The sequence below is a fragment of the Piliocolobus tephrosceles genome, chromosome 20 (genome assembly GCF_002776525.5).
Source record: "Piliocolobus tephrosceles isolate RC106 chromosome 20, ASM277652v3, whole genome shotgun sequence".
Lineage (NCBI taxonomy): Eukaryota > Metazoa > Chordata > Mammalia > Primates > Cercopithecidae > Piliocolobus > Piliocolobus tephrosceles.
In genome coordinates, this window is record NC_045453.1 from 3824926 (window position 1) to 3895924 (window position 70999).

Consider the following 70999-nt stretch of genomic DNA (forward strand, 5'->3'; position numbering starts at 1 on the left):
TTCCAGACTGTCCTGGCCAACAGAGCAAGACTTCATCTCTATAAAAAGTTAAAAAAAGAAAAAGAAGAAATACAGAAAGTGGAAATATTCTTTTATTGAACTTTGTGTAACCATGTCAGTAAAAGTACATGTTATGGTACAAAAAAGGGAAAAGGGTATTGGATTGATACTTTTCAATTATGTTAATATATTTCTTTGAAAAAGAAAATATAAAACATACCTATCTGGTGGTCTGTTGCAATAATTATGTTAATTACAGTTTAAAAACAAGAAAATAACTCTTTAAAAATAAGAGCGAATTCCAATATTAAACATTGGTTAAACGTATTCAAATTTGGTAAAACATAACATCACTAAACACTAATAATGTAATTTTACTAAATTATACAATTTGCTGCTACCATCCTCTTCAGTTTATTTTGTTTCACTCTTTTAAAATTTTAAATACAAGGCTGGGTGTGGTGGCTCATGCCTGTAATCCCAACACTTTGGGAGGCTGAGGTGGTGGATCACTTGAGGTCAGGAGTTTGAGACCAACCTGGCTAACATGGTGAAACCCTGTCTTTACTAAAAATACAAAGATTAGCCAGGAGTGGTGGTGGGCGCCTGTAATCCCAGCTACTCAGGAGGCTGAGGCAGGAGAATTGCTTGAATCCAGGAGGCGGAGGTTGCAGTGAGCTGAGATTGCACCACCACACTCCAGCCTGGACGATAGAGAGACTCCATCTCAAAAAAAAAAAAAAAAAAAAAAAAAAATTAAATACAAAAGCTTTAAGTAGTCACATAAAATGACAGGATTGAAGCAATTCAAGTTCTGGTTCTTAAGCTTCAAATAACTGTGCTATCATTGTTAATTTTGAATCTATTGTTTAAACCCAGACATATTTAGTACCAAAGGGGCTGCAAACAGGACTGTGCAGAAACAGGCTTGAACAATTTCAAACTGTTACAAACTTATTCTCAAAACTAAGGCATGTAGCTGAGTCTTGCTCCATGTGTATTAGGGCTGACTGCATAACTGGGAGTGAATTAACTGCCCTGTAGAGAATAATTTTATTAGCTTATAAAGCAAATAAATTTACTTATAAGTAATTAAAATGTACTGATTTGAAGCTTACAAATATATTATTAAAACTCGCTGAGCGTGGTGGCTCACACCTATAATCCCAGCACTTTGGGAGGCCGAGGTGGGAGGATCACCTGAGGTCAGGAGTTCGAAACCAGCCTGACCAACATGAAGAAACCCTGTCTCCACTAAAAAAATAAAAAATTAGCCGACTGTGGTGGCGCATGCCTATAATCCCAGCTACTTGGGAGGCTGAGGTGGGAGAATCGCTTGAACCCAGGAGACAGAGGTTGTGGTGAGCTGAGATCACACCATTGCACTCCAACCTGGGCAACAAGAGCAAAACTCCATCTCAAAAAAAAAAAAAGGAAAAAAAAAAAACCCTCAAGGTCAGGCTTGGTGGCTTATGCCTGTAATTCCAGCACTTTGGAGGGCTGAGGTAGGAGGATCGCTTGAGCCCAGCAGTTAGAGACCAGCCTGGGCAACATGGTGAAACCCCATCTCCACAAACAATACAAAAATTTGCCGGGTGTGGTGGCATGCTCCTGTAGTCCCCAGTACTTGGGAGGCTGAGATGGGAGGATCGATTGAGTCCAGAAGGTCGAGGATGCAGTGAGCTGTGATCATGCCACTGGACTGTAGCCTGGCCTGGGTAATAGAGTGAGACCCTATCTCAGAAAAACAGAAACAAAAACAAAAGCACATTGACTTTCAGTTTTATTATTGTTTTAAAATTATCTGCAGATAACATACCCCCTTATTGCCTACACAGCCCACTTGGTATACCACTGCAGAGTGCTGGGCAGCTTTGTAATTAACCTTCCAATTGTGTAAACTGGAAGCTTCATGAGGACAGAAGGCCCACCTGGTTTTGACTCTCACTATCGTATCCCCGGCACCTAGCAGAGCCTGGTGCAATGTAGGCTCTTAATAAAACCTGTTCTTTTCTTTCTTTTTTTTTTTTTTTGAGACGGAACCTCCCTCTCTCACCCAGACTGGAGCATAGTGGCGCGATCTCGGCTCACTGCAAGCTCCGCCTCCCAGGTTCACGCCATTCTTCTGCCTCAGCCTCCCGAGTAGCTGGGACTACAGGCACCCGCCACCTCGCCCGGCTAATTTTTTGTATTTTTAGTAGAGACGGGGTTTCACCGTGTTAGCCAGGATGGTCTCGATCTCCTGACCTCCTGATCCGTCTGCCTCGGCCTCCCAAAGTGCTGGGATTACAGGCGTGAGCCACCGCGCCCGGCCAATAATACCTGTTCTTAATAATACCTGAAGGCAGGATGAAGCCAACTCAGGTGTGGGCGTGGCTGTTCTAGGCACTGTCATGTTACTCCACTCACCCTGTGTCTAGCTCCAAAATACCTATTTGCCAACTGGCATGGTCCTCAAAGACATTCATAATGAAAAGAGAACAATAGGGATAAGGTAATTTGTTGTTTGATTCATCTAATTTCCTGATTTTAAAAAAGTCAGCCAGGGGCGCTCACACCTGTAATCCCAGCACTTTTGGAGGCTGAGGCAGGCGGATCACCTGAGGTCAAGAGTTTGAGACCAGCCTGACCAACATGGAGAAACCCTGTCTCTACTAAAAATACAAAATTAGTCGGGGGTGGTGGCGCATGCCTGTAATCCCAGCTACTCAGAAGGCTGAGGGAGGAGAACTACTTGAACCTTGGAGGCGGAGGTTGCGGTGAGCCGAGATTGCGGCTATTGCACTCCAGCCCGGGCAACAAGAGCAAAACTCCGTATCAAAAACAAACCAAAAAAGCCAGTGGCTCATACCTATAACCCCAGCACTTTGGGAGGCTAGCTTGAGCCTAGGAGTTTGAGACCAGCCTGGGCAAAATATTGAGAACCCCATCTCTACAATAAATAAAAAATTTACCAGTTGTGGTGGTGCACACTTGTGGTTCCAGCCACTGGGGAGGCTGAAGTGGAAGGATCACTTGAGCCCAGGAGGTTGAGGCTGCAGTGAGCTGTGATCACCCGACTGCACTCCACCCTGGACGACAGAGCAAGACAGTGTCTCCAAAAAAAAAAAAAATCAGAGATTATGATAGTGTGCATGTTATAAGGGCCCTATTCTTTTGTATGTGTGTGAGATGGCATCTCCCTCTGTCACCCAGGCTGCAGTGCAGTGGCGCAATCATAGCTCACTGCTACCTCAAACTCTGGGGCTCGAATGATCCTCCCACCTCAGCCTCCTGAGTAACTGAGACTACAGGTCCTTTCTTTTCACTAAACAATAAGAGATCATTTTAAAAAAACAATATACCCAGGCGCAGTGGCTCATGCCTGTAATCCCAACACTTTGGGAGGCCAAGGCGGGCAAATCACGAGATCGAGAGATTGAGACCACCCTGGGCAACATGGCGAAATCCCGTCTCTACTAAAAATAGAAAAGTTAGCTGGTCTTGGTGGCTTGCACCTGTAGTCTCAGCTACTTGGTAGGCTGAGGCAGGAGAATCGCTTGAACCTGGGAGGTGGAGGTTGCAGTGAGCCGAGATCATGCCACTGCACTCCAGCCTGGCGACACAGCGAGACTCAGTCTTAAAAACAAAACAAAACCCCAAGACCAATATAATAGTATAAACTGCACATGCGACTATTGAGGACTTGAAATGTGGCTAGTCTAGCCGGGCACAGTGGCGCACATTGTAGTCCCATCCACTTTTGAGGCTGAGGCAGGAGGACTGCTTGAGCCCAGGGGTTCAAGGCTGTAGGGCCCTAGGATTGCACCTGTGAGTAGCCGCTGCACTCCAGCCTAGGCAACAGCAAGACCCCTGTATCAAAACAAACAAAAGAAGTATGGCTATTAGACATATTACAAATATTCCCAGAGGTAACTCAGAAGTTAATCATAGAAGTCAAACTTTGTTTTTTGTTATACTTCAACTTATTTGCATTTGTTTCCTCATCTTCAAAATGGGACAGCGTAATTCTGGACCTGGGACATAGTAAGGATTCAATGGTGGCAGCTGTGACAAGAGCAACAACAAAAATATTGTGTATCTTTTTTTTTTTTTTTTTTAATAATGGCACAAAAAGGCAAAACCGTAGATACAGTTAACAGATGTGTGGTTGCCAGTGTTTGGCGGGGAGAGGGTTCGATAAGTGAGCACAGGGGGTTTTTTAGGGTGATGAAATGTGGATATGTGACTATGCATTTGTTGATATCCATTAAACTTAATGGCACAAAAAGTGAACCTTAATGCATGCAAAGTTAAAAAAAATCATTTAGGACATTTAGAGAATTCCAAAATGTAATGCAGAATGTAACAAAACAATCTTCACTGTATTACAAATGTATGAAAAAACTCATGAAAAGGATAGAGGAAAACTTGCTGACCTAAGTAACTTTAGAAATGAGTGGGCCGGGCATGGTGACTCATGCTTTTAATCCCAGGACTTTGGGAGGCTAAGGCGGGAGGATCACTGGAGCCCAGGAGTTGGAGACAAGCCTAGGCAACATAGCGAGACCCCATTTCTACAAAAAATTTTAAAAATTAGCTGGGTGTAGTGGCACATGCCTGTAGTTCCAGCTACTTCAGAGGCTGAGGCAGGAGGATCACTTAAGACTGGGAAGTCAAGGCTGCTGTGAGCTGCGATGGCACCACTGCCCTCCAACACTCCAACCTGGGCAAAAGAGTGAGGCTCTGTCTCAAAAAAAAAAAAAAAAAAAAAGAAGGAAATGAAAAAAGAAATGAGTGGAGTCTGCTGTAACACTAAAGGCAAAAGAAAGTGTTCAGAAGACTGTACTCTACTTGATAAAGTTTCCCAAAGGGGTATGGCTTAACAATTTTGATAATTCGACACATGTACACTGGAATTGAACAATTAAGTAAATGGATGGTGGATGCAGATGATGGGAACCAGGTTTCCCACTGTTGGAGTGGGAATTTATGCAAACCAAATGATCTATGGATTCAAGTGGTAAATATAAATAGGAACTCATGTTTAGCTTAATATATAAACAGATGGTTACAAATGGAAATAGTTACAGATATGTGTGTGTGTATATACGTGTGTGTATATATATACACACACATTGGTACATACAGATATATTTATTTGTTCCATCAGTTGAGAAGGCTTAAAATAAATGATACCCCAAGGCCAGGTGTGGTGGCTCACACCTGTAATCCCAACACTTTGGGAGGCCAAGGCAGGAGGATGGCTTGAGGCCAGGAGTTATACCAGTCTGGGCAACATGGCAAGACCTTGTCTCTACAAAAATAAATAAATAAAAATTAAAAGTAAAATCAGTCGAGTGTGGTGGCACACATCTATGGTCCCAGCTACTCAGGAGGCTAAGGAGGGAGGATCACTTGAGCCCAGGAGGTCTAGGCTGCAGTTTTTATTGTTTTTAAATTATCTGCAGATAAGGTACCTCCTCATTGCCTACACAGCCCACTGCAGAGTGCTGGGCAACTTTGTAATTAACCCTCCGATTGTGTAAACTGGAAGCTTCATGAGCGCATGGCTTCATGACCATGGCTACGTGGCTGCAGCCATAAGTGTGCACTCCAGCATGAGTGATGGAGTGAGACCCTGTCTGAAAAAGGAAGGGAGGGGAGGGGAGGGGAGGGGAGGGGAGGGAAGGGACTCTAGTATCAATGAGCACACCTAGTGCCCAGTTCTTGGTTTCTAATAAATACCCTTCTCCAAAACAATAAAAGCTCTTGAGAAATGGCTGATTTTAGGACTGGAGCAGGAAATACAAAAGATGAACCTGAGGCATCTTGTAGTGCCAGAAAGTAAGGAAGTGCTTGACAGCAACAAGAAAACCTCACAAAAATAGGGGTGTGTCAAAGGGATAAGGGAGCCAACTGAAAGAGCTCCCAAAAGCCAAAGCTGGAACAACTTGAGCAACAAAATTAAATAGTATTGGATTATAACCTAAAGTATGAAATAATTATGAATCCATATTGATAAATTATTGATAATTATAAATAAATTACTGAATAAATGAGACAAATCTTCAGTGCAGAAAAATTCCAAATAATCTATATGGATATTCCACCCTTAAGGAGACAGAGCATAACTCCTCATTTAAGCGTGGCCTGAGCATAGTGACTTCCTTCCAAAGAGTACAGTATGAAAAGGGGCAAAAGAAGACTGACTTTCCAGTAGAGAAACCTGACTCAGCATCAACAGTGATGTCATGTTCATATGTGAGAAACTGCCACAGCCAAGAGGAGCCCAGAGAGACATGACAGCTAGAGCAATGAGGCATGCTGGATGGATCCTGGAGTAGAAAAAGAACATTAGGTAAAAACGAAGGAAATCTGAATAAACTGTGAACTTTAATTAATAAATAATGTATCATTATTGGTTTATTAATTGGAAGAAATGTACCATGCGTCTGCAATACCATATGTGATGTTAATAGTGGAAACACCGGCCTGAGTAACATGGCGAGACTTCATCTCTATGAAAAATACAAAAATTAGCTGAGCATGGTGGCATGCCCCTGTAGTCTCTGCTACTTGGGAGGTTGAGGTCGGAGGATGGCCTGAGCCCGGGAGGCAGAGGTTGCAGTGAGCCGAGCTCGCACCACTGCACTACAGCCTGGGTGAAAGAGCGGGACCCTGTCTCAATAATAATAATAATAATAAAAGAAACAGGGTGGGTGGGTGGGTGGGGTATACGGGAACTTTATATTCACAATTTTTCTGTAAATCTGAAAGTGTTCTAAAAAAATGAAGGTTTTTTTTTTTTGTAATGGCAAACAGGTTTTAAAAACACATTTGGTTTATTTAGACTCCAGAGTGTCGGAGCCATGTACGTAGCCCGCCTCAAAAACAGAATTTCTTCCATGGATTAAGAGAAATATTCCTCCAGTTGTAATGTTCTGAACCAGGAATTAGATGGTTCAGTAAAAGTTGTCTACCAACGAATTAAGTCAATGTCTCACGAACTCTGCATCAAAAAACTCGGGATCTTTAATTTTGTATGTATTTGAAATACAAAGGAAAGATGACTAGTTCCTTGATCATTTTAAGTTAAAATACCTACAATGAAAGACATTCACATAGAGCAGACTATATATCGTCCCATTGCCTAAATTTTCATTTCCTAAAATTGTTTTAGTAGGGAATGGTATATATTGTTGCGTGATTGAAACAGTTTTGCTCTCCTTAAATAAAATAGTAGCCAAAGATTATTCAGGGTGCAGCTGACAGAGGCCTTACTGCCAGTTCCTTCTAATCTGGAGAATGCCTTAAAAAAAAAAAAAAAAAAAAAAAACTTGTCTTCTTGTTACATCGAAGAGAGGGAGAGCAGGGTCGAAGCGCATTGGTCGTGTCCCTGTGCCGAGGGCAGGGCTCTAAGCCACGGAACCTGCTGATTGGTGGGCTCCCAGGAGCTGGGGGGCGGGGTCTCTGGCGATGGCGCTCGGAGTCCATTGGCTGCGTGGCTGGAGGATGGTGTAATGGACAGCCGAGGCCTGTGCGGCCGGTTTCTATGGCAACGGAGGCTTGAAAGAGCCACTCAGATTTCGGCGCTCGCCCCCAATTCCCCTTTCCGGAGGGGGCAGGGCGGCCTGGATTTGAGGGCCGGCGGAGGAGGCGTGGGGGCTGGGAGTTAAGGAGACGGGGCTTTCCTTGGACCAAACCAACCCAGCAATGCCATATTTGAAGTGGGTTTGAGGAACCGGGCCTGCTTGCTCATTTGAAAAAAATCAGCCAAACAGAAAGGTATGAAGAAGAAAAACCTGTAATTCCATCCTCCTCTGACTTCTCCACTCGTAACGTTTTGAACACCAAAGCCTGGCACAGAACTGGCACTCAATGGGAGGAAGAAAGGGAGGGAAGGAAGGAAGGGGAGAGAGGGAGGATCGATGATGTGGACAACGTGGCGTGACACGAAGTGCCCGCCCCCTTGGGCTGAAAGTCACAGGCAGACTCGTAGAGCTGACGGGATATAACAGGCCTGGATTTGGGGGCTTGGAGGAGGAGGGGTCGCTGGGGCACTGAAAGAAGGTGGGACAGCCAAAGGCTCCTTGACTCCATCCCGGGATTTGGGAGGCCTGACTTTGCAGAAAGACTCTTCCGTGGTTTCACACCCTGCTAGCCTTGCCACTTGCAGCCGCCAGTGCTTCCAGTCTCCAGATCCCTGTGTCTTTGTGTTTGGGGAATAATAAACAGTGCCTACTTCATTGAGTTGGTGTCAGAACTGAGTTGAGATAGTGCATGGAAAGTTCTTAATACAATGTCTGAAACATAGTAAATGTGCAATCAACAGTAGCTATTATCATAATTGAAGACAGGGTGGGATTTGACTAGGTGGAGAGAATGGGGAGGTTATTGGCTATGGGTAAGGAGGCAGGAGGGAGCAGCAGTGTGGAAACCCTACAAAAGAGACCAGTTTGGAGATCATATAGAAAGTCATAGGAGATGACAGCCAGAGGGCATAAAATAAAGGATAAAATAACAATGCTAGCACTATATACTGAGGGATTGGCACTCTTGTGAAGCCCTTGACATGGATTATTTTATTTCATTTTCTCACCAGCCCTGATAAGGTAGTTATTACCATAGACCCATTTTTCTGCTCAGGGAACTGAAGTTCAGAGAGGTTATGTAGCTTGTCTATGCAAAGAAATGACAGAACCAAATGGGCATTTGTGGGACTCAGAACAAGGGTAGAGTTGGAGGCCCATATATCATATATCTTAATAGTTAGAAATTATACAACAGTCCAGCAAGTGTTAAATGAAATATGTTCTGTTTTCTTCCTTGATGGATATATCCTCTAACAACTTGGCAGGTCATGTTCAAATTAGAATTCTAAGACCCTTGGAGTTATGTGGCAGAATGTGTAGGCCCAAGGAGACCTGTCCCTTGGATCCTCTATCCGTCCCTTAGCCAGCTACCTCTCATCCCATCACTGATGGAGCTAGCATGCATGGGTAGGCACCTCGCTGTCACCTGCAAACAGCTATCTTGAGGCCCAAGGCTCAGGTCTATAAGATATGCATCAGGCAGTACAGTTTGCCCTCAGGTGAGATGAAGCCAGGGATGAGGCCCACGAAGGGCCCTATGAATTAACTTAGTGACATTTTGGAAGGGAATTATGGGGTATCAGAGCGTGTTCTAGAAGGCATAGGCACAGACTCTGGGTGGGCACTTCTCATGCCTGCAGAATCCTTGCCCCATGGGGAGGGGTGATGGGAGACTCAGGGAAGGGGCCACTCTTGCCAGGCTTCAAACCCAGGCATTCAGAATCCAGGAGCTTAGTGCTTCTCCCCTGTGCCTCAGAGTGCCATGGGGCATGCTGGCTGACTTCCAGTGATTTTATGCCCTCAGAGAAATAGAGGAGGATGAGCTAGTAAACCGAGGGCCTGACCTCCCAGTTCCTATCCTCCCTTATCAGAGGTGGGAAAATTAAAACAGTGAGTTAGCTTTTAAAAGATGAATGAATAAGCCCTTCTTCAGTATGCAGTCAATGACAGAATGGTAAGGTATGTTAAATATATTAAAGAAGGACAAATAGACACGTGTCTTAATCTGTAACCTCAGCCAAGTAATTCTAGATCATGCATGCAATAAATATTTATTAGGCTTTACTCTGTGCCAGGCACAGTGCTAATTGCTGAAGCTATAACCGTGAGCCAAAAGAGACTGGTTCCTTCCCTCAGGGAGCTCAAAGTTGAGAGGCAGAGGCAGATATCAATCAAACCATGGTACAAATAAGTATATCATTGCACCCGAGTAACTGCTGAAGGAGAGGCCAGGGAGGTAGGGGATGGTGTAAGAGGGTCTGATACAGGATGTTAGGGTAGGCTCTAGTTAGGAAGCAGCATTAGAGTTGAGTGCCCCAGGCAAGTAAGGATTAACCATGGGTAGGGGAGGAAGAGGTCTGCTTCCAGGAATGACCAGCTGGAGCAGAAGGGGAAGCCTAGCCAGGGAAAGGGGGTGAGGCCCAACAAGAGAGAGGAGGCCCAGAGGAGGCAGGGCTGGTCAGGTAGGCCCTGGTGAGCACCAGGGAGGACACAAAATCTCTGAAGGTCTTTAAGCAGGGGAGTAATGTGATCAAATTTTGTTTTGGGGTGGATTCCATGATTGGAAGGAGAGGGAACCTGGAAACAGGGAGACCAATGTGTTGTCTGCTATAGAATTTCTTAAACTCATCCATCAAAGTTCTTATTTTTTATTTTTACTTTATTTTATTTTTAGAGACAGGGTCTCACTCTGTGGCCCAGGCTGGAGTGCAGTGATGCCATCACGGCTCACTGCAGCCTCAACCTCAAGTGATCCTCCTGTTTCAGCCTCCCAAGTAGCTGGGACGACAGGCATGTACCACGACACCCAGCAAAATTTTTTTGTTTTTTTGTAAAGACAGGGTCTCCCTATGTTGCCCCGGCTGGCCTCAAACTCCTGGGCTCAAGCAGTCCTCCTGCCTTGGCTTCCCAAAGTGTTGGAATTACAGGCATGAGCCACTAAGCCTGGCCTTTATTTTTAAAGATAGAGGGAAAGGACTTCTGTCTCTGTAAAGTCTATAGGAATTTTGTTGAAGTCTTGTGTTTTGCATTTATTTTTGTTGTTAAAATTTGTTTTTGTTGTTATTAAAGATAACAGATGAAAATTTTTTTTAAAGTGGGGATACACCGTGGAAAATAAACTTTCCTTTTATCCCAAACCCCAAATATCCAGTTCTCCAAAGTTACAAATTATGAATTTCATTAATATCCTTCCAGTGTTATTTTGTACATAAATAAGCATAAGTATATATATTTTTTCTTTTAAAAAATCTTTCCTATTGCTGTGTCCAGGAGTTTGAGTCCAGCCTGGACAACGTAGCAAGACCCTGTCTGTATGAAAAAATAAAATAAAATAGTTCTTGGGCTGGGTGCAGTGGTTTACACCTGTAATCCTAGCACTCTGAGAAGCCAAGGTGGGAGGATCACTTGAGGCCAGGAATTCAAGACCAGCCTGGGCAACATATTGAGAACCTGAAGAAAGAAAAGAAAGAGAAAGGAAAAAAGAAAGAAAGATAAAGGAAGGAAGGAAGGAAAGAAGGAAGGAAGGAACAAAGGAAGGAAGGAAGGAAACAACGGAGAGAGAGAAAGAAAGGGAAGGAAAGGAAGGAAAGAAGGAAGAGGAAGAAAGAAACAAAGAAAAAGAAAGAAAGGAAGGAAGAAAGGAAGAAAGAAAGAGGGAAAGAGAGATTATAGGCGTGAGCCAGGAGTGGTGACTCACGCCTATAATCCCAGCACTTTGGGAGGCCGAGGCGGGCGGATCACGAGGTCAGGAGGTCGAGACCATCCTGGCAACGCGGTGAAACCCTGTCTCTACTAAAAAATACAAAAAATTAGCTGGGCCTGCTGGCGGGTGCCTGTAGTCTCAGCTACTTGGGAGGCTGAGGCTGTGCCAGGCACAGTGATGGATATATCCTGGTAGGGGATAGATCCACAGTGAACCCGGGAGGCAGAGGTCACAGTGAACTGAGACTGCACCACAGCAACAGAGTGAGACTCCGTCTCAAAAAACAAAAAACAAAAACAAAAGAGAAAAAATTAGCTGGGTGTGCTGGTGCGTGCCTGTAGTCTCAGTTACGAAGGAGGCTGGGGCAGAATTGCTTGAGTCCAGGAGTTGGAGGCTGTAGTGAGGCAAGCAGTGAGCCACTGCACTCCAGCCTGGTTAACAAAGTGAGATCTTGCCTCAAAAAAAAAAAAAAAAAAAAATCACATTTTATTTAAAACTCTGCAGGAGGGTGAGGTGGCTCACGCCTGTAATCCCAGCACTTTGGGAGGCCGAGGTGGGTGGATCACGAGGTCAGGAGATCAAGACCATTCAGGATAACACACTGAAATCCTGTCTCTACTAAAAATACAAAAAATTAGCCGGGTGTGGTGGCCGGCGCCTGTAGTCCCAGCTACTTGGGAGGCTGAGGCAGGAGAATGGCTTGAACCTGGAAGGTGGAGCTTACAGTGAGCCGAGATCGCGCCACTGCACTCCAGCCTGAGCGACAGAGTGAGGCTCCATCTCAAAAAAATAAATAAGTAAAAATAAAACTTCAAAGTTTACATTCTGTTCCATAATCAATCTGTGTTTATTGGCCGGGTTCGGTGGCTCAAGCCTGTAATCCCAGCACTTTGGGAGGCCGAGGCGGGTGGATCATGAGGTCAGGAGATTGAGACCGTCCTGGCTAACACAGCGAAACCTCGTCTCTACTAAAAAATTACAAAAAATTAGCCGGGCATGGTGGTGGGTGCCTGTAGTCCCAGCTACCCCGGAGGCTGAGGCGGGAGAATGGTGTGAGCATCAGAGGCAGAGCTTGCAATGAGCCAAGATCTCGCCACCGCACTTCAGCCTGGGTGACAGAGCAAGACTCCGGCTCAAAAAAAAAGAAAAAAACACATTTTCTTGTACTATGTCTTACCCCAAATCTTAGTCACACTGACAAGCCAGCAAATGGGGCTGTATGTATCAGTGCCTTTGTACACGCGTTTGGTTCACTCCTGTGGAGCCCCCACCCTCAACTCAGCATGATCTGACCCCTCCTCACCCTTAGCTTGGTCCATTTATTTATTTGTTTGTTTGTTTATTTATTTATTTATTTATTTATTTATTGATGGAGTCTTGCTCTGTTGCCCAGGCTACAGTGCAGTGTGGCACAATCTTGGGCTCACTGCAACCTCTGCCTCCCACTGAAACGGGAAAAGTTCCCTTGTCCCCGTCCCAGGGCGTATGACAGGGGAGTGGCTTGCTTCTCCAGTGTCCCGCTGTGCAAGCCTTTAGGGGAGCATACAGACGGGCAGGTTGTGGGGCTCCGACCCCATGAGTGTCTACTGGTGGATGTTTACAGCTCCTGAAGCCCCAATGGGCTTGTGCTACCGTATGCTCTTAGTTTTGCTGTCTATAGGTGGCTTGTGTTAACCAGCTCAATTAGACCCTCTACCTTGTTGCAAGGACAGAGGGCTTTCTGTATCCCGGGTTCTAGCCTTGGTATACCAGAAGAATTGGATCATACCTGGGCTTGGAGAACAAGTGCAAGGTTTTATTGAGTGAAGGTATTTCTCAGCAGGTGGGGGAAGCCAGAAGGGGATGGAGTGAGAAGATTTTCCCCTGGAGTTGGCCCGGACTCCCCTCCGACTGCCCCAGCCAAACGCCGCATCGTTTCTGCTGGTTGGTGGCCTGTGGCGTGCTGGTGTGCCGGTGCCTGTTGGTGCGTTCCTCTGACGTCCAGCTGCTTGTGTGTTCCTCCACTGATGTGCTCCTCTAGCCGTCCAGCTACCTGTGTGTCTGCCTGCTAGGGTTTTTATAGGCACGGGATGGGGGTGTGGCAGGCCAGGGTGGTCTTGGGAAATGCAACATTTGGGCAGGAAAACAAAAATGCCTGTCCTCACCTAGGTCCATGGGCACAGGCTGGGATGGAGCCCTAGCCAGGGACCACGCTCTTTCTCCCTTCCCTGTCATTTAAAGGGACTGTGCCCTTCCCTTCCCAGCACTTCCCTTCCTGTATTACCAGGCTCAAGCAGTTCTCCTGCCTCAGTCTCCTGAGTAGCTGAGACTACAGGTGCATGCCACCACACCTGGCTAATTTTTTTTGTATTTTTAGTAGAGACAGGATTTCACCATATTGGCCAGGCTGGTTTTGAACTCCTGACCTCAAGCAATCCACTCGCCTCAGCCTCCCAAGTGCTAGGATTACAGCCGTAAACCATTGCACCAGGCCCCTTAGCTTGGTCTTGTACCACTCTATACTCCAAAATTCTTTCTGGTTGCTGTTTGTCAGCCGTAACTGGAGTTGACATGAAGCGATGTAATGGGCAATCTGGCTGAGAGTAAGGTTGGAAAGGGATCGGGCCAGGCTGAGTTCCAAGGGCACGAGGGAGTCCCAGAGGATGTGACATGGGAATAAAATGGTCAGCGTGCTAGACTGACATCTTAGAAAGATCATTTGCTCCTTAATCTGCCCCCATCACTTTCCTCTAAAAGGCTCTTATTGATAACCTCCACACTACTCAACCCTAGGGCACTCTTCAGTTCTGATCTCAATTGACATTTTTTTTTTTTTTCAGATAGAGTCTTGCTCTGTCGCCCAGGCTGGAGTGCAGTGGCTCCATCTTGGCTCACTGCAAGCTCCGCCTCCTGGGTTCACACCATTCTCCTGCCTCAGCCTCCCAAGTAGCTGGGACTACAGGCGCCTGCCACCATGCCAGCTAATTTTTTGTATTTTTAGTAGATACGGGGTTTCACTGTGTTAGCCAGGATGGTCTCAAACTCCTGACCTCGTGATCCACCCGCCTCGGCCTCCCAAAGTGCTGGGATTACAAGCATGAGCCACTGCGCCCGGCCTCAGTTGACATTTCTTAGAGCCGATTTTACTTGATCTCTTGCAGCCCTCAACACCAGTTGTTAACCCCTCCCACCTGAAATGTCCTCCCTTGGTTTATGTGTCTCTGCATGTTCTTGTTTTCCTTCTCCCTTTCTGGCTGTCCCTTACTAGTTTTTCACCATCTCCTTTTCCATCAGGGAAAACTGTGTGTCAAAGTTGCTCGAGGCACTATCTTAGTTGGTATAATCTTTCTTTCTGCTTTCTCTCTTGACCCATTAGGAGAGTGTGAAATCAGTTTAACGCGTCATATAAGCATTGACAAAATGATGAAGCAACAGAATAGAAAGTGTCAAGGTGCATCGTGCACAGGGTAAATATTGTTTGAGGAAGCTTATTTCAGATTTAGATATAAATACACACATGCATATGTATGACGGCTGCAATGTAAAATAGTATCTTACTGTGGGATGTGGTGAAACAGTTTTGAAAGCCATGGCTGTACAACTCCTCTGTTTATTTCTCAGGGCCAGAATTCTCCTAGGAATGTAAGATCTGTGTGTATCCAACCGCCTACTCCACATCTCCTCTTAGATACCCTCTATGGAGACATTAAACCCAATATATCCAAAATCAAATTCAAGCCCTTCACCCAAGTCCAAGAAACTTGGACTTTCTTCTCTGTTTCGCATCTCAGGGAAAAGCCCCACCGTCCATCCAACTGCAGAAGTTAGAAATCTGGGCATCATCCTTGGTACTTAACTTTCTTCCAGCCCATGTCAAATATAGCTCCAAATCTTGTTGACTTAAACTCCGAAAGATCTCTTTACCCTGCTGTTTCTCTCCATCCATCTCTGCCTTCCATGCCTAAGATGTCCTCACCTCTCACCTGGGATAACTATACTGTATTTCTACTTGGGCTCTCCTCTGACCCAGTCTCCACCAACCACCCTGAATGATACTTGTAAAACATAACCAATCTAATCATGTTACTGTCTTGCTTACAAGTCCTTCAATGGCACATTGTTCTTAGACCCACATTCTTAACATGGCCTACCGGATGCCCCCACAATCTCCTCCCCTTCTCTGCATTGCAGTCACATTTGTTGTGCTGGATATTGTCTTTTGACAGACAGCACCCATCCCCATTCTATATGCCTTCATATGCTACAGTTGCTGGAAAGCTAAAACATCTCCCAACTCCCTTGCAGCTAGGGCTCTAGCACTTAGATGTATTTGCATAAAAGATGGAAGGGAGGCAGAAGTAAGCCAGATGGTTTGGGCTTTTACTTGTAAACATGGTTGTGGAGACAGTAGTGCACAGTCCCTGGCTTTGTAGAGGCAGGGAAAGCACTTGGCATTTCATTGTCCTGCCCATGGCATTGGCAGTGACTTTCTGATCCCAGGATCCTGTCTTTGGGTGGCAGCTTCACCATTGTGTCCTCATGCTCAGCCTTCCCAGTGGTGGCCTCCTGGCTTCTGTCTTTCTGACTGCGAGAGGTAGTAACTGCCTTGGCAGGTCAGTTCTGTGGTGTTCTAGGAGTCATTCCTAATACCCAGCCTAGGGACCAGCATTTTCTTCAACAGCTAGAGTGGTTTCTGTTTCTAAACTCAGACTGATTAATTTAGTCTCTAGAACTGGTCATGCCTCCTCCCACTATAGGGTTGTTTTACTTGCTATCCTTTTGGCCTAGGTTAATACCCTTGCTATCCCTTAACCCTCAGCCCCATCTCTCGATTAACTCCTTATATGTCCTTTCCATCTCAGTTCAGACATTTTCTCTGGGAAGTTATCCCTGACCCTTAAGACTGGATCAGCTTTCCTTGTTAAACAGGGATCTCACCCTTTATGTTTCTTTTAGTGCGTCATCGTCTGTAATTATGTACTTGTGTGACTGTAGAATCTGAGCCCCAGGGACTTGCTTATCCTGCTCAATGCTGTGTTCCATTGCTTAAAGGACCCTATAGAGTTGGTGCTCAACAGGCATGTGTTGAAAGAATGAATGGAATGGAGGAGGCCAGAATGGAGGCTCTGAGGACAAAATCCACGTTTTTAAATATGGCTGGTAAGCCCTGTGACACCTCTTCTCAGCATTTTCTCCCAACCACATCTTCCCCTGCCTCTCAGCCAGTCCGAACGCGCTGTGTGCTCTCTGGCCTCCAGGTCTCTACATCTACTATTTCTGCTGCTTGGGTGTCTCTTCGTTCTTAGCCTGGTTCTTACTCATCTTGCAAGTTTCAGCAAGATGTTTTCTCTTCTAGGGAAACTTTTACTTCAGACAATTCTATACAGGACAAATGTTGGCCGGGCGCGGTGACTCACGCCTGTAATCCCAGCACTTTCAGAGGCTGAGGCAGGTGGATCACCTGAGATCAGGAGTTTGAGACCAGCCTGGCCAACATGCTGAAACCCCATCTCTACTAAAAATACAAAACTTAGCCAGGTGTGGTGGCACGTGCCTGTAATCCCAGCTACTTGGGAGGCTGAGTCACAAGAATCGCTTGAATCTGGGAGGTAGAGGTTGCAGTGAGCCAAGATCATGCCACTGCATTCCAGCCTGGGCAACAGAGTGAGACTCTGTCTCAACAAAAAAATATTGTTAAATATATGATTGTAAACATTGCCTGCTGTTACTTATCTGTACCTTCTATTGCAAGTGCACTGTCTTGCTCAAGGCAGCCTATGGAGAGGGCCTTGCATGGGGCCCAGCTCTAATGCCCTCAGTATTTGTTGAAGTTGAATGATACAATGTCCTCTACTCAACCAGCCTCAGTCCGGGCATCTCTGCACGCTTTCCAGGAGCCCAAATACAGTGAAGAATTGTAATTTGAGGGCTGCTTGATCAGGAAAGGAAGCTGGGGGAAGTTTGTTCAGCTCCAGTCCCTGGCTGTCCCTGGGCCACCAGGCAGGAGGCCTTGAAGCAGATCCTGTGGGGGATGGGCAGGGAAACAGTTTCTTCCTCTGCTCCCTCCTGGAGAGTGGGGGGATGGGGCCAGGAGAGGGAAGGTTCCTTCCAGGAGGCTCCCTGGCACAGTGCCTGCTTTGAGGAACGGGGTGGAGAGCGTGGTGAATGCAGGCTTTCTCCTGTGAGAAAGCTCTGTGAGAGGGAGGGAAACTGCTGGCAAAGACGGGAAAGAGGGATGGAAGGGAGGGAAAGAGGAGAGTCTGCTTGCTTTGGGAGACAAGGAGAGGGGCTGAACTGGCTCTGAAAGACAGGATTCCCAAGAGCCTACCAGGTCCCAACTCCAGATCAGCTCTGGAAGTATCCTCAAATCACTGAGTCTGAGAGTCAATATACTGGGAATGTTTAACTCTTAGGATCAGATCATCCTAACATCACCAGCTGGAAAATCCGTCAGAGGGTTGTACCTGGGGTCTGCAGGGTACTGGACCCAAAGTCCAGAGACCTTGACCCTATTCTGCTTGCAGGCCCAGTCTCCGGGGGCGCTAACTTGGATAAGTAAGTCAGCTCCCTGGACCCCCCCTTCTCTTTTTCAACAGCTGGAAGAAATGGCATTTTCCCAGAACCCAAGAATATTTTGCATCCCATCCACGGCGCTTACAATAACAGAAAGACTAGGAAGCTGGCAAACCACATCCCTCTTTCCCACAGGTCTGTAATCTCCCTGAGGGCAGGGTTGAGCTCACACATCTTACACTCTGGTCTCAAACCTGGCTGCCCAGCAGAATTGCTTGATGATTAACTAAAATGTTTCACTTCCTCTAACAGTGATTCTGATTTCTTGGAGCTGTGTTAGGACCTAAAACCTGTTTTAACAGTGTGCTAACTGATTGTGATGCAAAGGGACCGGCACAACGTAGTAGGTGCTAAGTGTTGCCTCCAGGGGTGGGAAATGAATTTAGCAGGGTAAACAAATGGAGTGTAGGGGAAGTGGGATTGAAATACGGTCTGGATCTGGGCAACTGTGCATCTAACACTTGGAAAGGAAATAGTGCACCAGTGTTAGCAATACAAAAGATAAATATTTATTCAGAACAAACTTTTAACAATCAATTTTACATTCTAAACCACAAGGAAATAGCAAAACATATAGCAAAGGAAAAGCAAACACTAAAAGAAAAGCAGTGTACTGTCTTTTCTACTTGATAACACTTAGTTGGCCCATGACCTCTCGCTTGGCCTATCTCCCAAGTACATTTTAGAGTTAACAGCTCACTCATAATTTTGGGTTAAAATCCATCTTTCTCCTGAGTCAGGAGTTGCAGATGAGCTCCAGCTAGCTGCTTCTCTAGGGTTCCTAGTTATTGAGGCTAAGGTGCAAATGTAAACCTTTGGTAGGTTTCTTTACACAGGGGCACCCCCATTTCTCACTGGTGACAATGAATGGGGAAGGGGTAGGGCCTCCAAAGGACCTGGCACACTTAATCCAGAAATGGTGCCCCAGGGAGCAACGCATGCACCCTGGAGTGTGTTCCTTGGTCCTTTCCGTATCTCCCAAGTATTCAGAAAACCCCTCCTTAAAACCTTCTGTTTCTGCTCCCTCCTCCAGATGATTTCTCAGCATTCCTCTGGGCTCAACATTCTGGAGAGATCAGACTTTCTGGGCCCTCAAGTGTTGAGGAAATTGTTGTGAAGTGTGAGAGGTAGTGGAATGAGCACCGGGCTTGGGGTCAGGGGACTCTACTATAGGCTGGCTCTGGCACCAGACAGCTATGTGATTTTCACCGAGTCATTTAACCTCTTTGGGCCTCTTTCATCTGCTGGAAAACCACGGAATTGGTCTAAACCAACTCTCAGGTTCTTTCCAGCAGGAATATTCTAGATTCCATGATTCTATGAAAAATGGCTTCTGAGCCACCAAAAGAGCTGTCATGAAGTCCATGCATTTTTGTGCCATAAAGAGAGGCCCTTGGCCACCATTCAGAGCTTATTGATTCAGATTATATACACTTCTAACAACACTGGTTTCACAAATTCTGACCACGTAGATTAAAAGCAGCAAATTAAATGAGGGAGGGGAAGAGCTGCAAAAGGTAGACACTCTGATAGAAGCCACAGTCAACAATGTTTTCAGTTAAGCAAACACTGATGGAGTGCCTACCACGTGTTGGGCCCCGTACCTAGTGCTGGGGCATAAAGATGAGCAAGGCAGCCCAAAGGGTGAAAATCCAGGGGAAGACAAGGTATGGGGCGGGGGGGGGGGGGGGGGGGGGGGGGGGGGGGAGAGAGAGAAAAAGTACAAGAAATAAAACAAAAACCCAATAGAAAAACGAAAATAAAATTTAAAAAAGGGAGGGGCAACACATCTGCACGCTACAGTTCTCCGCAGTCGTTATTGGTGACAGAGTCACCAATTCAGAACAGGCTGAAATGGAGTAAACTCGGTTTAAGAAGGCATAGAGAGATGTCTCTTGTAGGTTTTAAAAAGATCTCCTTCAAAAACGATAAAAAATGGTTTAAAAAAAAGTTTTGGCACTTAAGAGGGGTAAGCTGGCTGTGTGTTCACCCTGGCAGGCAGGCGGGTGTTTAGTGCCCGGCCACGCCGGTTAGCTGAGCTGCCACGGAATTGTGAACTGCTTTGGGACACTGGGCAAAGGCGTGTCCTCGCTTGCCACAGAGGTTGCACACGATGCCCTTCCGGCAGTAAGGGCTCAGGTGCCCCTCCTCCCCGCACCTGAAGCACCTGTCCTGCGTGCAGCTGCCGCTCATGTGGGTCCGGGAACCACATTTAAAGCATGTCTTGGGCTGCCCCTTGTACCAGCTGTAGCCCCTCTCGGCCCCCAGGAAGAAGGCCCCTGGCAAGTGCCTGACCCCGCCCTCCCCCTGGCGCAGCTCGATCTCGCACTTGTACTCCCCGGTCCAGATCCCAAACCTGTCGGTCACTTTCACCGGCACGGCCAGCACGTCGCAGTGGCGCTTGAGCCAGGTCACAATGTCCTCCACGTCCACCGTCTCGTTCCGGAAGAGGATGAAGAGTGTCTTCAAGCTGGACTTGCTCCGCCCCAGCACCACAAAGTTCTCCCAGCAGTCCTCCTGCTCCCGCTTCTCCTCGTAGACGCGCAGGAACAGGGCCAGCTTCTCCGCCGAGCGGAAGCTCACGTCGAATTCGCGGCTGCCCGGAATCTGGATGACCGCGTAGATGTCGCTCGGGTCCATGCCGATGGAGCGCAGGATAAGCGCTCCTACCACGAAGTCCCGGGTCGGGCAGGAGCCCTCGTCTCCCTGGAAACAGATGCGGACAAGGAAGCGACCCTTGCCCGGGCCCGCCCCCGCCGGCTCGTCCTGCAGGGGCCGTTCGGCCGCGTCCTCGGCCTCGCCGGGCCTGGCCGGGGTCGCCATGGCTGCCGCCGCCGCCGCCTCGGCCTTCTTCCTCCTACCCGCCTCGGCAGCGCCCTTCTTCTTGCGGGGGTCCGCCGCCTCGCCGGCCGGATCTCTCCGGCGGCCCTTCGGGTCCCCGCGGCCAGCAGGTGGGAAGTCGCCGAGGTCCGGCGCCGCTAGGCCCGCGGGGCCGCCGAGCCCGACGCTCCCGCCACCGCCGCCGCTTTCCTCCTCCCGCCGCGGCAGCCGCGGCTCGCGGAATTCGCCCTTCTTCTCGGCTAGATTCTTTACCACCTGGGCCCAGCCCATCTTCTCGCGGCCGCCGTCGGCCTCCTCTCCCCGGGCCGCGGGCCGCGCGGGGGGCAGAAGCTGCGGCCGCCCCCGTTTCCTCTCTTCCTCCGCGCCGCCGCCGGTGGCCATTTTACCTCCTTCCCAGCATCCTCCACTCGCTCCCGCAGCCAAAGGGCGCCCATCGCGCGCGCCCGCCCGCCGGGACTGTGGGGGTTTGGGTTTTTTTTTTTTTTTTTTTTTTTTTAAATTTGCCGCTACCCTCCCCCCCCGCTCCCTCAAAGGTATTCACATGCGGCGCATATTGGCCAGCGCCGGCTCTGCGCCCCCTGGTAACTGCTGAGCTTTTCTTCCGCCAGCGCTCGCTCCAACCTCACCTCCGTCCGCAGCGGGATGGGGCGCCCGGAGGCGTCCCTTTCCCCAGCGCGGGTTTGGCAGCCTCCGGCCTCGCTCTCGAGGATTTGGCATTTCGCAAGCGGTGCTCGATGATTTCATGCAAGCAGCTTTGCTAACGGCCCACAGCCCACAGGCGGGACGAATTCAGAAGCATCTCCCCCGTTTTGTTGTTTTCTTTGTACTTTTTCCTGTTAAAAAAGCAAAAACAATAGCAAAATTAAAACTTAGCTTTCCCTTATCCCCAGAACTGACTGCAATGCATTATTTTTTCCCCACGTCGGATTATGCATATTTTCAAGCAGAAAAGTTGAAAGTTTTACAGTGAACGTTTTACCATTAACTTTTTATCATTAAAATTTTACTCTGTTTTATCACACTACACCTCGATGCATTCATCGGTCGTTATTTTTTGATACGTTTCCAAGTAAGTCATATTGCATTATTTTTATTTTTTTTGAAAAGACCTCTGTCATACTTAGGATGAAGTGTGAGTGCTTCTTACGTTCCCGGTACTGTGTTAAGCACACTTCAGACTTTATTACATGGAATCTTCCAAAAACGATGCCGTAATTATGCCCATTTTACAGATAAGGAGGCAGGAATTAAGTCACTTGGCGGAGTTAATAGGTAGCCCCACGTATATAGGTAGCTTATATTTCTTTAACCACTATTTCTGACGCTGTGGATCAAGAACTGTGCATCAGACTCCAAGAAACTTTGTCAACAGGCAGATTCCCTTCACCCCAACTCCTGGTATTGGTCTCAGGGGAGCCACCATCCCTGACTCTTGTGCTGTTTGCACTTTCCAGTCCTTTCACTTTATATCCTCAGACACCCTTTCCTTCATCCCTTCTCAGCCACACATTCCCATGATCATACTCGGAACTGCACCATTACCAGAAACATCCAAGTACCAGAAACATCCAAGTCTTAGAGATTCACATATTTCTCTGTTGCTCTTTCAACTTGACTGGTCAAGTTTCACCATGAGGAGAATACTTACACAACCAAACAATATATGTATTTTAAACAATCTCTTCCATTCCTCTTACCTTAAGCCCTCATTCCAGGTAACCATCACATAATTAAATATCTGCAAGGGGCAGGCAGGTACCTTAAGTAGAAGATATACTGGGTAAACTGGAGATGGAATATTCTATCTGAAGGGGCAACTGCTGGTCAACTCTAGCCGATTATTCCTCTCCAGAAGTGAGGGTCCACTGTGGGCAGATCTTTCAGTTTCCAAAGAGAAATCTGAACTCCAGTTTGTTCTTTTATGGGAAACATTCTTTCTCTTGTCTTCTTTAAGATGGTCTCAGCTGTATTTGGAACCTCCATATAAATTTTACAACCAGTCTACTAAGTTCCAGGAAACTATGAGATCTTAATTGGAGCTGCATTGCATTTGTACAGAATTGCCACTTCATAACACCGAACCTTTCCGTCAATGACCCCACTTGATTTCTCACTTATTTATGGCTTATTTTATGTATTTAAATAAAATATAGTTTTCTTCATAAAGGTCTTACATACTTTGGGGGATTTATTCCAAGGTACCACATGGTTTGACTGCCATTGTAAATGAAATTATTGTAAATCAGAAGTTATATATTGTTTCTTGGTGTCCTTTAGAGGGAACACAATTGAATTTTGTGTACTGACCCCATATTTGGCACCAAAGTTGAAACCTTAAAAAGTTCCAGTGGTTTTTGGAATCTCTTTACTTTTCTGTATTGCCAATCATATTGTCTGCGAATAATGAAGGTTTTGTCTCTTTTTTCAGATCTTACACTTTTTCTTGTCTTACTGCACTAGTCAGGAACTTTCATATAATCAATGTATTTTGAGCATTTTTGTTTTGTGTTGGACTTTAAAGGCATCTGTGTTTTGAAAATATTTGACTTGTGGATTATGTTCTGGTTCCATGTCCAATTTTAGTAACCATATCTTCTTCTATTGTAAGATTTCATTGTTATGTGTAGGGCCATCCTTTTGATCAGTTTCATTTTTTCCAGGTCAAATTTTGCAGAGATTATTAAATCAGGAGCTACAGGGGCCAGGCTGGTACCCTGCAAGGAAAGCAGTCCGGGTGGGCACTGAGGCCATATGAAGAGAGCAGCCTTTATTCATTTCTGGCAGATTATTGTCACAGAGGGACACAGGCCCAGTGTTGCCAGATGTCTGCTTTTCTAAGAGAGATCGGAAATCCAGTGTTTGGCTGCCTGGAACAAGGCCTGAGCTTAGCAGCTTGAACACGTGAGGGTCTATAGTCTGTCTTGTGAGGCCTCTTTATGTTATTATGTCTTTAGTACGCTGGCTTCCACCTGTGTTCCTTTTTAGTATTTCTGTCTCCTTTTCTTCCCTCGAACCTGACATCCATTCTTTAGGCAAATCCTGATAGCAATTCTTCCAAAAATATATCCCCAATCTGACCACTCTCACCTGTTCTCCAAGTCACTATCATGTAAACTGCTTAGAATATGCCTGGCTCAGTCATTCTAGTTAAAAAAAAAAACATGACAGATAAATGTGTTCAGAATAGACCTGACCAACTAGTTTGCCATCTTTGGCTTAAGCATAATTATCCTCACTTTACAAAGGAGGTAACTGAGGCTCAGAGAGGTGAAGGGATTTGTCTTAGGAGCATCTGTGAGGTCTTTGATAACTGGGGCATGTCTTGCTGTCTGTCTTCACAGACAATTGCTGTGAAGACAACACAACTGACCTGGTGAGGTGGCTCATGTCTGTAAGCCCAGCACTTTGGGATGCCAAGACTGGAGGATGGCTTAAACCCAGGAGTTCTTGACCACCCTGGGCAACATAGTGAGACCTCATCTCTACAGAAAATTTCTAAAATTTGCCAGGTATGGTGGTATGCACCTATAGTCCCTGCTACTCTGGAGGCTGAGATGGGAGGATCACTTAAGCCTAGGAGGTTGAGGCTGCAGTGAGCTGTGATCCCACCATTGTATTCCAGCCTGGGTAACAGAGTGAGACCCTGTAAAAAAAAAGAAAGAAAGAAAAGAAAAAAGAAAAGACAACACAATTGCCCAGTGCTCTGTAAGCACTTAGTAAATGGCAGCTGATTTTTGATTTTTGAATTGTTAAGAAACTGGGCTCAGCATGGTGGCTCACACCTGTTATCTTAGCATTTTGGGAGGCTGAGGCGGGCAGATCAGTTGAGTCCAGGAGTTTGTAGACCAGCCTGGGCAACATGGCGAAACCCCATCTGTACCAAAAATAATGAAAAACATTAGCCAGCTGTGATGGGGCACCACCTCTAGTCCCAACTACTAGGGAGGCTGAGGTGGGAGGATTGCTTGAGCCCAGGAGGTTGAGGCCACAGTTGAGTGCAGTGAACTGTGATCACTCCATGCTACCCTGGGCAACAGATTGAGAGAAACTCTGTCTTAAAAGAAACTCGCTAATGCTAGTTGGGAATAGCTAAATAACAGAAAATTCTAGAATAATGGTAACATATGCAAATGAAGGTTTTTTTTTCTCTCATAGAATAAGTCTGGAGGTAGGCAGCTCAGAGCTGGTATCGTGGCTGCATAGTGTCAGGGATCCAAGCTCCTTCTGTCTTTATGTTCTGCCATATATGACCTACATTTCTGACTATTTAATGGCCCAAATGGCTGCTGAGTTCCAACTACGAGATTCCATTCCAGCAGCAGAAAGGAACAAGTGGAAGAGAATGGCATGTGTTCTCCACTTCCTGTATAAGGACATTTGCGGATGTTGCACTTCTGCCTATATTCCATCGACTAGAACTTGATCAAGCCTATCTGCATCTCAGTCCAAGTTCTTAATGATGCATTTTTGGATTTGCATTATTTTTGAAGTGACCTTTAGAGAGTCAGGAGATGGAGGCATGGTTTGAGATGGACCTTGAAAGAAGAAGTAGGTTTTGGAAAGCAATACAGAAACAAACCTATGAGGCTAGAATTATTGCTTCTATTCACAGATGACGGAACTAGGCTGAGAGAGGTAGAGTGAGTTGCCCAATATCACCATGTCACAAAGCTAGTAGTGGCTTAGTGAACCACGTCAAGAGGACTCCAAGGATTATATGCTTAGCCACTTACACAGTTCTGCCTTGTATCTATAAAATGGAGATAATGCCTACATTAAGGTTACTATTTATTGATAACTTGCATTTGTAGTTGTATTAGCACAGAAGCTAGGATCCTTTGCTTTTAAGGGCATGACCAAGAACTTGCACATGCTTCTTCTACTCACATCACATTTGTTAAAACCTAATCATGCAGCCACCTTAGTTGCAAGGGAGGCCAGAAAATTAGGTTTTTATTTTATTTTATTTTATTTTATTTTATCTTATTTTATTTTTTGAGAAAGAGTCTCTCTCTGTCACCCAGGTTGGAATGCAGTGGCATGATCTCGGCTCACTGCAACCTCCACCTCCCGAGTTCAAGTGATTCTTCTACCTTAGTCTCCCGAGTAGCTGGGATTACAGATGCCCACTGCCCCCAGCTAATGTTTGTGTTTTTAGTAGAGACGGGCTTTTGTCATGTTGGCCAGGCTGGTCTCGAACTCCTGACCTCAGGTGATCTGCCTGCCTCGACCTCTCAAAGTGCTGGGATTACAGGCATGAACCACTGTGCCTGGCCAAGAAATGAGGTCTTTAGATGGGCAGCCCATGTGCCCAATAAAAATTCTAATACTACAGAAGTGTAGAGTGGATGTGGGAGGGTATTAGCAATCTCTGCTACGATACTGTTAGTTAAGATTTATTTATTTATTTGTTTGTTTGTTTGTTTATTTATTTATTTATTTATTTCAGGGTCTCACTCTGTCACCCAGGCTGGAGTGCGGTGGTGTGATCATGGCTCACTGGAAGCCTCAACCTCCTGGGCTCAAGTGATCCTCCTGCCTCAGCCTCCTGAGTAGCTTGGACTATAGGCTTGTGCCACAATGGCCAGCTAATTTTTTAATTTTTTATAGAGAAGGGGTCTCTTTATGTTGCCCAGGCTGGTCTTAAACTCCTGGCCTCAAGCAAATCCTTCTGCCTTGGCCTCCCAAAGTTCTCAGATTACAGGTATGAGCCACCATACCCGGCCTAGTTAATCTTTAAAACAAACCAGTAAAATAAGCATTATTGTTCCTATTTTACTGATGAGTAAATTGAGGTTCGGAGAGGTGGAGCTATTTAAGGGTAAGCTAGGATTAGAATCCTGACTCATGTTTGACCCACAGTATTCTATTCCTTTTCATTGGAATTGTGTTTTGTGAGTGTTGCTGCTTCTCATTGATTTCCTTCTCACTCAGTAGTATGCCATTAGCAAGTGTCTCCACTCCCTGGACTGTGAATCTGCCTCTGGATGCCTACTGTCTGGCATTGTGATCATGTCAGAGGGAGGAGATACTGGCCTTTCCAAGGCCAGGATGCAGTGGGGCCACATGTGTGTGTTGCTCCTTGGCTACTTGCAGTAGCTGTTAGAAAGCAAGTCCACAAACTGCAATCTCTTCACCAAAGGGAAGTAAAGCCAGCTGACCCAGGAGACAGAAGGAGGCTGAGGCCAAGGGAAGAAAGAGGCACTTGACTGTCAGCGTCTGGCCTAGATCAACATCATCCCAACCCCCTGGGAATGAGAAGCTGGTGGAGTCCGTGAAGGAGATGTCATCAGAAGTCCAATATTACATCCATGTGGATAAACTCCTTGACATTTTTTCTGAGACCCTTCTTGGCACTGGACATGGCAGGTGCATGTGCATGGGGAAGGAGATGGAGCACAGTTGCAAGGACGTCTCCTGTGATAGCAGCAGCTTCTACCTGACTCTGCAGACTCTGCCAGCAAAGGAACACCTTGTTAACTGTGGCTTGATGTCCAAGCTGATTGGTTTCCAAGGTGCTCAGCAGCAGATACCAAGTCTAGTTCATCAGCATGCAAGCAAATCCTGCCAGGCTGTGCACATTTATCCTGGCTCTTCAGGACCACTTGACCAAGTTTGTCTTTTTTTTTTTTTTTTGAGATGGAGTCTAGCTCTGTTGCCCAGGCTGGAGTGCAGTGGCATGATCTCGGCTCACTGCAAGCTCCACCTTCTGGGTTCACGCCATTCTCCTGCCTCAGCCTCCCGAGTTGCTGGGACTACAGGTGCCCACCACCATGCCCGGCTAATTTTTTGTAATTTTAGTAGAGACAGGGTTTCACCATGTTAGCCAGGATGGTCTCGATCTCCTGACCTCATGATCCACCCGCCTCGGCATCCCAAAGTGCTGGGATTACAGGCGTGAACCACCACGCCCGGCCGACCAAGTTTGTCTTATATCCTCTGACCTCTAGGTGCCTCCAGGAGGACATCCTGTAGGACATCTTCACTCTTCAGGGCCCCCAGTTTCTTGCAGACACCATTGAGGGTATTTCTTCATCCAGATTGTTGGGGAGCTAACTCAGCTGAAGATGGTTCATGAACAGGGACAGAGCTCTGTGGTGGTAGTCAATGGAATCATGCAGACTGTATTAGTTTCCTAGGGCTGCTATAACAACAAACTATAAACCAGGGGTCCCCAACCCCTGGGTCTACCCATTAGGAACCAGGCCACACAGCAGGAGGTGAGTGGCAGGCAAGCGAGCAGTACCACCTGAGCTCTTCCTCCTGTCAGATCAGCAGTGGTGTTAGATTCTCATAGAAGTGGAAGCCCCATTGTGAACTGCACATGCGAGGGATCTAGGTTGCATGCTCCTAATGAGAATTTAATACTTGATGATCTGAGGTGGAACAGTTTCATCCCGAAACCACCCCAGAGCCCCGTCCATGGAAAAATCATCTTCTGTGAAACCGGTCCCTGGTGCCTAAAAGGTTGGGGACCCCTGCTATAAACGGAGTGGTTTAAAGCAACAGGAATTTATTATCTCACAGTTCTAGAGGCTGAAAGTCTGAAATCTAGGTGTAAGCAGGGCCATGTTCTCTCTGAAGGCTCTAGGGGAAAATCTGTTCCATGCCTTTCCCTTAGCTTCTGGTGTTGCCAGCATTCCTTGACTTGTAGATGCATCACTCTAATCTCTGCCCGTGTCATCAGAAGGCATTCTCACTGTGTCTGCCTCTGTGTGTCTTCTCTTCTTCTCATAATGGCACCAGTCTTTTAAGGGCCCACTCCAGTACGACCTCATCTTAACTAATTACATCTGCAGCAACTCTATTTCCAAATAAGGTTCTGGGAATGGTATGTATTTTTTTTGGAAATACTATTCAACCCAGTACACACACTACATGCTGACTACCTGGATACAGACCAATGACACACATCATTGGCTTCAGGATCTGTAGTTCATTCAGATGATGAAAAACTCGGCTTACCACAAAGTTATCTGCCACAGCCCCCACGAAGCCATGTTTAACAGCAAAGTCAAGGTTGGCCTGGCCGCCTCCAAGTTACGGGATGAAATTGTGCTCACAATCAGGACTGAATAGGATTGCAAGAGGGCACAAGGACAGCTGAAGAGCAGCATCCATGCACAGCAGGGAGACAACAGTGTGCTGGGGCCTAGCAGTGAATTCAGTGGGGGGGTCTTAGGATGGAAGAGCAGGCAGCTCTGGAGTGTTGTGCAGATGATAAGAAGGAATGTCTAGGATCTTGTTATGTCGAGCGTAGCAGGTGTCTCCACAAGAACCATGGCATCTTACCCAGTGACGACGGTAGGGATTGTGGGTTTAGGATGGTGTGCACATTTGCCACAAAGTCAGCACATCCAATGACATGGATGGAAACCTGAGATTGCCTGCTTAGCCTAGTCCACCTCTCAGCAAGATGTTGATGGAATGAGAGCCCAGGTTGCTGTTGCTGAGCCTGGAGCCAAGCAGGCCTGAGAGGCCCTCTATCACATTTATCACCTCACATGTGCAGGAAGGAAAGGCCAGTTTGTCTTGCCCATCTATGCTGGGGGCAGGAAGTTCCATCAGGTGTTCATGAACACAGAAATGCCACCTGAACAGGTGTAAGTGCAAATGGACTCCATCTTATTCAGTCCCAGTTCCAACAGTTTTGTTACAAGTGATTGTCGGTGGCCCGTCAAGTGTGTTTTGGCTTTGATTAAAATGGCAGCATTTTTGCAAATGTTTTTGTGTATTTATTTTAAAATTTGAAGTGGGGCCAGGTGCGGTGGCTCACGCCTGTAATCCTACCACTTTGGGAGGCTGAGGCGGGCGGGTCACCTGAAGTCAGGAGTTCGAGACCAGCCTGACCAACATAGAGAAACCCCGTCTCTACTAAAAATACAAAATTTGCTGGGTGTGGTGGTGCATGCCTGTAGTCCCAGCTACTCGGGAGGCTGAGGCAGGAGAATCGCTTGAGCCTGGGAGGCAGAGGTTGTGATGAGCCAAGATCACGCCATTGCACTCCAGTCTGGGCAACAAGAGCAAAACTCTGTCTCCAAAAAAAAAAAAAAAAAAAAAAAATTGAAGTGGGAGGCAGTAATATTACTGGTTAAGCATCTGAGATGTGGGGCACAGGCAGCTCTCAGTGGGTGTCCATGCTGGGGTCAGCACGTCTGATGAGGAAGGCTGTGTGACAGTGGACAAGCTCTTATTTGTGTTAATCAAGGTACAGGTTAAGATACTGTGACAAAGGGACTCTCAAATACAGAGTCTCAGACAAGGTGGAGGTTTATTTCTCTTTGGTGAAGCAGCTCGGAATTTGGCAGGCAGTGAGGACAGGTAGGTGACTGTCTCCTGCAAGGTTGTCAGGGACCCAGGTTCCTTCTGTCTTGTTGTTCCTCTAGATGCAGATTTCAGTAAAATGCTTTTGGTCTGCAAGTACCAGAAAACTCAACTCAAATTTGCTCACCCAGTAATGTGATTTCTTATTTAATCTCAAGCAATTTCTAGATAGATGACAGGTTAATTTAATTAATTAATTTCTTTTAGAGACAGAATCTTACTCTGTTGCCCAGACTGGCATGCAGTGGCACAATCATAGGTCACTGCAGTCTCAAATTCATGGGCTCAAGCAATCCTCCCTCCACAGCCTCCCAAGTAGCTGAGACTACAGGTGCACATCATCACATCTGGCTAATTAAATAAAAAAATTTTTTTTTTTTTCTGAGATGTGGTCTCATTATGTTGTCCAGACTGATCTCAAATGCCTGGCCTCAAGCAATCCTCCTGCTTCAGCTTCCCAAGTAGCTGGGATTATAGGCAGATACTATTGTGCCAAGCTAGGGTTGGTTAATTTAATGGCTCGACAGTGCTATCAAGGAAGAAGGTTTTTACATTTTCCTCTCTACCATTCACAGTATATCCTCTTTGGCCAACTCCCCTCACAGTTCCACAATTCCAGGAATCCCACACAGATATGACAATGTCTACCAGCAGACAAAGGAATGTTTTTCTGCAATGCCTTTTTTAAAAAGTGTGATGAAAACCTTTCCCAAAAGCCTCTGAGTAGATTTCTCATTCTGTCTCCTTGGCCAGACTTTCATCATGTGTCTATGACTCCATCTCTAACTGGAAAGGGAAATTGGCCCACCAAGCCCAGCCTCAACAGTCATGACTATGGAAGCTGGGACTAGGACTAGGGTTGGGCCTGGTGCCTGCCTCCCTTAAGGCAAGTGCATACATGGACAAGATCAGGATCCAATAGCTGTGATGACAGGGAGGAATGGCTGTTGAGTAAGTCACTACCTGGATCTGTCATGTATTCCTATCTTTTACTTTTTTTTTTTTTCTTTTTTTTGAGATGGAGTTTCGTTATTGTTGTCCAGGCTGGAGTGCCGTGGCACGATCTTGGCTCACTGCAATATCAGCTTCCCTGTTTCAAGTGATTCTCCTGCCTCAGCCTCCCAAGTAGCTAGGATTACAGGCGCCTGCCACCACTCCTGGCTAATCCTATTTTGTATTTTTAGTAGAGATGGGGTTTCATCATGTTGGCCAGTCTGGTCTCGAACTTCTGACCTCAGGTGATCCATCCGCCTCAGCCTCCCAAAGTGCTGGGATTACAGGTGTGAGCCACCGCGCCCAGCCTTTATCTTTTACTTTTTAATGGTTTCCTGGTATAGAGTTTCCCAGCAAGAATTCTGTCATATGGTGTGCTCTGCAAATGAGGGTACCCAACATAGTGTTTCCCTCAGCTCTAGGGTCAGCCAGGAGGGGCCTGAATAGCCAGAGTACCCGGGCTAATTGCTTTTTATCCTAGAGGCTGCTTCTATTTACCACAGTGCACTTAAACACATTCTCCTGTGATTTTTAAGAGGCAGAAAAGGTTGGGAGCTCTGACATGGTATTCTGTAGTAATGTTCCCCTATTGAAGTTTAAGTGATTTAAAATTATTGCTCCCTCCCAATTATCTTTTAAACTGGAATTCACTTTTAAATCCCTGCTCTATCTAGCAAATCTGGTGTGTAGGGCAAAGGTGGCAGCTAGTACTTTAGTTGGGGTACAAAAGGAAAGAGGTGTGTGTGTGTGTGTGTGTGTGTGTGTGTGTGTGGTCCTATTCCAGATATATGTTGAAGTTACTGCAACAGGATCTGCTGATGGACGTGGGATGAGAGATGAGTTAAGGATGATTCGAAGAAGAGAGTTGCCCTATTTTGAGTTTGGGAAAAATGTTTCTGGAAAAATATTGCACATTATTATATGACTGGAATTCAGGGGGAGGCTGGAGACGAGTCTGAGAGGCATCTGGGTACAGATGGTATTCAAAACCATGAGACTGGAAGAGAGGGGGCTGGGACTGAGTCCTGGGATACTACAATAAAAAGGGAGAATAGGAGGAATCAGCAAAGGAGACTGAAAAGGAGGCAGGAAACAACTGAAGAGTGGTTTCCTGGATACTAAGAAAGTGTTTCAGGGGAGGGAGTGATCTGTTGTGTCAAATGCTGCAGACAGGCCAAATAAGGGGAGGACCTAGAAGTGACCATAGGGCTTAGCAAAGTAGAGGTCACCAATGATGTTGATGAGGGCAGTTTCAGTGGAGAGTGAAAGCCTGATTGAGTGGAGGGAAAACAATGGGAAACAGAATAGGCAAACCTAGGAGTTTTGCTTTAAAATGAAGCAGACATGGGAGCTGACTGGAAGGGAAGTGGTTTGTTTGTTTATTTAGAGACAGGGTCTTGCTCTGTCAACCAGGCTGGAATGCAGTGGCTGGATCATGGCTCACTGCAGCCTGGACCTTTCTGGCTCAAGCGATCTTCCCACCTCTGGCCTCCCAAAGTGCTCTCATGCTTATACGCATGACCCCCCGTGTCCGGCTGTGGTCAAGCTTTTTAAATACAAGAAATTTAAAAATACGTTGGTATACTGATGATACAAAGGAGAGGGAAAAGAGGAGGAAAAAATGGGGAGAACTGCTCGGTCAATATCTTTGAGAAAATGTGAGAGGATAGGATTCGGTGCACAAATGTAGGAATTGGTCTTAGTAGGCAGTTTATATGTAGTTACAGGAGGGAGGCAAGTAGGCGAGTAAATGGTGCTGTGAACTAGTGGGTTTACTGATTCCCAAAATTTCCTTAGTAAAATTGGAAGCAAACTCATTAGTCAAGAGTGAAGATGGCGAAGGAAGTGGTGGAAGTTTGATGAGAGTGGAGAAATATGATATAATATTTTAGGATTATGGGCAGAGCAAACTGAAGGGAATTTGAAAATTGAAGAGAGGGCCGAACTAGATTTTTGCCTTGAGAGGTTAGTCCCTCTAGGCGCTCGGTAGCCGGCGTCACGTTTCCTTGGAGACCGAGACGCTGGCGAAAGCATCGGGTGTCCGGACCTTTGAGTGGCCTGGGTTACTGCGCGATCTACACTGAGACAAGGAAGTTGGAAAAGCCGAGTAGTTATTCTAGAAGATCAGTGTCTCACAGACTCGCAGCTTCTCTTCCCCAATGGCGCATGTCTTACAAAAGTAGGTTAAAAAAAAAATTTTTTTTTGAAGAAAGGCGGAATGCGCATGAGTACTTCACACCCCGCCGATGTCCCGCCCTCGCCTAGAGGTCGGCCCTCGGTCTTCTGATCCCGCCCTCTCCCCGCCCACATCTCCTTGGCCCCGCCCCACTCCCGCGGCGCTATTCTACCCGCGAACTGCAGTTTCTGGTTTAAGACTCCAATCCTGTTTCGAGTTGCTGCTTGCTGCCTCTTGGGCTGGGGATAATGGAAGTTCTTTCCCTTCCCAACTCTTTCCAGACTCAACCACTCTGGGACTCACTCCACAGTCCATGAGTTCCAGGTTCCGGTGAGTCTTGAGGGACTAGGGCTGGGGTGGGAGGCTCGCTGGCCCTGCAGTCCACCTGCCCTCCACTCTCACGGTCGTGACTGCTCCATGGATATAGACTAGAGACCCGAATTCCAGTCCCAGCCGGGTCACACACTTTGCTATGGGAGCCAGAGAAAGCCTCAGAACCTCGTTTTTCTCCTCTCACTGTCTTATTAGAATATAAGGATGTATTATGCTGCTCTCTTATTCATCTGATTGCTACTCTGGTTTCCTGAGGGTGGATGTTGCGTCTTTTCCATGCCTTCTGTTTCTTACAGTTCTTAGCACCTCACAGCCTGGATGTGCTTAGTAAATTCTGGCTGGCTGATAAAAAAAAAAAGTGATAGCTAACATTTATGGAGCACTTACCACATGCTTCATAAATATCTCTCGGAATTCTTGTGTCAACTGGCAGAAGTAGGTTTTATTATTAGATCCACTTTACAGATGAGAAAATCGAGGCTCAGGGAGGTCAAGTCACTTGCTTGAGGTTACAGATATCTGAAAAGGGTGCAGCTGGGTATGAACTCATGGTGCTATGTGACTGCTTGTTTATTTTGTAGGATTATGTTCCATGGCAGCAGTCCAAGCAGGAAACCAAGCCATCTACTCTGCCTCCAGTCCAACAAGCCAACAGCCTTCATACAAGCAAAATGAAAACTTTGACTAGGGTCCAACCAGGTGGGTGGAGGCACCTGGGAGCTGATGTGGAGGTTGGAGACAGGATAGAGTGGCTGCTCTTGGTTCTTGGTGACACCACTTATATTAGGGTAGGCTAACTGATATAATAAACAATGCCCAAATTGCAAGTATTGATATAGAAATTTATATCTCATTTATGTCACAGTACATTTGTGGATCTGAGGAAGGAGGGATTCTGTACCACATGGTCATTCAGGGATCCAGGTTCCTTTGACCTTGTGGATCTGATATTTTGTAAGGTCTCGAAGTCTTCTGCTGGATACTTTTGCATTCAGCTGGCATAGAGGGAAGAGAAGGACAAGAACATGGACAATTATGTGGGCATTTTTTTTGGGGTGGGGGTCCAGATTTGAAGTGCCAAATGTTACTCCTACTCATGTTTCAGGGGCCATAATTTAGCCACATGACCTCTGCTAACCACAAGGGAAGGTGGGAAATGTAGTCCTTCTGGTTTTCCAGGAAGAAAAGAAAACAAGATTTGGTGAGCTCATAGAATAATCTCTGCCACATCATTATCATGCTTTACACGGGAGTTCTGAGGCCTTGGGTCAGGCTCAGGCAGACATGGGGTCAGATTTTGGCTCTGCCATTTACTCACTTGGAAAAATCATTCATCTCTCTGAGCCTTGGTTTTCTCATTTGTGAAATGGGGATGCTAATACTGCATAGGATTGTTGTAAGAATTAATAGCAAATATTTTGTAATATTTCTTTGGTATCCTGAAATGAACTTCATAGACAATATAGCATACTTATGTATACACCTATGTATAAAATCACTCATACCACCTCATTGCCTCCGAGTAAGTAATGTTAGATCAGCTCCCCTGTGGGCAACACTGAAACACAAAAAGGAGATGGGAGAGTAGAATGCCAAGTTGCCCTGCATCCCACCACCTTATTTTACCTCACTGATGCTGGGTAGGGATATAGGCTCAGGCTCCCACCAGGCTCTACTGACATAGGTAGGCTGGGGGAGTTGAGTGAAATCCAGAGGTGATGAGTCCCACCTCATGACACTTCATGAAATCTTGTCACTGCTGGACTTTGTTGACACTACCCTAGAGAGCGTCAGAGCACTACCTTCTGCCAGGTAGGGATTAGAAGATGACCTCCCCACTCATTCCTGCCGGCACTATCCCAGTTTTGGAATCAGCACCACCAAGCAGGGAATGAAGGATCAGCTCCGTGCTGGACACTGCCAGCACTTCCCAGTGAGGAAACGGGAATAAATCCGTACAAATATTCCCAATGGGTTTTTCAGAAAGTGGAAAAACAATTCAGTGGAGGAAGAAAGCCTTTTCTATGGGTGGCGCTGGAGCAATCGGACATCCATAGGCAAAAAAAAAAAAAAAATTTAGGTTTAACAACAAATATAAAAATTAGCTCAAAGATAAAATAAAATAGAAATTAAATGTAAAATGTGAAACTGAAAAACTTTTAGAAGAAAACAGGATAGAAAAATCTTTGGGGCCTAGGGCCAAGTGAAGAGTTCTTAGATATCACACCAAAAGCTTAACCCATAAAAGAAAAATAGATGAATTGGACTGCATCAAAATTAAAAATTTTGTTCTGTGAAAGAACTTTTTTTTTTTTTGAGAAAGAGTCTCACTTTGTTGCCCAGGCTGGAGTGCAGCTCACTGCAAACTCTGCCTCCCGGGTTCAAGTGATTCTTCTGCCTCAGCCTCCGGAGTAGCTGGACTGCAGGCGTGTTCCACCATGCCCGGCTAATTTTTGTATTTTTAGTAGAGACAGGCTGGTCTCGAACTCATGACCTCAAGTAATCTGCCCGCCTCAGCCTCCCAAAGTGCTGAGATTATAGGTGAGAGCCACCGCACCCGGCTTATGAAAGACCTTTTTAAGAGGATGAAAAGACAAGAGATAATATTTGGAGAAAATATTTGCAAACCATGTATCTGACAAAGGACTACTATGTAGAATATCTCAGTAACTCTAAAAACCCAACAATGAAACAGACAATTCAGTTAAGCAATGGGAAAAAGACATGAAGAGACATTTCACCAAAGCAGATATACAGATGTCAAATAAGCACATTAAAAAGATGTTCAACGTCATTAGCCATTGGGGTAATGCAAGTTAAGCCACAGTGAGATATCATTGCATACCTCACTGTGGCTAAATAATGAGCTAAAATAATGGCTCATTAAATTAATGGCTCATTAAAAATGGCTAAAATAAAAAAATAGTGATAGCACCAAATGCTAGCAAAGAGGAGAAATCAGATTGTGCGCAGTTGCTGGTGGGAAGGTAAAATGATGCAGCCTCTCTGGAAACTAGTGTGGCAGTCTCTAACAACATTAAACATGCACTTCCTAGTAATCTGACTCAGCAGTTTTACTCTTGGGCATTTATTCCAGAGAAATGAAAACTTACATTCACACAAAAGCCAGTATGTGAATGTTCATAGCAGCCCTATTCATACTACCTCAAAACTGGAAACAACCTTGAAGTCCCTCAATGGGTGAATGTTTAAACAAGCTATGGTGCATCCATACCATGGAAAACTATATAGCAATAAACAGGAAAGAACTACTGATATATTCAACAACTTGGATGAATCTCCAGAGAATTATGCCAAGTAAAAAAAGTCAATCCCAACAGTTACATACTAGATGATTCCATTTATATAACCTTCTGGGAATCACAAAATTATAGAAATGGAGAACAGATTAGTGATTGCAGGGGTTAGGGCAGAGTTGTGAGGAGGGTGGTAAGGGGAGGGAAGTGGGTGTGGTTGTAAAAGGCAACAGGCAGGATCCTTGTGGTTATGGAAAAGTTCTATACCTTGCCCATCTTAATGTCAATATCCTGGTTGTGATACTGTACTGTACTTTTGCAGGATGTTGACATTGGGAAAAACTGGGTAAAGGGTACATAGACTCCCTCTGTTTCCTTTCCTTTCCTTTTCCCTTTCCTTTTCCTTTTCTTTTTCCTTTCCCTCCCCACCCCTCCCCTCTCCTTTCCTTTCCTTTTTTTCAGACAGAGTCTCTCTCTCTCTCACACCCAGCCTGGAGTGCAGTTGTGTGATCTCAGCTCACTGCAACCTCCAACTCCCAGGTTCAAGCGATTCCCCTGCCTCAGCCTCCCAAGTAGCTGGGATTACAGGCGTGCACAACCACACCTGGCTATTTTTTGTATTTTTAGTAGAGATGGGGTTTCCCCATGTTGGTCAGGCTGGTCTTGAACTAGTAACCTGAGGTGATCCACCTGTCTCAGCCTCCCAAAGTGCTGGGATTACAGGTATGAGCCACCACAGCCAGCCCCTCTGTATTCTTTCTTTCTTTCTTTCCTTTTTTGGAGGCAGAGTCTCGCTCTGTCCCCCAGGCTGGAGTGCAGTGGCACGATCTTGGCTCACTGCAAGCTCCACCTCCCGGGTTCACGCCATTCTCCTGCCTCAGCCTCCTGAGTAGCTGGGACTACAGGCGCCCCCCCAACCATGCCCGGCTAGTTTTTTTTGTATTTTTACTAGAGACGGGGTTTCACCGTGTTAGCCAGGCTGGTCTCAATCTCCTGACCTTATGATCCGCCCGCCTTGGCCTCCCAAAGTGTTGGGATTACAGGCGTGAGCCACTGCACCCGGCCCCCTCTGTATTATTTCTTAAAACTGCTTGTGAATCTGAGCTATCTTGAAATAAAAGGTTGAATTTTAAAAAAAGATAAATCAGGGCTACTACCAATAATGAAAATAAATACTCATTATTAAAACTGCAAATCTTCCTTAAGCATTTAAATTCAACTTAAGAATCTTACAATTTTTATAAATACTTGTAAGGGGGCTTTGAAACTTGGTTAATTAAATTCTCCTAAACCTTTTAAGCCACATCTTAAAATTTAACATATTCATTTTCATTTTCAAATAGTTCACTTGTCTGATTAACAAAAACCCATTGGGTATTTACATAATTCTTGTATATCTAATACTTAAACTTCTAAATATGGGTAATCTGACCAGGCGCGGTGGCTCACACCTGTAATCCCAGCACTTTGGGAGTCTGAGGCAGCTGAATCACCTGAGGTCAGGAGTTCAAGACCAGCCTGGCCAACATGACGAAACCCCGTCTCTACTAAAAATAAAAAAATTAGCCGGGTGTGGTGGGTGCCTGTTATCCCACTATTCGGGAGACTGAGGCAGGAGAATTGCTTGAACCTGGGAGGCAGAAGTTGCAGTGAGCCAAGATCTCGCCATTGAACTCCAGCCTGGGCAACAGAGCCAGACTCCTCCTCAAAAAAAAAAAAAAAAATTAATATAGGTAATCTTATGTTCTCTTAAATAATAAAAGTAATTTATACATATTTAATAAGAGTGTCTTAAACCTTTCAACTTAAATCTAAATGAAAATCCCACTTACACTTTTAAAATTAGAATCATAAGATTAACCTATTAATCATTCTATCTCTTATACAATACAACTAAAAACCGGATATATACAGGTAATTTATAAATTAAACACAAAATTAATTTACTTAATCATCTCCATAGTTAATACCACCATTTCTCAAGGTGAGGACATTGATCTATTAAAGAGATTAATATCTTTCCTAGATGAGTTGTACCTGAAGCAGGGATTTCGGTGGGGACTGAGAGTAGAGCTGGATCCACCTGGGTGATTTGTCTCATGTCATTGCATGACAGGCGGAGAGAAAACAGGGATTCTAAGAATATGCCCCCCAGATGCCTATACTCCCTATCTGGCAGAACCACAGCAATTAGAGTGTTTCAGAGACAGCCAGTTGGAGTTTTGCATAGCTGCTGTGCCTTTGTCTGGTGTTGAGGTCCCACTTCTCAGGTCACCAGAAGTAAGAGTAACAACTGGTAATGCGTATCCAGCACTGAATATACATCAGGCACTATTCCAAACTCCTTTAAGGTATAGTAACTTCTTCTTTCATCTTCACGAAGACCCTACGAGGTAGGCGTGATGATTATGGAGGGACACAGAGGTCATTTGACTTGCTCAAGGTCACACAGCTAGTAGAAGGCAGAGCCTGGATTTTTAAAAAATTTATTTTTTATGATTATATATATATTTTTAAGATGGAGTCTCTGTCTGTCGCCTGGCTAGAGTGCGATCTCGCACCACTGCAACCTCTATCTCCTGAGTTCAAACGATTCTCTTGCCTCAGCTTCCCAAGTAGCTGGGATTACAGGCACCCACCATCATGTCCATCTAATTTGTTGTATGTTTAGTAGAGACAGGGTTTCACCATGTTGGCCGGGCTCGTCTTGAACTCTTGACCACAGGTGATCCTCCCGCCTTGGCCTCCCAAAGTGTTGAGATTACAGGCGTGAGCCACCATGCCTGACCAAGAGCCTGGATTTAAACTTAGACTGTCTGGTTCATTAGTTCTTGTTCTTAACCCCTACCCCATCAGGCCTTCTGTCAGCCACGTTGGTGGGACAGCAGGGATTTGGATTCAGGCCTGCTAGACTCTGGTCATTCTGCCGTCCTGTGCTGCAGCAGCTACTGGAAAGACACAAGGAGTGGGAGTTCCCGATCTCTTTCTGACTGGACAGTTGGGAGCGGGGTTCCTGGCTGCCCCGCCCGCCCCTCTGCCCATGCTCATAGTTACTTCTTTCACCAGGGCTTGTCCCTCCCTTATATCGAGGCCCAGAGTAGGTCCTGGGAGCTTAATGAAGGGTATGAATTTCACTCTCAGTCTAGTGTCACATTATAAGGCAGCCAGAGGGTGAAGCTGGCCTGGCCCGTCTCTCATTAAAGGTGCACTCCCGGGAACCTGGCCTCAGGCCAGCCTGTACCCTTACTCTCTCCCTGTCCTTTCCTGTCTACCCCTAGTGTTCCACTCCAAGCCCACTACAGTGGTGACAAGCCACCAGCCGAAGAATCCACGAGAACTACATAGAAGGCAGAAGTTGAACCCTGGGAAGATGCAGGCCAAAATCCGGTTAATGAAGGTATGAGGCACATCTTCCCTGGACACTGGGCCCAGGGCGGGGACAGGGATGATGGCTCTAGCAAACGTGCTGAGAACTTTGTGGGTGCCAGACTTGACTCATTGCTTCCTCACAGGAACCGTGCGAGCACGCTTATCCTCGTTCCTATTTTACAAACCGGGAAACTGAGGTGCAGGGAGATACATGACGTGCACCAGGTCACACAGTCAGGAAATGGCCGGATCAGGGGTCAAAGCCAGTTATACAAAGCATTTGCTGTTCTGTTTAAGACTCAAGAAATTATCAGAATTGCTTGTTATTTTGTTGCATTAGGAACACGATCTAGTGGCTTCTTTATCTTAAAATTTCCAGTAACTTGGCGGGGTGTGGTGGCTCATGCCTGTAATCCCAGCACTTTGGGAGGTCTAGGTGGGTGGATCATTTGAGGTCAGAGTTCGAGACCAGCCTGGCCAACATGGTGAAACCCCATTTCTACTCAAACTACAAAAATTAGCTGGGTATGGTGGCACACACCTGTAGTTCCAGCTACTCGGGAGGCTGAGGCAGGAGACTCGCTTGAACCTGGGAGGCAGAGGTTGCAATGAGCTGAGATGGTGCCACTGCACTCCAACCTGGAGGACAGAGTGAGACTCCATCTCAAAAAAACCAAAACAAAATAAAACAAAAATTCCAGTAAATTAAACTTTCATATAGTGTACTTTGAAGCAAGCCTTAGAAACTGACAATTAAAATTTTCACATCAATTGATGCAATTGTAAGTAATTAATTTCCTTACTATAGGTTGTTTTATGGCTTCTGTAATTATCTGAACAATGTTTCAAAGTATTTGAAATGCCTAAAGGAAGATGAGTCCTTAGCATGCATAGCAGAAAGTAAAATACTAAGTATTATAAAGACTACAAAATACTATATAATAATTCTTCAAGAAAGTCTTTAATAGCTCAATGAACAATGACTACTATATAAAGAACAAGGGAAAATACAATTTGCTTTGAAACGATTTTTTCCCCCTTTAACCTTTTATCTTGCAAAATGGTTTAGAGGTGGCCCAGTATTCTTAAAGGAGGAACTCATATTTCTGTTATTTTTATTTTTTTTTGAGACAGAGTTTCACTCTGTCACCCAGGCTGGAGTGCAGTGGCAAGATCTCAGGTCACTGCAACCTCCACCTCCCAGGTTTGAGCAAGTCTCCTGCCTCAGCCTCCTGAGTTGCTGGGATTACAGGCACCCACCACCACGCCCAGCTAATTTTTTGTATTGTTAGTAGAGATGGGGTTTCACCATGTTGGCTAGACTGGTCTCCAACTCCTGACCTCAGGTGATCTGCCCGCCTTGGCCTCCCAAAGTGCTGGGATTACAGGTGTGAGCCACTGTGCCCGGCCATTTCTGTTATTTTTATCCTAACTTTAGAGGGGTTTATGTGTTTTTGATTGATATAGAAGCTGAATCTGGACAATTTGGCTCTAAAACTTGTGCTCCTAACCAGTCCAGTTCTTAATACTTTCTCTTACCATCTTTCATTCATTTAGTGAATCAACAAATATCGATTGAGCACCTACCATGTGCCAGGTTCTGTTCTGAGTGGGAGGATTCACCAGTGATGTGGCCTCTGATATTAGGGAACTTACATTCTATTGGATAGGGGAGACTGACAATCAACAAGAGAAAGATATTTGAAGTGATGATAAGAGCCAAAGAGAAGTCTAAGAATAAGGTTGGGGGCTAGAGGCACGGAGGAGAGTGTGGCGGTAATTGTTTTAGGTAGGGTGCTAATGAGAGGCTGCTAAGGTGGGTGACATTTGAACTGAAACCCTAGTACTGCTGTCTCAGTGGGCCCAGGACTTGGAGAATAACGTTTTTCACAAGATACTTCTGGGTATTTTGGTCTGGTGATGTGGAGACAAGATAGTGGAGTGGCTAGGAGCCCGGACTTCAAGGATGACAGCTCTGCTATGTGTGACCTTGGATAAGTCACTGAATTTAATCCTTAGTATCCACATTGATTGATTGAGACAGGGTCTCACTGTGTCATCCAGGCTGGAATGCAGTGGCATGATCATGGCTCACTGCAGCCTGGACTTTCCAAGCCCAAGTGATCCTGCCACCTCAGCCTCTCAGAGTAGCTGGGACTATAGGCATGCACTACCATGCCCAGCTAATTTTTGTAGAGATGGGATCTCCCTTTGTTGCCCAGGCTCTAACTCCTAGGCTCAAGTAGTCCTTTCACCTTGCTCTTCCAAAGTGTTGGGATTACAGGCATGAACCACTGTGCCTGACTGCTGTCCGCTTTTATAAAGTTGGCCTAATAATAGTGCCCATCTCTTAGGGTTGCTGTGAGGGTGATGTGCTGATGTGCTGCAGTGCATATGAAGTGCTTAGCACAGTATCAGCCGCATAGGAAGCACTCAGTACATCGGCATGATTACTGTTATATGAGAAATAAAGGAGCTGAGGGGTAGGAAGGGGTAGTTTTTAATAAAGGATAGAGAAATGAGGAAGAACTGGAACAAATAAAAGAGCAAATATTTATGGCAGGGGTAGAGGGTTAGAGCCAGAAGTATCACCTATTGTTCACTGAGTGCGTATGAGTGCACTCTCACTAAGCGGCTTGATTGTACATTTCATCTCATTTATTTATTTATTCTTTGTTTTTTGTAAAGACAGGGTCTTGCTCTGTCACCCAGGCTGAAGTGCAATGGCACAATCATAGCTCACTGCAGCCATAAAATCCTGGGCTCAAGAGATCCTCCTGCCTCAGCCTCCCAAGTAGCTAGGACTATAGGTGCACACCACCATGCCCAGCTAACATTTTAATTTTTTAAAATTTTATTTATTTATTTATTTATTTATTTACTTTTTGAGACAAGTTCTTGCTCTGTTACCCGGGCTGGAGTGTGGTGGCACAATCTCAACACTGCAGCCTCGATCTTCTGGGCTCAAACATTCCTCCCACCTCAGCCTCCTGAGTAGCTAGGACTGTGGGCATACACCACCACGCCCAGCTAATTTTGTTTATTTTTTGTAGACATGAGGTCTCACCATGTTGCCTAGGCTGGTCTTGAACTCCTGGCCTTGAGTGATCCTCCCACCTGGGCCTCCCAAATTGTTGGGATTACAGGCGTGAGCCACCGCACCTGTCCAATCTCATTTATATTTTACGGCAGTTCTCTAAAACAGGTATTAGTTTGCTTACCTTTAGAATGAATATAAGGAGGCTCTGAGACATTAACTAACTTGCCCAGATTCTTTTAGATGGTAAGTGGCTGAGCTGGGATTTGAACCAAGGTGTGTCTAGGTTCAACATCTAAATCTTAGTCACTACGTGTTTCAGCCATGCCTTGCAGTTTTAAGGCTACCCAGTTCTTGTTTTAGCATAGTGGAAAGGCAGACATTGGGACTCAGAAGTCTGGCTTTCCAGTTCCAGCCCTGCCACTTCTTGACTGTGTGACACTGGGCAAGTAATTAAACTCTCTGAGCCTCCACTTAATCTAGTAAATGTAGAGCTGTTGGCAGGTGAACCGATAGCATGTGCTACCTGCAGAGCAAGGCACGGCAACTGTCCTGGCATGTAGAGGGCCCTCAACAATTGTTATTGTTACTGTAGATTTTATGCACCTGCTGGGTGTGATCTTAGGCGAGTCACTTAACTCTCAGACCCTCCTTGTTCCATAGGGGGCTGTTATGTGAAATGAGAGTACTCATTAGCTCCACGGCCTGCCAGGAAATGCTGACGTTTATCATCCACTTTGCCTCCCCTGCTTCTCCTCCAGACATGGTGGTCGCTCTGCCACCTTCTTACCTACCTGGGGCGTTTGTTACTATTGTTGGGATGGAATCTTCCTCTGTCACCCAGGCTGGTGTGCAGTGGCACGATCTCGGCTCACTGCAACCTCCGCCTTCCAGGTTCAAGCGATTCTCCTGCCTCAGCACCCCCAGTAGCTGGGATTACAGGCATGCGCCTCCACGCTCCGCTAAGTTTTGTATTGTTAGTACAGACGGAGTTTCACCATGTTGGTCAGGCTGGTCTCGAACTCCTGACCTCGTGATCGGCCCACTTTGGCCTCCCAAAGTGCTGGAATTACGGATGTGAGCCACCCTGCCCGGCCCTTATTATTATTTATGTATTTAATTGATTCTGAGAAGCCATTGATACTAAGGCACATCTTTATTTACCCACTAAGATATTTGTTGATTATATGGTGACACGCCACCAACTGTAAATTGCACCCGCACCTCAGGGATGTGAAATGATGGGTACACGTGCATTTCCGAACGGAGGAGAGTCCCAGAGCTCCTGGGCGGCGCAGACAATGGGGAACCGCCGCCCAGCTTGGGCCGCATTTACCAGCAGAAGGCCGCAAGGGGGCGGGAGTCTGGCGGGGTTGGGGCGGCGGTCCACGGGCTTTTGGGGGCTCTGGCTGGGCAGGGCGCAGCGCCGCCTCTCTACTCTTCCCTCCGCCCGCAGATGATGCTCAGTAACGGGAGGACCGCTCTGCGAGAGCTCCAAAGCCATGAGGACTTCCTCACCAAGCTCAACGAGGAGCTGATCGAGACCATCCAGGACATGGAGAACAGCACGACCCTGAACGTGCGGGCCCTGCTGCAGCAGCAGGACATCCTGGCGGTGAGACCCGCGCCTCTGCCCTCGGGGCCGGCAGTGCCCGCGGCATCCGCCCGCCCTCCTTCCCTCCCTCCACGCGCTCGCGCGCCCTCTCCTGCCCTTCCCTGCCCATTGCACATGCTGCTTCCTCCAACTGGAAGACACATTTCTTCAACCTTCACTCCCCTCACGTGGGCTTTGCAAGAGGACCAAGATGGGAGTTTCACCCCAACGCGCCAGCACTCACTGGCTGGGAGACTTTGAGCTAACTTTGCCTCCCTGAGCTCTGTGAAATGCGGCACAATAGCACTGGTCCCAGAGGGGATTTACCTTGCACATACTGTACCCGTGCAAGAGGTAGCTGCTACCACCACCAGCATTTTCAAATACCTCTACGTGTAATAGCAAGCGATCTGTATGTATTTATATAGTCCTTACAACGATCCTAGGGGTGGACTCTGTTATTGTCTCGATTAGCCTCTGGTCAGGTTTCTGGGAGTGAGGTTGGGATTCGGGACTCCTCAGAGGAAGTGCTGGGTGGCGGCTTCTGAGAGCCAGCAGAGCCTGCCGGTGAGTTGACCCCACCCCTCCCGCAGACCATCATCGACATCTTGGAGTATTCAAACAAGAAGAGGCTGCAGCAATTGAAGTCTGAGCTTCAGGAGTGGGAAGAAAAGAAGAAATGCAAGATGAGCTGTAAGAATCCCTGGGCGAATTCCTTGACCCTCCCCGTGGCACCTTGGGGAGGTTAGCAGCACAGCATTCATCTTGTACTTGCCATTCAGAAACCCTCAGCCCCATCGTCTCTCTTCTAGGCAGATGGGAAGGCTAAGATACAGAGCGAATAGCCTACTTACCCAGCACTTAGGTCTTTCCAGGCCCCATGTCTGGGTCTCTACCAATGTCTGCATTGTTACAGGCACACACCCAGTCATTGCAACTACCTGGAGGCAGGGAAGCTGTCCTTTTTACAGGTGAGGAAACCGAGACTAAGAGAGGTGAGGTAGCTTGTGGAAGGTTTTATAGCTAGGAGCCAGAATCCAACCCTAGCCTGGCTCCGTTTCCTGCCAAGGTCCTTCTGGGAGTCAGTGGCTGGGCTAGAACCTAGGTCTCCTGGCTTCCATCCTGCCTGGCCTGTGGTTCCTTTTCCCTGAGCAGACTACACAGCTGCTGAGCAGAGGGGCGGTGGATCAGGCAACCCCAGACATTGGAGATCTCTCTCTGGAGGAAGACAGGATAGACTCTGCCTTAATCCTGCCATGGGTTGTGTCTTGGGAGCCACTGTCACCCCATCTGCCTGGTCTCACTTCCTTGAGTGTGTCTCTGAGGAGAGTGAAGTCTGGACAGGGACAGTCTTGGCGAGGGCCACATTGCAAGTCAGTGGCAGAGTGGGGACTAGTCTAGGGATCGTGCACCAATTCCCTTCCTTTTTCCTACCCAGCATTGCCTCTTCTCCTGCAGGGGTGGAAAACCCTCTAGAGCCTTATCTTTTAACCACCTCCCTGCCCTATGTGAGCTCGCCTCAGCCCAGACCCCAGTTATTGGCCAAGGAGACCTTGCCTCCTGGGCCTCCTGGGGCCCAGGTGCTTGAGGGAAGGTCTTGCCTCCTGTCCCTGCCGACCTCCCTAACCCCTCCCCAGATCTAGAGCAGCAGGCAGAGCAGCTGAATGCCAAGATTGAGAAGACCCGGGAGGAAGTGAACTTCCTGAGCACTTACATGGACCATGAGTATTCCATCAAGTCTGTCCAGATCGCCACCCTTGTGCGCCAGCTGCAGCAGGATAAGGACAGCCAGCAGGTAGGGGACCCCCTGCCCCTCCCCCACCAGACTGTGTAGGAGTCCGGGCTGGTGGCCAACACCCTTCTGCTGGATCCCAGGATGAGCTGGATGACCTCAGTGAGATGCGCAGAAAGGTCCTGGAATCCTTGTCTGACAAGATTCAGAAGAAGAAGAAAAAAATTCTGAGTTCTGTGGTGGCAGTGAGTAGCCAGTTGCTGTGTGGGAGGCGGGGGGATCCAGGTCCTACTCCCACCCCGCCTTCTTCCCCATCCTCTGCCTCCAGGCCCACTGCAGCCCTATTGGTCTCTACCATGTTTTGCTGCCCAGGAAGAGGCACCTGGGGGCCAGACCTTTTCTTCCTCCACAGGAAACCCAGCGTCCCTATGAGGAGGCTCTCCTACAGAAGATGTGGGAAAGCCAGGACTTGCTGAAATGCATGCAAAGGTTCAGAGAAGTGCGTGGGTGAGGAAGGTGGTGGTCCCTGTAGGGGAGCGGTGGGTGGGCAGTCTCCACGGCCTGTGGGAGTGGGTCAGCCTTCTCCTGATCTGGCGCTCAGGAGGACTTTGACTCTGGTATTGGCCTGCCTCCTTGCTGGTGCCGTTACCGTCACTTGTCTTTCATCTGGGAAGGTGATTGACACCAACCTAGGCCTTGCCTCGTTAGCCTGCATCGCTGGCTATGAACCATTTGCAACATCACCAAATCACCCATTCAGCCATTAGCCACCATGCATCTTTACCCCTTGATTCTTGTCACTGCCCACCACCCATTATCAGTATGAACTTCACCATCACTGTCTTCTTGAATTAATTTTCATGATCTTGCCTCTTCATCGGTTTTTAATGTGCACGCCCTTCGCTATTTCTGCCAGCCTCCATTTATTCCCATGATTGAGCATTCTCTGCCAGTTTGTAACCTGTCTCCATTCTCCGTGATCCCTCACCTGTTTCAGCACCACTAAATATTGTTACTCACTTGGAAGCCAGCCCCACCCTGCATGGGGAGGTCCCCTGTCTGGAGTCCAGCAAGTCCCAGTAACAGAGCCCATACCATTTCCCCAGATAGCTGTGCTCCTTGTTCATTTTGACCTTTCTCCCTTTGGTTGGGGGGCATTTGGCTTCTCCCTTCTCCCCTGCTATGCCTTTCCTCTCAGTTTATTGACCAGTTTGAGGAGAACATGCCCGTATTAAGGGCCGAGGTGGAAGAGCTCCAGGCCCAGACCCAGGAACCCCGAGAGGTCGTGTTTGAGGATGTTCTGCTTCGGAGACCCAAGTATGTGATCTTTTTGCCACTGCCTCTTAAACCAGCCACACTCTGAGCTCACAGAGGCTCTCTGTTCTTGGGGAAGGCAGCCTGGTGTGGATGGCAGAACCCTGTACAGGGAGGGAGGGGCCTAGGTTTCCACCTTGGATCTGCCACTGACCAGGGGCAGATGTGACCTTTCCCATCTCTGCAGAGGCCTCCGATTCCCATCTGTACACAGCAGGCTGGGTTGTGTAATCTCTAAGGGCTCTTGTAGTTCCCACATTCCATGTATCAACCAAGCGGGTGCAGCCCTCCACTTCTGGGTTCTTGAGGAAGGCAGAGTTGAGTGGGTGGTTGGCTTCAGGGAAGAATAGCCTGGAAGACACTCCACAAGGAGAGAAGGATGTCCTCTCCACTTGGCAGGTTTTTGGGCCCCAGAAACCAATTCTTTGCCTACCCTCCCTTGGGGCAAGCCCTCTGTGATTGGGTTGGGGGTCCCCCAGGCTTACCTCTCCATGATACACCACAGGACCATGTGTGGCAGAGCCTAGCATTTGCAAATTCTTTAATTTTTCTTCTTCATCTATATCTGTCTCTCCCTCCTATCCTTTTCCTTCCTTCTACTCTCCTATTGCCATCTCTTCCTTTTCTTCTATTTCTAAAAAAAATACCCCAAAACAAAATGCTATTGGATTTATGAAGTGCCTCTGAATGCCAGGCACTGTGTGAATGAAAACAGTTCTCGGTCCTGCCCTCATGGAGCCAAAGAGGGAACTGGACATGAGTCGATAATGAGCCACAAGTAACTGTGGAGTTGCAGCGGAGCCTGGAGCTGCGGAGTAGAGTACATGCCACTGTGAAAGTGACTCTTAGGGGCCGGGTGCGGTGGCTCATGCCTGTAATCTCAGCACTTTGGGAGGCCGAGGTGGGTGGATCATGAGGTCAGGAGTTCAAGACCAGCCTGGCCAAGTTGGTGAAACACCGTCTCTACTAAAAATACAAAAATTAGCCGGGCGTGGTGGCGGGTGCCTGTAGTCCCAGCTGCTTGGGAGGCTGAGGCAGGAGAATTGCTTGAACCTAGAAGGCAGAGGTTGCAGTGAGCCGACATTGTGCCACTGCATTCCAGTCTAAGCAACAGAGCGAGACTCCATCTCAAAAAAAAAAAAAAAAAAAGCGACTCAGGCCAGTGAGTCTGGGCAGTCAAGAAGGTTTTCCTGAGGATGTGACATTTAAACTGAGGCCTGAAGGATGTATAGAAACTCACTAGACAAAGGAGACTGATGGGGGAGCTGTGCTAGGGAGTGGTGCTAGGGTCTCCAGGGGATGTAGTAAATTTGGGAGGCAGGAGGCTCGATTGAGGAGTTCCAGGCTACAGTGAGCTGTGATCGCACTACTGCATTCCAGCTTCGGTGACCGAGTGAGACCATGTCTCAAAACAAAACAAAACAAAAAACCATACAGTTGACTTGGACAGTAAGTTTGGTTTACGTGAGATAATCAAGGTGGAGTCATTGGGTGGGCAATTGACAAGATAAGTGTAGACCTCAGAGGACAGATATTGGCTGGAAGTAGAAATTTAGGTGTTGCCACCATAGAGATGCACTTTTTAATAAAACTATTATTAGGAAAAATTTCAGATATAAAGAAAAGTAGAGAGAATGATATAATGAATAGCCAGTTTTACCCATCTAGATTTAGAAATTGTTTTTTTTCCCCATATTGGTTTCATGTTCATTCTTTTTTTTTTTTTTTGTGAATAGTATTGTAAATTGCAAGTATCCTGACATTTCCTGCCTAAATACTTCATGTGTATCAGTAGATTATTGAAACTCTGAGAGAGGATGGTCTCCTTGGGAGAGAGAAAGAGTGAAAGAGAGTGTAATCCTTCAACCTCTTAAAATATTTGTGCTGGTCCCTGCGATGGGGAATATATTGCTGATGGGAATCCATCTCTCTTGCTACTTTCATGGAAATAATAATGCCTGTCATTCACTGAACACTTATTATATGCTGGCATGGGCTCATTTAATCTTTCCACCAATGACTGAGGTTAGGATTTTTTTTTTTTTTTGAGATGGAATCTTGCTTTGTCACGCAGGCTGGAGTGCAGTGGCGCGATCTCGGCTCACTGCAAGCTCCATTCACCTCCTGGGTTCACGCCATTCTCCTGCCTCAGCCTCCTGAGTAGCTGGGACTACAGGCACCTTCTCCCCCCCCGGGAAAATTGGGTGGCCGTGTTTTTTTTTTGAGACGGAGTCTGGCTCTGTCTCCCAGGCTGGAGTGCAGTGGCTGGATCTCAGCTCACTGCAAGCTCCGCCTCCCGGGTTTACACCATTCTCCTGCCTCAGCCTCCGGAGTGGCTGGGACTACAGGCGCCCGCCACCTCGCCCGGCTAGTTTTTTGTATTTTTAGTAGAGACGGGGTTTCACCGTGTTAGCCAGGATGGTCTCGATCTCCTGACCTCGTGATCCGCCCGTCTCGGCCTCCCAAAGTGCTGGGATTACAGGCTTGAGCCACCGCGCCCGGCCCGGCTAATTTTTTTGTATTTTTAGTAGAGAGGGGGTTTCACTGGGTTAGCCAGGATGATCTCGATCTCCTCACCTTGTGATCCGCCCACCTCGGCCTCCCAAAGTGTTGAGATTACAGGCGTGAGCCACTGTGCTCGGCCAACTGAGGTTAGGATATTAAACCCATTTGACAGATGAGGAAACAGGCTTACCTGGGGTCTGGCACTTCAAGAGTGCTTTTCACTTAAGTGCCAACTGAAGGAGTGAGGCTGGGAGAGTAGAAATAGCTTGCTCAAGGTGACACGGAGTCAAGTTATCAAACCTGTCATCCTCACTCCAAAGCCAGTGATTGTCTTGAGGGCCCCCAGCATTTCAGAGCTGAGTTCCTGCTGCCTCTTGACCTCAGACTTGTCCAGGGAACATTCGTCCTGCCAGACTAATTTATTTTCCATTTTTGATGTGTGTGTGTGTATGTGTGTTCATGCTTGTGTATGCACATTTGGGCTTTGAGGTCACAGATAGGTCACAGATTGTATTTTGGGATTGCCCCCCAACCCAAGTAAGTACCAGAGTTCTAAAGAGCAGGGCTCCCCTGAGCGGGTGCTCCCACACCCCCACCTCTGGTCCCTCATGGCCCTCTGTGCTGCCTCCCACCAGGTGCACCCCAGACATGGATGTCGTCCTCAACATTCGTGTGGAAGAGCCGCTACCCTTCTAGATGGCAGTGCCACGGGCTGCCCTCCCCTCCTGCTCTCTCCCCAGCACCTGGAGCCTTGGATCATTTACTTCCAGGACCGAGTCTCCATTCAGACCCTGATCTACAGTCTCCCTGCTCCCTGTGCCCTTCCTCCCTCTTTCTTTCCCTCCCTCCCTGCCTTCCTCCCTCCCTCCCTCCCTCCTTTCTCTCCTTCCTGCAGTTTTTTCCTCTCTTCTTCCCTTCTTTCTGGTTGGTGCTGTTGGGCCAGGTGGGAATTTCCAGTTAAATCTGCTGTTCCTTTTTTACCGATAAAGCTGGATTTACATTTGCTTTTTTGCCAGTATCTCGGGGTCCCCAGCTGGGCCTTGCAGAAGATATGGTGGCAACAAACTTCGTCTTAAGATAAGGGGCGGGCAGCTGTGCTAACTGCATCTGGGGCTCAAAACCTCTCCAGAAGAAGTGCTGGAGCAACCCCCTGCCTGAGTCTCCATGGCTCTGTGGCTGTGGGCCACTCCCTCCTGGTGCAGTTGGGAGCCCAGCTTCTCTCCAATCTGTGCCCAGACCTGTTGCGGGCATTGTGGAGGCTGACAGGCTTATTGAGTTTAATACCCCTGGGAACTTGCTAGGCCTTCAGTGCTTGGAACAACTCAGAAGGGCTACTCTGGCTCCAGAACTTCCTGAAGGCTCAGCTGCAATTACCCTTGGGCCTGCATTGCAGCTGGACTTCTCCTTGTGCCCAATCCTGCATACTTCTGTCTTCCTCAGTTGTTGGTTCCAAGAGCACTCATTGATCAACGTTGTACACCCTACACTCCATCTCAGAGTTGGCCTCTCTGGGGATCTAGATTGCTACAACCCCCAAGAGACTCTGGTTACTCACAGATCCACTTTGTGTTAAGAGACTTTTGGTTACAGGTAACAAAACAACCAAATCACGTTGGCCTAAACTATGAAGGGCTCAGGTCAATAAATAGCTTAGATGAGGCTTTATCCAGAAATCAAGTGATTGCACTAAGGACTTGGTTTCTATTTATCTACTTTGTTTTCTGAGGTGTTGCCCTTTCCTTAAGGTCAGCACCGCTTGTGGCCCCAATATGCCAGCATCTCCCAGGGTTGTGCAGGTCCTTGTACATGTCCTGTTGGAAAGAGAGAGACTGACTGTGTCCCAGAATTTTTAGCCAGTGTATTAAGATTCACTGTAATTGGGCTGGGCACAGTGGCTCACGCCTGTAATCCTAGCACTTTGGGAGGCCGAGGCGGGTGGATCACGTGAGGTCGGGAGCTTGAGACCATCCTGGCCAACATGGCAACACCCTGTCTCTACTAAAAATACAAAAATTAGCTGAGCATGGCAGCAGGCACCTGTAATCCCAGCTACTCCGGAGGTGCTTGAACCTGGGAGGCAGAGGTTGCAGTGAGCTGAGATTGTGCCACTGCACTCTAGTCTGGGTGACGGGATGAGACTCCATCTCAAAAAAGAAAAAGGAAAAAAAAAAGATTCACTCTAATTGAACCAGCTTATATTACATGCCCATCTTGAGCGGGTCTTGGAGGTGCAGCGTATCTGCTGGTTTAGTTCAGGTCACCGGCTCTACCTTGGAGCAGGGAAGGGATGGTTAAGGTGGAACACGTGACCTAGGCTGAACCAACAGATACTCCCCAGAGTCATATGGATCTCCAAGCAGAAATGGACCATGTTGAATACAATAGCAAATACTTCAATAGAACCTACTTTATGCTTTACATATATCGACTCACTACATCCTCACAGCAGCAACCCTATGAAATAGGTATTGTTATTTTCATTTTACAGATGAAGAAACCAAAGGATGAAAAGGCAAAGTGATTTTTCCAAAGTCACTAGGTTACTAAGTGGCAGAGGCAGTTTGCTCTTAGCCTCTGTATGATCAGGAGCTCAGCTGAGCAGGTGAGAGCTGAACTGCCAAGTGCTGGAGTAGCTGATTAATGATGGCCTGGCATGGTGGCTCGTGCCTGTAATCCTCACACTTTGGGAGGCTGAGGCCAGTGGATTGCTTGATCTCAGGAATTTGAGACCAGCCTGGGCAACATGGTGAAACCCTGTCTCTATAAAAAATATAAAAATTAGCCGGGTATGATGGCATGCGCCTGTAGTCCTAGCTACTAGGGAGACTGAGGTAGGAGGATTGCTTGAGCCCAGGAGGCAGAGGTTGCAGTGAGCCGAGATCGCACCACTGCACTCCAGCCTGGGTGACAGAGTGAAACCCTGTCTCAAAACAAAAAAAGTCAAAATGAAAGCAATAGCCAAGCCCCAAATCTCTTATTATTATAGTACAAGGAAGAGGCTAAACCAGAGAACCCGGTTTGTTTTATTTTGTAGAACACAGATCCACCCTGTTCTCATTTCCTCATAGAATGATGCCATCTGGGGTCGGGTGGATGAGCACAGATGTGAGGTTGGTCTCACTGCAGAAGAGCTTCCAACAAAAGGCTCCTGCAGTTGTACAGACCTGGGGGCCAGGGATTGGCGGGGGGAAGGGCAAGTGGGAAAAGTTCTGAGTCAGCATGGAGGAAAGTGTCTTCAAGGATTCCCCACTCCCCATAATAAGGAGGTCCTGGCCAGAGGCCTACCCCACTGCAATGAAGACGTGTCTGAATGAAGACCTGGGGTAGGAGTGGAGATGTGTGTGAGAGGTCGACTGTCCAGGAGGCTTGAGTCTGTGCCTGCAACTGTCTTTGAAGACTGCAATGCATCAGCTGTGCACAGCTCAGCTGTGAGGCCTGCCAGGTAAAACCTGTCATTGCTTGTGGTTGAGCTGAAAAAACACACATAGGTCTTTAGCCGGGAGCTGGACTTTTTGTGAAGGGATGCACAAGTTCAGAGGAGGAAAACCAAGAAAGGAAGCCTGGACACAGATTCCCTCACATTACATGTAGCCCTCATGCCTCCACATGCGCCAGAGAGTGACCCCACACATGTACAGCATCTGCACATGGGTATCTTCCCAGGTACTCAGAGCCGTGTGTGCAGCTCTCACAGGCAGATACACCTGCATGCACATGCACATGCACATGGATGCATCCTGGGACTGTTTCTTTTTTTCTTTTTTGAGATGGAGTCTTGCTCTGTCGCCCAGGTTGGAGTGCAGTGGCATAATCTCTGCTCACTGCAACTTTCGCTCCCTGGGTTCAAGCGATTCTCCTGCCTCAGCCCCCCATTAGCTGGGATTACAGGTGCCTATCACCACTCCCAGCTAATTTTTGGATTTTAGTAGAGACGGGGTTTCACCATGTTGGCTAGGTTGGTCTCCAGCTCCGGACCTCAGGTGATCCACCCATCTTGGCCTCCCAAAGTGCTGGGATTACAGGCGTGAGCCACCGCACCCAGCCGGGACTGTTTCAATGAGTGAAAGCAGTACTCCCAACAGCATGCCTTGTCAGGAATTCTGTCTCATCCTCAACAACAATGCTGCATAACAAACAACTGCAAAACTCAATGGCCTTTCAAAAGCAATTTATTCTTTTTTTTTTTTTTGAGACGGAGTCTCACTCTGTCCCCCAGGCTGGAGTGCAGTGATCTTGGCTCACTGCAAGCTCCACCTCCCAGGTTCACGCTATTCTCCTGCCTCAGCCTCCCGAGTAGCTGGGACTACAGGCGCCCGCTACCTTGCCCGGCTAATTTTTGTATTTTTAGTAGAGACGGGGTTTCACCACGTTAGCCAGGATGGTCTTGATCTCCTGACCTCATGATCCGCCTGCCTCGGCCTCCCAAAGTGTTGGGATTACAGGCGTGAGCCACCGCGCCCGGCCAAAAGCAATTTATTCTTATACTCAAGGTCTGCAGGACAATTGTACTTTGGCTGAACTAGACTAGGTTTGGTTGGGTGATTCTGCTTCAGGCTGCAGGTCAGATGGGCCTGGTTTCAGACTGTGGGTTAGGCTTGGGGGTGCTCCCTATGTTCTGGGGCCATCAGAGATGCGCTTTATTCAAGAAGGACCACTGGAGTATGAGTTATGTTAAACCACACAAGACCTCTGCTTGCACATGTGCTAGCATTTCATCGATCAAAGAAAGTCACTCCATCTTCAAAACCAGTAACTGTTGGTTGAATTCTCATATATTACTAAGGTTTCCTCTTCTGCCTCCCTTTTTGACTTTTTTTTTCTTTGTTTTTGTTTGAGATGGAGTTTCACTCTTGTTGCCCAGGCTGGAGTGCAATGATGTGATCTTGGCTTACTGCAACTTCCACCTTCTGGGTTCAAGTGATTCTCCTGCCTCAGCCTCCCAAGTAGCTGGGATTACAGGCATGCACCACCACACCTGGCTAGTTTTGTATTTTTAGTAGAGATTGGGTTTCACCATGTTGGTCAGGCTGGTCTTGAACTCCTGACCTCAAGTGGCCTGCCTGTCTCGGCCTCCCAAAATGTTGGGATTATAGGCGTAAGCCACCACGCCCACCCCCTTTTCCACTTTAAAGGATTCTTGTGATTACATTGGGCCCACTGAGATAATCTGGGACAATCTCCCCTTTTGAAGGTCAGCTCAGCTGGGCATGGTGCTCACACTTGTAATCCTAGCGCTTTGGGAGGCCAAGGCAGGAGGACTGCTTGAGTCTAGGAGTTTGAGACCAGACCTGGAAACATAGTGAGACTTCATCTCAAAAAAAATAAGATATAGGTCAGCTGATTAGCAACTTTTATCAGCAACCATAATTCCTCTTTGCCATGTGACAATACGTTCCCAGGTATTCTAGGGATAGGATGTGGACATCTTTAGGAAGCTATTATTCTGCCTACTATGGTCTGCCCGCTGGCCTCCAAAGATTTATGTCCATCCCACATGCAAAACACATTCACCTCATCCAAAAATCTAATCTTATTACATCATCAACTCAAAGCAAACAAAACTCACTTAAATTTCATCAGATCAAAAATCCCAAATCTCATGATTTAAATCAGGTATCACAGAGACTCTGAGAATAATTCATCCTTGGGCACAATTATTTTTTATCTGTGAATGTGAAACTCAAGAAACAAGTTACCCACTCCCAAAATACAATAGTGGATGGGTGTAAGGTAACAGTTATAAACTTTCCTATTCCAAAAAGGAGAAAATGGGCCAAGCGTGGTGGCTTGCACCTGTAATTCCAGCACTTTGGGAGGCTGAGGGGGGCGGATCACTCCTGAAGTCAGCAGTTTGAGACCAGCCTGGCCAGCATGGTGAAACCCTGTCTCTACTAAAAATACAAAAATTAGTTGGGCATGGTGTGGGCGCCTGTAATCCCAGCTACTTAGGAGGCTGAGGCAGGAGAATCACTTGAACCTGGGAGGTGGAGGTTGCAGTGAGCTGGGATTGTGCCACTGCACTCCAGGATGAGTGACAGAGTGAGCGAGACTCCATCTCAAAAAAGAAGAAGAAGAAAAAAAAGGAGAAAATGAAAGAGAAAGAAAGGAATCACTGGGCCTAAGCAATTTCAAAATTCAGCTGCTAAGTCAGGCACAGTGGCAGATGTTTGCAGACCCAGCTACCTGGCAGCAGGGGGTCGGGCGGTGGGGGGCGGTGAGGCAGGAAGATTGCTTGAGGCCAAAAGTTCAAGGCTTGTAATGTGCTATGATCACTCCTGGGAATAGCCATTACACTCCAGCCTGGGCAACATAGTGAGACCCTGTCTCTAAAAAAAAAAAAAAAAAAAAAATCCAACTGCTTTCAAAGCCTGGGAATAATCCTCTGGGTTTGTGGCTCTGCCCTCTGGTTCAAGACTCCATCTTCTAAGCCATCTTTCCTTTTTGATGAAGACAGTACGTTTTCACAGCTCAGTAGTTTCATCAGCCTGTATTCTCTCTATAGAATTTTGGGAGAGACAGCCTTCAGTTTTGTCCTCTTTCTGTCCCTTTTAAACTAAAATGGCCGTGTTTCTGCTAATATAACATGCTCAATAACTTGTGGGTACTCTGTGTATGTCATGGGAATTCTCTCCATTAGATAAGAGGCTCTTCCACATATTTTCTTTAGATAATCTCACCTCTATTTTTGGCTTCTTCTCAGATGACTAAGGGAATCTATGAGTCACACGCTTAGTTTCTTCCAAGAGCTTTTTAAAAACTTGTGGTAAAATAAATGGAAAACAAAATTTATCTTTTTTTTTGAGACAGAGTCTCACTCTGTCACCCAGGCTGGAGTGCAGTGGCTGGATCTCAACTCACTGCAAACTCCGCCTCCCGGGTTCCCGCCATTCTCCTCCCTCAGCCTCCCGAGTAGCTGGGACTACAGGCGCCCGCCACCTCGCCTGGCTAGTTTTTTGTATTTTTTAGTAGAGACGGGGTTTCACCGTGTTAGCCAGGATGGTCTCGATCTCCTGACCTCGTGATCCGCCTGTCTCGTCCTCCCAAAGTGCTGGGATTACAGGCGTGAGCCACCGCGCCCGGCCCAAAATTTATCATTTTAACCATGATAAGTGTACAATTCAGTCACGTTAAGTATATACACAGTGTAGCTCAACCACTACCACTATCTATTTCCAGAAAGTTTTCATCATCCTAAACAGAGATTCTGCACTCATTAAATAATAACTTCCCATTTCCTCCTCCTGCTCCCAGCCCCTTGGTAACTTATTTTTTTTTGTTTATTTTGAGACAGGGTCTCATTCCGATCATCCAGGCTAGAGTGTGGTGTCATCATCACAGCTCACTGCAGCCTCAACTTCGCAGGCTCAGGTGATCCTCCCACCTCAGTCTCATGAGTAGCTGGGACTACAGGCAGGTGCCATCATGCCCTGCTATTTTTTTGGTAGTTTCAGTAGAGATGGCGTTTCGCCATGTTCCCCAGGCTGGTCTCGAACTCCAGGACTTAAGCGATCCACCTATCTTGGCCTCCCAAAATGCTGGGAATACAGGTGTGAGCTGTCATGCTTGGTCAGTAATTTCTTCTTCTTTTTTTAAATTTCTTAAAATTTTTATTAATCACTTACAAGTGACAAAAACCATATACATAAATAACATTTTTGACAAATAGCTATTTTTATTTTTTTCACATATTAAAACCCACTAAAAATAACCATTTTTCTAACCAACAACAAAAATCATTAGTGAGAAGAGTACTGCTGCTTTACATTTTTCCAGATCTCTTCAACGTCTGACAACAGACGAAAACTGGATTCTCATCTGCTTTTGCATTCAGCCTATTACAATATCACACCAGATAGCCTCTTGAAAACTCCTCTGCACACTCATGAAAAAATGAGAGTGAAAAAGATAAACGATGGCCGGGCATGGTGGCTCACACCTGTAATCCCAGCACTTTTTGAGGCTGAGGTGGGCAGATCACTTGAGCTCAGGAGTTCCAGACCAGCCTGGCCAACATGATGAAACCCCGTCTCCACTAAAAATACAAAAATTAGCCAGGTGTGGTGGCGGGTGCCTGTAATCCCAGCTACTCAGGAAGCTGAGGTAGGAGAATTGCTTGAACCCATGAGGCGGAGGCTGCAATGAGCTGAGATCGTGCCACTGCACTCTAGTCTGGGCAACAGAGCAAGACTCCTTCTCAAATAAAAAAAAAAAGAAAAACAATAAAAGATGAAATGATGTCTTAGTGTTATAAAAATAGCTTTGACCTAGAATACCCTTGAAAAGCTCTTCAGGGCCCCAGATCACACTTTGAGAACTGCTCTAGACGAATCTCTTCATTTTACATATAAGGACTATGGACCTCAGAGAGAGTAAGTGAGAAATTCAACATCACACAGCCTGTTAATAGTAGGATACAGACATTAGATGGTTTGTCTCACTTCTCTTGGTTTAGGTTCTCAATTGAAAACCTGGGAAATATACCCTAATGACCTGTCCTATTCCCTGTAAGTTGCAAAGATTGTCACAATATATTACCCTCCCCACCATTTCTTTAATAAAAGAGGTGATCGGCCGGGCGCGGTGGCTCAAGTCTGTAATCCCAGCACTTTGGGAGGCCGAGACGGGCGGATCACGAGGTCAGGAGATCGAGAACATCCTGACTAACATGGTGAAACCCTGTCTCTACTAAAAAATACAAAAAACTAGCCGGGCGAGGTGGCGGGCGCCTATAGTCCCAGCTACTCGGGAGGCTGAGGCAGGAGAATGGCGTAAACCTGGGAGGCAGAGGTTGCAGTGAGCTGAGATCCGGACACTGCACTCCAGCCCGGGCGACAGAGTGAGACTCTGTCTCAAAAATAAATAAATAAATAAAAATAAAAATAAAAAAATAAAAGAGGTAATCAACAAACTTGGTAAATTTTGCAACAAGCATACTGTGTTTGAATCTAAACTATAATATTTGAGTTTGGGTCTCTATTTGAACAGAAATACTAAGGCAAATTCGACTGCATCCTACTCCATGCAAGCTAGTAATGACAAACCGCACAGTACATATCATAGGTAAATATGGAAAGCAAATTACCCATAATATCAGCATTTATCATATATTCTGTGTCTGGAATACAATTCAATGACATATTTCAGAAAAATTTTCTCAAGTACTAGCTGAAAGGGTGGTGGGTACATTAAGAGACTGCAAATAAATTGGCAATCACAGGAACTTTTTTTGGATAAAATGGAGTTGTTCTGAAATGTAGGTATTTTTCATGCCTTAACCAGACCTTCTTTTTGTCTTTTTAAAGAAAATCAAGAAATCTTCTCAGCCACCTAGAGATGATTTCCTTTGTTTCCCACCAGATGGTTCAACTCTTCTACAAATGGATCATAGCCTTGTTCTTTTAAACAACATAGTCCCCAGAAAAGCTGCTGCAGAGGAGGAAATTCTTCCCAAGGAACCCACTCCCAACTTTCATTTTTTTCAGACTCTACATTCTTTGGTTCTGAATCATGAGTCACATCCACTTCTCCTTTCATTAATATAGTAACATAATGCTAATTCTCCTTCTCAATGAAAGAATTCACAACTGAGGCAAAGCAAACATTTTTCAGGCTGGAGTGTGGTGGTGCAATAATAGCTTACTGCAGCCTTGACTTCCTGGGCTCAATTGATCCTCCCACCTCAGCATCCAAAGTAGCTGGGACTACAGGCATGTGCCACCATACCCTAACTTTTAAAAATAATTTTAAAATAAATTTTAAAATAATTTTTTTGTAGAGACAGGTTCCCTCTATGTTACCCAGGCTGGTCTGAAACTCCTGGGTTCAAGTGATCCTCCTGCCTCGGCCTCCCAAAGTGCTGGGATTATAGGTGGGAGCCACTGTGCCTGGCCAAGACCTGATGTCAGTGAGGGCAAAAGATGAACCAGTGGACTTGGGGTTTGGATGGGAGCGTCTTAATTTCCACCTAAGAGCTCCCTGTGGATACCCAGTTCAGGAACCAAATGAGCATCAGCAAAGGCAAGCACGGTAAAAAGGCCATGCAGCCGGGCGCAGTGGTTCACACCTGTAATCCCAGCAGTCACGCCTGTTAATCCCAGCACTTTGGGAGGCCAAGGTGGGTGGATCACCTGAGGTCAGGAGTTTGAGACCAGCCTCGCCAACATGGTGAAACTCTGTCTCTACTACAAATACAGGAATTAGCTGGGCATGGTGGCATGCGCCTGTAATCCCAGACACTCAGGAGGCTGAGGCAGAAGAATCACTTGAACCCGGGAGGCAGAGGTTGCAGTGAGCTGAGATTGCACCATTGTACTCCAGCCTGGGAGACAAGAGAGAAACTCTGCCTCAACACCAACGACGACAACAAAAAAAGGCCATGCAACGACATTTCACAATCTTGGCCGTTATGGCAGAATCCCCCGTTTCCCCACCATTGTCAGGTTCAGAGGAAGGGGGCAAAGGGCACAAGGAGTTGCCCATGGGTTAACAGGAGTGTAGACCAGGGTGACACCACTTTGTGGAGAGGGTCCAACGTCATATTATTTAAGGATATTTCTCATGTGTGTCAGTTTTAAGTTTCTTTGCCCCTTGATCACTGTCACTGTCTACACCCTATTGTTTGTTAGGCAGGGGTACAATTACCTCTACCTTTTGTAAAATCTCATCATTATTTTCAGCTATGTGTTACCCCGTGTACTAATGAAATTCAGGCAAAGATTCTAGCTAGGCAAATTAAGATCACTGGGATTCTAAATCAGCATGCTTGGGGCCATAGGAGTGTGTATGTGTTGAGGGGCCAGGGTCAGGGGTGCTCTAATGTCTGTCTTCAGTTCATCTACCATTCTTTTTTTTTTGAGATGGAATTTCACTCTTGTTGCCCAAGCTGGAGTGCAATGGCGCGACCTCGGCTTACTGCAACCTCCACCTCCCGGGTTCAAGCAATTTTCCTGCCTCAGTCTCCCGAGTAGCTGGGATTACAGACGCCCGCCATAATGCCCCGCTAATTTTTGCATTTTAGTAGAGATGGGGTTTCACCATGTTGGCCAGGCTGGTCTTGAACTCCTGACCTCAGGTGATCCACCCGCCTCAGCCTCCCAAAGTGTTGGGATTACAGGCGTGAGCCACCGCGCCGCTGGTCTATCATTCTTTATTGGAGTACCAGAGGGCAGCAGGAGTGAGAAATAAGAGGTTTATGGGAACCTGGAGGTTGAGGGAGAAATCAGCACTGGGTATCACCTTTAATGGGAAGGACAGGCAACTGGGGCATCGCCAGAGGACTTAATAAGCTGTAGAGGTACTATTTAGATGACCACATTACTATTATTTTTAATCTATTTTTTATTTTTATAGATTTACGGGGTACAAGTGCATATACTGCCTAGTGGTGGAGCAGGCTTCTAGTGCCCCATTACCCGAATAGTGAATGTTGCATCCAATAGGTAATTTTTGAACCCCGGCCCCGCCTTACCCTCCCATCGTTTGTGGCCTCCAATGTCTATTATTCCAATCGATACCACACATTATTGTTATTACTATTACTATTATTTTTTGGTGAGATGGAGCCTCACTCTGCCGCCCAGGCTGGAGTGCAGTGGTGCGATCTCCGCTCACTGCGAGCTCTGCCTCCCGGGTTCACGCCATTCTCCTGCCTCAGCCTCCCGAGTAGCTGGGACTACAGGCGCCCGCCACCACGCCTGGCTAATTTTTTGTTTTTGTTATTTTTAGTAGAGACGGGGTTTCACCGTGTTAGCCAGGATGGTCTCGATCTCCTGACCTCGTGATCCGCCCGCCTCGGCCTCCCAAAGTGCTGGCATTACAGGCATGAGCCACCGCGCCCGGCCACCACACATTATATTTTAATTTTAGCAGGAGTTGATCGAAAACCCTATTCTGGGGCTCAGTGAGTCTGACTAATTGGGTAAATGGACGTTCCATGGAATTTCCTGTTCCCTAAGGCCCATGTCTGTGTGTCTTGTGAAGTGTGAGTCTTGGCCTGGATCTCTTGTGTCTGGGACACCAGTAGACATTGGGAGGGCTCTGGCAAGGCCCTGAACAGTGTGGGGTCTGACCCCTCGAGTCTGGTGTATCTGCGTTTAGCCGACGTGTGCGACCGCCAAGGCGCGGGTATACCGAGTACTGCCGGCAGATGGCGGTAAAGACTGACACAAATCAATCAGCCAACGGCTTCAAGGGCGGGCTGTAGGGCGTGGGGGAGCGGTGTGGAATGCATCCTGGTTGTGAGTCGCCAAGGGCGCATTTTATTGCAGAATTCGCAGTTGGAGATGACCATTTTGGCCTTTAGTGTGGCGAAAGAGAGAGAGGCCTTTGTTCTGCGCGCCTTGCTGGTGCCCGGTCCCTGCCTACACGAGCTGGCTTTGAGCCCCCTCTCCCGGCGTTCAACTTCTGTCCCCATTTCTATTTCCTCCAGCCTTCCTTCTTCGCGCCAACCAAGCTTATTTCCTGCTCAGCCTTTGCAGGGCCGGTGGGTCACCGGCTTTGCATGTTGTCCTCAAGGTCTTCACGTGCCTGGCTCATCATGCAATCAGCTCTTTTCCTTTCTTAGAGAGGTCTTGCCTGACCACCGTTTCTAACGAGGTTCTTCCTACCTATCACTTTCCATCTATCACTCTGTTTTATTTTCTTTGTAGCTGTGATCACTACCTGATTTTACACATTCATTTTTTTAATGTTTATTACACATTCTGCTAGATGAAATAAGTCAAACACAGAAAGACAAATACTTCATGTTCTCACTTATATATGGAATCTAAAATAATTGAACTGTAGTCAGAAACCACCAGGGATCATGGCAGATGGGAGGCAGGACTAGACTGCAGTTCCCACTCAGATGGACAGAGCAGCGTGTGGAGGCTCACATCATGAAGTTTTGCTTCAGAAGGACTGTAGGAACGCATTAGGAAAGCCAAGAGAACCCACAGACCCTCTGAAGGAAAGAGATTGCTCCTTGAGGAGGGCTGCCAGAGGCCCAGAGAGGCCACAGGGAGAAGGAAACCTCCAGCTGAACTTTGTAATAATTTGAACTGATCAAGAAGCCTCCTGGCCAGAACCCAGAAAAGAAGGTATTTGTCCTAATGCTCTCCCCCTCCTTGCCCCCACACCCGAACTTTATGCATTTTAACACGTTTATTAGATTCACGGAATCGCTTAGCCTTTTGGAACTCCCTTGAGTTACACTTTTAAAGTCACTTTCCCCTTTCTCAAGCCCCTGGCAACCGTTGATCTGTTTCGTTCTTTTGCATATGGATATACAGTTTTCCCAACACCATTTATTGAAGAGATTGTCCTTTCTCCTTTGCATATACTTGACACCTTTGTTTAAAACCAATTGGCTGTAGATGTGTGGGTTCATTTCTGGGCTTTCTATTCTGTTCCATTGCTCAATGTGTCTATTTTTATGCCAGTACTATGCTGTTTTAAATACTGTTGCTTTGTAGTATAATTTGAAATCAGGTAGTGTGATGCCTCCAGCTTTGTTCTTTTTGCTTATGTTTACCTTGGCTATTTGGGTTTTTTGGAGGCTCCATATGAATTTTAGGATTTTTTTTGTATCTATGAAAAATAACACTGGAATTTTGACAGGTGTTGCATTGAATCTGTGTATTGTTTTGGGTAATATGAACATTTTAACAATATTAAGCCTTCCAATTCAAGAACACAGGGTATCTTTCCATTTGTTTGTATCTTCTTCAATTTTTTTAATTAATGTTTTATAGTTTTCAGTGTACAGGTCTTTTACCTCTTTGGTTAAATGTATTCCTAAGGATTTTATTATTCTGGTAGCTATTATAAATGGAATTATTCTATTGATTCCATTTTTGGAAAGCTCATTATTAGTGTAGATAAGCATTACTGACTTTCATATATTGATTTTGTATCCTGAAACTTTATTGAATTTATCAGTTCTAACAGTTTTTTGGTGGAATTTTTAGGGTTTTCTACATAAAAGATTGTGTCATCAGCAGTGATATTTTCAATTCTTTATTTCCTATTTGGATGCCTTTTCTTTTTCTTGTTTTATTGCTCTGGCAAGGACTTCCAATACTATGTTGAATAGAAGCAGTGAGAGTGGGCATCCTTGTTTTTTTCTAGATCTTAGAGAAAAAGGCAGATCTCAAAATTTTATCCAGACACTGCCTCTAGGAATAAAGACATTTTCTAGATTCCCTTAAATCTAGTGTGACCGTGTGACTAAGTTCTGGCCAGTGGTATGCACAAAGATGCCATATGCGATTTTTAGGAAGGTTTCCCTTTTTAAAATTAATTTATTTTTGAGATGGAGTCTCCCTCTGTTGACCAGGCTGGTGTGCAGCAGTGGGATCATGGCTCACTGCAGCTTTGACCTCCTGGACTCAAAGGATCCACATCAGCCCCCCGAATAGCTGGAACTACAGATGCACGCTACCATACCCAGCTAAGTTTTGTATTTTTTGTAGAGACAAAGTCTCATTGTGTTGCCCAGGCTGGTCTTGAACTCCTGAGCTCAAGTGATCCTCCTGCCTTGGCCTCCAAAAGTGCTGGGATTACAGACTTGAGCCACTGTGCCTACACTAGGGGAGGTCTCTTAAAGGGAGTGTGATGAGAACCTCTTTGTCATCTTCCATTCCTTCTGTTGTTTGAAGCAAAATTTGTAAGGTGCCAGTTCATGAAATCAAAACATATTTCAGCTGGAAATCTGTATTAGTTTGCCATTGCTGCATAACAAATTACCACAAATTTAACAACTTAAAACATTACCTATTTGTTAGCTCAGAAGTCTGGGCAAGCTCAGGTGAGTTCTATGCTCAGGGTATCATGAATTTGAAAACAAAGTGTCAGCAGGCTGAGTTCTTATCTGAGGCCTCTGGATAAGAATCAGCTTCCAAGCTCATTCAGGTTGTTGACAGAATTCAGTTCCTTGCAGGTGTAGAATTGAAGACCCCACTTCCTTGCTGGCTGCCACCTGGGGGCCATCCATGTTCTTCATCACAGGCCCCTGCATCTTCAAGTCACTATACCATTTTTATTTATTTATTTATTTATTTATTTATTTATTGAGATGAAGTCTTGCTCTGTTGCCCAGACTGGAGTGCAGTGGCATGATCTCAGCTCATTGCAACCTCTGCCTCTCAGGTTCAAGCAATTTCTGGCTATTTTTGGGTATTTTTAGTAGAGATGGAATTTCACCATGTTGGCCAAGCTAGTCTCGAACTCCTGACCTTAAGTGATCCAACCACCTTGGCCTCCCAAAGTGCTAGAATTACAGGCGTGAGCCACTGCGCCCAGCACCAGTAGACCATTTTCAATATTCAGTTGAAATATTCAATTTCATAATAGCATTTTAGCATTAGTGGTTAAAATCTGCCTTGCAGTAGATTAATAGTACAACCTCTTAAGATATTTTCCCTTTTCCTCCTCCTTTTCCTCCTTCTCTCCTTTCAAAGGCCAAGAACACAATCAGTGTACAATCATCCTTCAAATAAGATTTAAAATTATTTTTCTTCTTTTTCTTTTCAGGGAAAAAAACTAGCAAAGAAACAAGAATAAACTAAGCACATAAATATTAAAAAGTTATTCAGGCTGGGCGTGGTGGCTCACGCCTGTAATCCCAGCACTTTGAGAGGCTGAGGCGGGCAGATAATGAGGTCAGGAGTTCGAGACCAGCCTGGCCAACATGGTGAAACCCCATCTTTACTAAAAATACAAAAAATAGCTGGGCATGATGGCCGGTGCCTGTAATCCCAGCTACTCGAGAGGCTGAGGCAGGAGAATCATCTGAATCTGGGAGTTGGAAGTTGCAGTGAGCTGAGATTGTGCCATTGCATTCCAGCCTGGGCGACAGGGCGAGACTCCATCTCAAAAAAAAAAAAAAAAAAAGTTATTAAGACTGAGCATACTTAAAGCTCAATTTTCATCTTTTCAAGCATTACATGCTGGTCACAGTAACTGTTTCAGTCGGCTTTAATGCTGTTCCTTGTAGAAAAATGGAAAGATAGGAAGAGAAGGAAAGAATCCTTAAGTCTTTTCATAGGAGAATTGCTTACCTAAATTAACATAGAAGTTTAAGTTATAGCTCTTGAGAATTTATATTTTAATATTTTATATTAATATTTTATTTTATAAGAGCCATGTTTGTATAAATTAAAAGTTCTCTATTATCTTCATATACTGAACAAGTTTGCCCCACCAAATGATATTTTTGTGACTGTATCTTTTACTTTTTGATTTCTAAAATTAACATACAGTAAAAATGACAACATTTGGGTGTACGGTTGCATGAGTTTTCACCACCAGCATGATCAGGGTGCAATTCTATCACCTCCCCAAATTCCCTTGGTCTCCTGGACCACCATAGAGAGGAATTCTTTTATATTCTGCCTAGGAAATCAAAGCTTGGCTGACAGGCCAGTTGAAGCTGAGGGTAGAGGGAGCAGTCATCTTGCAGTTCAACAAGGTGTTCTTTCAATCCTTGCATGTTAACATCAACAGGCTTTCATTATATATTAAAAGCATATTTATTTTACACAATAAACAAATAAATAAAAAGATGAGGAGAAACAGTTTCATTGATACATGAAATTTAGGTAAACTTCTTCCTAGAGACACAATCCCCAAATCATTGGTGGTGCTGTCAGTGGTAAACCATTAAAAGATGCAACATGACCCCTGGGAAAGAGAGATGCTATACCTCGTTTCCACCCCTTCATCCACACCGAAGCGAGGGAGACAGAACTGAGAAGACTCCTACTGCCGTTCATGGCACCCAGGCTGTGGGTGCCAAGGGGCACCTACAGGCCAGTGCCAATTTGCCCTCAGTCCCACTTCGGCTTCCCTTCTATGCTCATCAGCACCCAAAGTCTGTAGGGGTCCAAGGTGGCAGGGGGCTGGTATGTCAGCACTGCCCCAAGTGTGTGCACACCCAGCAGGCTATGACAGCACCTGGGCTTGGCCTCAACTTTGCTCCAAGATTAGAGCCGGCACCGACAGCAAGGAGATGCCAGGCTATGGGAGCAGGGACTTCTAAGCCTGTGAGGGCAATGGGGACTTCCCTGACCCTCAAGAGTGTAGAGATGCCTGGTTCCGCAGCCGTGGTTTGGGCACCTGCAGCTACACCCAAAAGGGCAGGGCTCCTGCGTGCTCCCAGCACCCACAAGAGCACAGGGAGGCCTGGCTTCACAACTGCGACCTGGGTGTCTGCATTTGAACCTGGCGAGCTCCTGCCCCACCAACTTGGAAGGTGTGGGGCTGTCATTGTCCCCAGCTCCGTAGCTCTGTGGAATGTACAGACCCAGCTGCACCTCCCTGCTGCAGCTGGCGTGATGGCAGTGTCCACTCAAGATGGGCCGCCACTGCCATCACTGGCTACTTGGGAGGCTGAGGCATGAGAATCACACACACACACACACACACACACACACACACACACACACACACCAGCTCCCCAGCTGGTGTCTCACTAGTTTGAGTGCTCCCTAAGTCTACTGCCTCTGAGCCCAGCACAGCACTAGGAGTTGCCTAGGAATTGCGGTTCTTGTGGCCCACACAGCCTTTCAAGTTTATTTAGGACCCCAGAGCTCTTTAGCTCATGGTGGTGAGGCTTGCTGAAACTGAAGTTCCAGCCTCTGGGATGGGTGATTTCCCTCTGGCTAGGGATGGTCTAAATGATCCCTTTCTAGGCACCTGCTGAGTTCTGCCTGGTGTTAGCAGCACTGAGTTCCAATGTCAAATCCCACAATCACTATACTCTCCCTCCTGCAAGTACACATATTCTCCCTCCATACCACACAGCTGTTGCCTGAGGATTGGGGAGAGGTGGTGTCAGCAATTCAGGGCTGTCTTTCCTACCTTCTCAGTGCCTCTTTAAGTGATATGAAGTTAAAACTAGGTACTGTGATCATTCACCTCATTTTTTTATTCTTATGAGTGCGCTTTTTTGTGTAGATAATTGTCAAACTTGGTGTTCTAATGGGGAGCACGACCAGTGGAGGCTTCTATTCAGCCGTCTTACACTACCGCCTCTTCACTACTTTAAACTATGCAGCTATGAGTGTGCTGTGTATACATTAATCTTTTAGATATGAACTCTAATTATTTCCCCAGAATATATCCGTAAAAGTAGAGTCTCTGAGCCAGAGAACATGAACATTTTTAAGGGTTTTGAAAGGTGTATAGATCAATGTCTTCCAGAATTGACATATTTTGTTACAAACAGGAGCATCTGATGATAAGACTTATTTCTATTTATGCCTTGTCAAACTTGGGTTTGTTAATTCTCTGACAATCAGATAGGTAAAAAACAAGATCTCATTGTAGTTTTAATCTGCATTTATTTGATCACAAGTCAGACAGATTTTTTCCCATTTTTCGGGCCGTTTTTGGAGTTAAAAAGCTAGTTCATGTCACTTTCATTTTTGAGTAGGGGTTTCATGATTTCCCTGTTGCTTCATACTAACTAGTGATATTTTATCGGTATCAATACTTCATCACACGTCTCAGTTTGTCATATGTCTTTAAACTATTTATGATACTTTAATTTTTCTGTTTCACTGTGAGATTTATTTATTTTATTAAAATAATAGCTTTTTTGGAAGTTTAAACTGATATACAATAAACTGAACACATTTAAAGTTTACCATTTGGTAATTTTTTGACTTACGTACATCACCATTAAGCCATTACCACAATCGAGATTATGAATGTATCTTGACTGATCACCCCTCAAAGTGTCCTCCGGTCCCTTTACATTCTTTCAGCCCTCTCCATGCACCTTTCACATCCCCGGACAATCAGTGATTTGCTTTCTGGCGTTAGATTCTTACTTTCTATTTTAAATCATTTTATGTCATTGTAAAAGAATTCAAAGAACTTAATGTAAATAGAATCATACAGAATATACATTTTGGTAACTAGTTATTAAAAATGCAAATTGAAAGCATAATGAGATACCACTACACATCTATTAGAATGATGAAAATGCACAAGACTGACTCTATCACATGCTGGTGAGGATGAGGAACAGCGGGAACTTTCACATGCTGCTGATGGGCACATCCATCGGCACAACCATTTTGGAAAACAATTTTGTATCTCCTTAAAAAGCTAAACATTCTCAAGCCTGTAATCTCAGCACTTTGGGAGGCCAAGGTGGGCGGATCATCTGAGGTCGGGAGTTCCAGACCAGCCTGACCAACATGGAGAAACCCCGTCTCTACCAAAAATACAAAAATTAGCCGAGCGTGGTGGTGCATGCCTGTAATCCCAGCTACTCAGGAGGCTGAGGCAGGAGAATCACTTGAACCCGGGAGGCGAGGGTTGCAGTGAGCTGAGACTGCGCCATTGCACTCCAGCCTGGGCAACAAGAGCGAAATTCCATCTCAAAAAAAAAAAAAAAAAAAAGCTAAACATTCTCCTACCATATGATTCAGACATTCCAATCCTAGGTATGTACCTTAGGGAAATGAAAGCATACATCCATACAAAGATTTGTACATAAATGTTCATAGAAGCTTTATTTGTAATAGCCATAAACTGGGAACAACCTAAATGTCCATCAACAAATCAGTGTATAAATAAATACTATTCACATGACAGAAGAGTATTTATAAACAAAAAGGAATGAATTCCTGCAATACCCAGTAAGATGGATGAATTTCAAAATGATACCTTTTGACATACACAAGAACTTAATATTTAATGCCGCCTAATCAATTTAATCTTACATGAGTTCTGCCTCTATTGTTATATTTATAAGAATTTCTTTGCTCTTAAATTGAATATTTGACCACACAATCTTTTAATACTTTACTTTTACACTGTCATTTTAAAACCATCTAGAATTAATTTTGGTCTAAGATATAAGTTAGGGAATAGGCATTAACATCTTTTCTTATCTGGTTTGCTAGTTTTTAGGACTGCTTTTAATTATTTAGGCCTCAGTGTTTTGGTTTGTTCTTCTCAAATAGAAGTTAGTACCTGTCAAATAAATATTATATAAAACTAATGGGCATCAAACTGTAAGAAGAAATTTATGCGTAATTCTGCTTTCCAACCAAACAAAAAAGTCATAATTTTAATGATTTTCGTATCATATAAGGAGACAATTTTGACAACTACAGCATAAATGCAATTTTGAATAATATTATTATGTTCCATTATTCTATAAGCATTCTGTTTGTATTTGTAGATGGCATTAGTATATAATATTTCACCACTTAGATTTTTTCATTTTCTCAGCATTTTAAATAATATTATATGGGAAAACCTTTGTGCCTATAACTTTTTACTTCTCTTGGATAATTTATGATGAACCAATTTCCAGAAGTAATGTTTAGTGGATTAAACAAGTAGAGTTCTGCTTCTCTGTGCTTATTTCTGCATAGCTTCCCAGGAGGATTATGCCAATTTTACACCATGGGTAGATACGTTTGAGTCACCAGCATCATGCTTTCCTTGCTTTCGGGGTGTACTACCAATGGTGGCTATGTATTCTGTCTGCTTTGTTACTCAAATGAATAAATAAATACCTCACAAGTCAATCTACCTAGCTGGGCAAACCTAGACTTTTAGCTCCTTTCTCTTCCTCCTTATACTCCATGGCAGCACTGTTCAGATTTCCTTTCAAGAGAACTTGCTTCAGGGGGATAGTTGGTGGACAGCCTCAAGCTGTCATACTTCCAGACCAATGGTAGCAGTCACCCCA

General features: G+C 46.0%; 3 protein-coding genes across 4 annotated transcripts in view; 1 reads left to right on the forward strand and 2 right to left on the reverse strand.

The window, feature by feature from the left end:
- Nucleotides 1-18315: 18315 nt before the first annotated feature.
- On the reverse strand, nucleotides 18316-21688 carry ZCCHC3 (zinc finger CCHC-type containing 3). The gene has a single exon (XM_023220374.3). The coding sequence runs from the start codon at nucleotides 21049-21051 to the stop codon at nucleotides 19840-19842; it is 1212 nt and encodes a 403-aa protein (XP_023076142.1). The 5' UTR covers nucleotides 21052-21688; the 3' UTR covers nucleotides 18316-19839.
- Nucleotides 21689-33267: 11579 nt separating this feature from the next.
- C20H20orf96 (chromosome 20 C20orf96 homolog) lies at nucleotides 33268-51307 on the forward strand. 2 transcript variants are annotated; one of them, XM_023220198.2, is made up of 10 exons: nucleotides 33268-33493; nucleotides 34078-34195; nucleotides 40032-40150; nucleotides 44616-44774; nucleotides 45347-45446; nucleotides 46391-46548; nucleotides 46629-46730; nucleotides 46898-46984; nucleotides 47684-47802; nucleotides 50940-51307. In XM_023220198.2, the coding sequence occupies exons 2-10, from the start codon at nucleotides 34168-34170 to the stop codon at nucleotides 50998-51000; spliced, it is 933 nt and encodes a 310-aa protein (XP_023075966.2). In that variant the 5' UTR covers nucleotides 33268-33493; nucleotides 34078-34167; the 3' UTR covers nucleotides 51001-51307. The 2 variants fall into 2 exon arrangements, with proteins under 2 accessions (XP_023075966.2, XP_023075967.2); XM_023220199.2 differs by lacking the exon at nucleotides 34078-34195 and having other exon boundaries at nucleotides 33315-33493.
- An 18475-nt stretch (nucleotides 51308-69782) lies between these two features.
- The window catches only part of DEFB132 (defensin beta 132), a 3336-nt gene continuing 2119 nt past the window's right edge, over nucleotides 69783-70999 (reverse strand). The window contains exon 2 of the mRNA XM_023220179.3: nucleotides 69783-70999. This exon is cut by the window's right edge and continues 794 nt beyond it. The gene's annotated coding sequence lies outside the window, so the exon portion shown is untranslated.

Coding starts and splice junctions, on each gene's coding strand:
- ZCCHC3 (XM_023220374.3), bottom strand. CDS start 21,051: ATGGCCACCGGCGGCGGCGCGGAGGAAGAGAGGAAACGGGGGCGGCCG.
- C20H20orf96 (XM_023220198.2), top strand. CDS start 34,168: ATGAAAACTTTGACTAGGGTCCAACCAG. Junction 44,775..45,346: donor AGCAGCAGGACATCCTGGCG/GTGAGACCCGCG, acceptor CCCCTCCCGCAG/ACCATCATCGACATCTTGGA. Junction 46,549..46,628: donor AGGATAAGGACAGCCAGCAG/GTAGGGGACCCC, acceptor GCTGGATCCCAG/GATGAGCTGGATGACCTCAG.